The sequence below is a fragment of the Drosophila simulans genome, unplaced genomic scaffold (genome assembly GCF_016746395.2).
Source record: "Drosophila simulans strain w501 unplaced genomic scaffold, Prin_Dsim_3.1 Segkk25_quiver_pilon, whole genome shotgun sequence".
NCBI lineage: Eukaryota > Metazoa > Arthropoda > Insecta > Diptera > Drosophilidae > Drosophila > Drosophila simulans.
Window position 1 is genome coordinate 493 of NW_025416821.1, and position 72,089 is coordinate 72,581.

Genomic DNA, 72,089 nt, shown 5'->3' on the forward strand with positions numbered 1-72,089 from the left:
ATTTAAAATTATCTCTTTTCATATATCTCTCTGGTAATATATAACATAAAACCAAGCGCATATGATAATATTTCCACATTTAATATATAATTTTATATTTCTTTCATAAGAATCCATATTTGTATTATACCGTAACGATATAATAATCCAACTATACGGCAGGTAATAAATAAATATTTGCCTGCCTCCAAAAATTAACGATAATATATGGAAACGATTTGTTATTCTATATATAATAGAAACTTGACTTTTGTTTCAACGATATTATCTAAAAAGCGTATATTCCTATTATCCGCGGAGCCAAGTCCGTGTTCTATAGAACTGAGAAAACAAATTTGTACGGATAATAATATACTTTATTGTATGTAACCAATATAAACATAATCCGAAATAAATATTTCGAATAATGCGGGAGGTCGGCAACCACTGCCTACCTATAGTAGTTTTTTGAACCCGCTGTCGTCAAAGCGGTATTTTCAATTCCGTTTGCCACCCAACATACGGGCTATTCTCTTATATATTAAGAGAACATTTCATTTTTTTTTCCATTATTCATATATAATATGATTATTTTTTTCTTTATACATATAATACATATTAATTTTCATATGTTTATTATTTAATTTACTCATATTATTGCCAAAATCATATGAATACATAAGTTTTGAACAATATGAGAGGTCGGCAACCACTGCCTACCTATAGTAGTTTTTTGAACCCTCTGTCGTAATTCCCGGTCGTTTACACTTACTATACCCTCTCCCCCTTTACGAGGCTTTTCTCTATTCTATATAAATTCCATCTATGACAATGTTGGGGCAATATTAGTATTAATCTTTTTCCTTAATACATATAATAATTAATTTTGCATTTTCATATCTATATTATTAATTTACTCATATAATTCAAATCATATGAATTCATAAGTTTTGAACAATATGAGAGGTCGGCAACACTGCCTACTATAGTAGTTTTTGACCCCTGTCGTAATTCGGTCGTTTACACTACTATACCCTTCACTATAATGCTTTTCTCTATAATACTGAGAGAATGTGGAATATTTCAGCATTTTTTCCTTATACATATAATAATTAATCATTTCATATGTATATTATTTTAATTTACTCATATAATTCCCAAAATCATATGAATACATAAGTTTTTGAACAATATGAGAGGTCGGCAACCACTGCCTACCTATAGTAGTTTTTGAACCCTCTGTCGTAATTCCGGTCGTTTACACTACTATACCCTCTCACTATAATGGCTTTTCTCTATAATACTGAGAGAATGTGTGGAATATTTCACATTTTTTCCCTCTATACATATAATAATTAATCATTTTCATATGTATATTATTTAATTTACTCATATAATTGCCAAAATCATATGAATACATAAGTTTTGAACAATATAAGAGGTCGGCAACCACTGCCTACCTATAGTAGTTTTTTGAACCCTCTGTCGTAATTCCGGTCGTTTACACTACTATACCCTCTCACTATAATGGCTTTTCTCTATAATACTGAGAGAATGTGGGAATATTTCAGCATTTTTTCCCTTATACATATAATAATTAATCATTTTCATATGTATATTATTTAATTTACTCATTTAATTGCCAAAATCATATGAATACATAAGTTTTGAACAATATGAGAGGTCGGCAACGGTCTTTCCTCTATAATACTAAGATAATATGGGAATATTTCAGCATTTTTTCCCTTATACATATAATAATTAATCATTTTCATAAGTATATTATTTAATTTACTCGTATATAATTGCCAAATCCTATGAACACATAAGAGAATACAATATGAGAGGTCGGCGCAACCATAATATAGTAGTTGATGACGAGGTGTTTGGCAACTTGATACAATTCTTTAAAGTCTTTATATCAAAAAATTATATGATAGGGACAATATCATATGCGTCACTAAATTGATGACGAGGTGTTTGGCAACTTGACACAATTCATTAAAAGTTTTTATATTAATTATATGATAGGGACAATATCATATGCGTCACTAAATTGATGACGAGGTGTTTGGCAACTTGACACAATTCATTAAAATTCTTTATATTAATTATATGATAGGGACAATATCATATGCGTCACTAAATTGATGACGAGGTGTTTGGCAACTTGACACAATTCATTAAAGTCTTTATATTAATTATATGATATGGACAATATCATATGCGTCACTAAATTGATGACGAGGTGTTTGGCAACTTGACACAATTCATTAAAGTCTTTATATCTAATTATATGATAGGGACAATATCATATGCGTCACTAAATTGATGACGAGGTGTTTGGCAACTTGACACAATTCATTAAAGTCTTTATATTAATTATATGATATGGACAATATCATATGCGTCACTAAATTGATGACGAGGTGTTTGGCAACTTGATACAATTCTTTAAAGTCTTTATATCAAAAATTATATGATAGGGACAATATCATATGCGTCACTAAATTGATGACGAGGTGTTTGGCAACTTGACACAATTCATTAAAGTCTTTATATTAATTATATGATATGGACAATATCATATGCGTCACTAAATTGATGACGAGGTGTTTGGCAACTTGATACAATTCTTTAAAGTCTTATATCAAAATTATATGATAGGGACAATATCATATGCGTCACTAAATGATGACGAGGTGTTTGGCAACTTGATACAATTCATTAAAGTCTTTATATTAATTATATGATAGGGACAATATCATATGCGTCACTAAATTGATGAGTCGCGATCGAACACTCGACGAGTGCAGACGTGCCTGCGGATCGACAGCAAATTGTTAGCAAATTGTTAGCAAATTGTTCACAGTTGTAAGCCCGTTACTTGTGCCCAGCCACTTCGCGTCGCGTGATCTTGTCGCGCGTTTTGATTGGCCCAGCCAACGTACCTAACGGTAGTTCGCACTAACACCATCGCACACCCGAGTGTGCGTGTTATCAGCGCAAAAAACCCAGTGCTCGAAGCAGCGGTATAATTGCAAAGCAGCAGCCACGTGCTGCCTGGCTCACCGGCTTACGGTGCCCAGCTTCCCCCCCCCCCCCCTCCTCACTCCTTATCAACTTTGGAGAAGATGGACTGGCAGGCCCCCCCGCGCACCCACAAGCTTGGAACAACACCACGCAAAAAGGCTCTGAGAACACGCAAGAGCAGCTCCAGCAGCGAGGGAAGCACCTCGCATACAGAGCCGGGCGAGATAAAGCGAAAACCGGCAAAGAAAGCACAGGGAGAGGAGCTGGAAGATAAGCCAAGCACTAGCGCTGCTCTGCGCAAGAAGCTCGCCAACAACGCCTTCGCTTTACTCTCGACCGAAGAAGACGAGTACGACCAAGAGAGCTCTGATGACGAACCCGGACCTAAAGATGATTCCAAGCCCAAGACCCCCGAGAAACCAAAGCCCACCCCGAAGACCATCAAGCCACCTCCGATTTTTATCCCCGATGTGACCAACATCTCGGCACTCGTCAAGATGATCACGACTCTTGTAGGCCCGAAGAACAATTTTACCTACAAGACCGTGAATGGCAACAACGTACGTGTCATGATGCCGGACAAAGAGTCCTATACAGCTCTGCGTCTCCAACTTGTGGCCCAAAACAAGAGGCATCGGACTTTCCAGCCGAAAGATGAACGTGCATACAAGGTTGTCATCAAAGGACTCCACCACTCCACCGATCGTGAGGAAATCATTGAAGACCTTCGCAGACAAGGGCACGCTGTTAGAGATCTGCACAATCCCATTGGCAGAAGAACTAAAGAACCGCTGGGAATATTCTTCGCCAACCTGGAGCCTTCCAGCAACAACAAAGACGTCTACCAAGTCAAGCGGATCTGCAGGTCGGTAGTAACCATTGAACCGCCGCAGAAGTTCAACGACGTGCCTCAATGCTTCAGGTGCCAAGGATTCGGTCATACACAGCGTTACTGCTTCCTGGAATACCGATGTGTAAAGTGTGGAGGCCCTCACGAATCGAGGGCATGTGAGAAGAGGGAGGACGACAAAGCGTGCTGCTTCCACTGCCAGGCGGACCATCCTGCGTCTTTCAAGGGATGCCCTGCATACAAAAGGGCCAAAGCACTCGCTGCTCCGAAAACAAGGCCCGTCGCTAATGCTAACAAGGCGCCGCCCGTGGCATCACCAAACGTCACCTCTGGCAGGAGCTACCGAGACGCCCTCAACGGAGTGCACGCAGCACCGCAGAATCCCACAACCCCAGTCCAAACCCAAACAGAAACCCCACACTCCGGTCAGATAGAAGCGATGTTCGCTCGCATGGAAGGAATGATGGAAAGGATGATGGAGCGCATGTTCACCCAGATGACACAGCTGGTGGCCACCATTCTCAACAGCAAGTCATGCAACTAAAGCTCCACCTAGTCGTCTGGAATGCGAACGGCCTGCAGAACAGCAAGGCCATAGTCGAGCACCATCTGAAGACCCACCAGATCGATATCCTACTCGTAGCCGAAACCCACTTCTCCCCCAGATCCCACTTTAATATCAGCGGATATGACCTCATCCATGCAGACCATCCTTCTGGCAGAGCACGCGGTGGAGCAGCCATCCTCATCAGGAGCGGTATTCAATACCTAGAGCTGCCCGCGTTTCAGCAAGACTGGGCACAATGTCCTGTCATCAGGATTGTCAGCCCGCAAGGAGATTTAGACATTGGAGCGGTCTACTTTCCCCCCAGATACCGCATAACAGCATCTCACCTCAGTGAGTTCTTCGAGCATTTTGGGCCCCGCTTCATAGCAGCTGGAGATTATAACGCCAAACATTCTTGGTGGGGATCGCGCGCCAACAACCCCAAAGGGAAAACTCTGTTTGGGTACCTGCAACGCCACCGACTGGACTGCCACTCCACTGGCGAGCCCACTCACTGGCCAACGAATCCCCTCAAGACTCCAGACCTGCTGGACTTTGCTGTGTCGAAAGGCATAGGGCATGCGAAGATCAGCTGCACAACAAATGCTGATCTCCTGTCAGACCACTGTGCAATAAACGTGCTAATCAACACGCCAGTCCTCAGGAAAACCCCGCTCAGAAGGCTCACTGGAAAATATACCGACGCCGCCAAGTTCGCGTCCTGGATGCTCTCCACCGTCAATCCGAACCCCATCCTCAACACACCCAGGAACATTGATGAAGCTATCGGGAATCTCACCAGGCAGATGCAAAACGCTGCGGAATTCGCAAGCCCACCGCCACCAAAGACTGCGAGAACACCTAGCAGGGACCTCCACCTCTGGTCCCCGGAAATTGCGGCACTCGTGACTGAGAAGAGGCGTCTCAGGAGAGTTTGGTTCTTGACGCGCAATCCAAGAGACAAAACAGCGCTCAATCACGCCACAAAGGAGTTGAAGGACAAGATCTCCAGCCTACGCCAGGACTCCTTCCTCAGATTCCTCGAGGAACTCTCTCCCGGGGACCCAGACCACAATCTGTGGAACGTCACCCGCCACATTAAACGACCAGCCAAAAAGGTTTCCGCAGTGCGCAAAGCAGATGGATCCTGGTGCCGTTCGGATGCTGAAAGAGCAGAAGCTTTCGCCGAACACCTTTACAACGCCTTCTCTCCGTTCGACTGCTGCACTGCCGAAGAACATGCTGAAACAGCCCGGTTTCTCAATAGCCCAAGCTCTCCCGGTCCCCCGTTGGAACCAGTCGACCCTGAGGAAGTTGCGCAGGAGATTGCTCTACTGAAGAACAACAAATCTCCAGGCCTGGATCGTATAGATGCGGCGGCCCTAAAAATGCTCCCATTCCGCTGCACACAAATGCTGGCCAGCATTTACAACAGCTGCTTCCGGCTAGGGTACTTCCCGGAAGAGTGGAAAAGAGCAGAGGTTATTGTCCTCCTCAAGCCTGGTAAGCCTGAAGCCAATCTCGCCTCCTATCGTCCGATTAGTTTGCTGGCAATCCTCTCCAAAATACTCGAAAGAGTATTTTTGCGCAGAGTATTGCCAGTACTGGATGAGGCTGGTTTGATCCCCGATCACCAGTTTGGCTTCAGGCGCTCCCACGGAACACCAGAGCAATGCCACCGGCTAGTCGAACGGATCCTCGAGGCATTCGAGCAAAAGAAATACTGCTGCGCTGTAATGCTCGACGTGAAGCAGGCATTCGACAGAGTTTGGCATCCTGGACTCCTCCATAAACTCAAATCCTACCTCCCAAGCCCCCATTTTACCCTCCTCAAATCCTACACTGAGGGAAGAGCATTCCAAGTCAGATGCGGAAGTGCAATAAGCCTACCCAGACTGATCAGAGCTGGAGTTCCGCAAGGCAGTGTGCTCGGACCAATACTGTACACCCTTTACACCGCAGACCTTCCCATAATCCCCTCCAGGAACCTAACTATAGCGACTTATGCAGATGACACGGCTTTCCTCGCCTCCTCATCCGACCCACGAGAAGCCTCCGAAACAATCCAAAGGCAAATGGACGCGCTACATCCCTGGCTCAGCAGGTGGAACATCGTAGTGAACGCGGAAAAATCTACCCAAACAACATTTGCACTAAGGAGAGGAGACTGCCCACCGGTCACGCTAAACGGAGTCATCATTCCCAACGCACCCGCACCCAAGTACTTAGGACTTACCCTGGACCGCAGGCTCACTTGGCGTCCCCACATCGTCAGCAAACGCATACAGGCCGATGCGCGTCTGAGGCAGATGCATTGGCTTATTGGGAGAGGGTCCAAGCTAAGGCAGAACCACAAAATCCTGGTGTACAAGGCAATTCTCAAGCCCATCTGGACCTACGGGATACAGCTATGGGGCACGGCAAGCCACACGAATCGCCTGCGTATACAGCGGTTCCAGAATAGGTGCTTGAGAATTGCCTGTAATGCGCATCCCTACCACGAGAATGTCGCCATACATAGGGAACTTGGAATCCCACAAGTCGCTGATGAAATCTCCAGGCTCAGCGAGAGATACCTGAAAAGGCTCGAAAACCACCCTAACCACCTCGCCACCAACCTGTTAGACAATAGCCAAACAAGCAGACGTCTCATGAGGAGACACCCTCTCGATCTTCCACAACAATAGACAACACATATAAAACCCGCCACAAATACATGTACAATAGTATCCCTTAAGCTAATGTTCCCCCGCAAAACCATTTAATTATTGTCCACTAGGACAGATTTAAATAAATAAACGCACGCTAAAAAAAAAAAAAAAAAAAAAAAAAAAAACTAATTAGATGACGAGGCATTTGGCTACCTTAAGAGAGTCATAGTTACTCCCGCCGTTGACCCGCGCTTACTTGAATTTCTTCACTTTGACATTCAGAGCACTGGGCAGAAATCACATTGTGTCAACACCCGCTAGGGCCATCACAATGCTTTGTTTTAATTAGACAGTCGGATTCCCCAAGTCCGTGCCAGTTCTGAATTGATTGTTAATTGATAATCGTTATAATTGATAAGAACTAATTGGTTTAACCCAAATAGTATTCTTAAAAATTTTAGCAAGAAAGTTCCACAATTGGCTACGTAACTAAACTATCCGGGGAACAAGTAACTAACATAAATGCTAGAAACTCTATTTACCCAGAACGAGAACATAAACCATGTTATTGTTTCCCAATCAAGCCCGACTATCTCAATCTTCAGAGCCAATCCTTATCCCGAAGTTACGGATCTAATTTGCCGACTTCCCTTACCTACATTATTCTATCGACTAGAGACTCTTCACCTTGGAGACCAGCTGCGGATATTGGTACGGCCTGTTGAGAAGTTTGCGTGTCCCCACCATAAATTTTCAAGGTCCGAGGAGAAAATATCGACACAACAGTATATGTCATGCTCTTCTAGCCCATCTACCATATCTCTCTGCGAAAGACTTCCATGGTAGTACGGCTATAAAACAGAAAAGAAAACTCTTCCGATATCTCTCGACGGCTTCTTTATGGTCGTTCCTGTTGCCAGGATGAGCACGAGGCCCATATTTAATAACAAACGGATACTCAACAGGTTACGGAATTGGAACCGTATTCCCTTTCGTTCAAAATTATTCAAGTGTATTATATTCGCTTTGTTTATATAGTTAGGCATTTTTGTTTTACTTGAAAATTTTCGGCTTTCGCCTTGAACTTAGGACCGACTAACTCGTGATCAACCACTGTTCACACGAAACCCTTCTCCACTTCAGTCCTCCAAGGTCTCATTCGATTATTTGCTACTACCACCAAGATCTGTACCAATGGCAGCTCCATGCAGGCTTACGCCAAACACTTCTACGCATACCATTGTACCTTCCTACTCACTAAAGTTTCAAAATTTATATCACAAGTAATATAAATCATCTACTTTAGCGGTAATGTATAGGTATACAACTTAAGCGCCATCCATTTTAAGGGCTAGTTGCTTCGGCAGGTGAGTTGTTACACACTCCTTAGCGGATTTCGACTTCCATGATCACCGTCCTGCTGTTTTAAGCAACCAACGCCTTTCATGGTATCTGCATGAGTTGTTAATTTGGGCACCGTAACATTACGTTTGGTTCATCCCACAGCGCCAGTTCTGCTTACCAAAAGTGGCCCACTGGGCACATTATATCATAACCTTGAACTTCATATCAAGAAAGTTAAGGTTCTTACCCATTTAAAGTTTGAGAATAGGTTAAGATCGTTTCGACCCTAAGGCCTCTAATCATTCGCTTTACCAGATAAGATTATTTTATATAATATTAAAATGCACCAGCTATCCTGAGGGAAACTTCGGAAGGAACCAGCTACTAGATGGTTCGATTGGTCTTTCGCCCCTATACTCAATTCTGACAATCGATTTGCACGTCAGAACTGTTTCGGTCTTCCATCAGGGTTTCCCCTGACTTCAACCTGATCAAGTATAGTTCACCATCTTTCGGGTCACAGCATATATGCTCAAGGTACGTTCCAGTTAGAGGCATAAATAATATAAATATACATTATACATAACTATATAGAACGCCCCGGGATTGTGTTAATTAGCTATAAATAGCTAAAAAACTAATCCCATTATTAGTCAAGTTAATTACGCTATTAGGTTTACATCCCAATAACTTGCACATATGTTAGACTCCTTGGTCCGTGTTTCAAGACGGGTCCCGAAGGTATCCTGAATCTTTCGCATTGTTAATCATACAAGAGCATATAATAAACACAAAAATCAATGATAATTATGCCATTATATAATTCCGAAAAATTAACGCTCTGTAATAATATAAATCTATCAGCACTTTATCAAATTAATAACATTTATTCTGTGTTAAAATGCAAGCAATTTAATTGGAATAAACTATAGGTTATATTTTATGATAAATTTGGGATATGCTAATAGATTACAATGTCCTTATATGGAAAAAATGCACATTATTCTTAATAATATTATTTAAATATTACAATTTTAATGATGAATTTTCCATAACGGATATTCAGGTTCATCGGGCTTAACCTCTAAGCAGTTTCACGTACTGTTTAACTCTCTATTCAGAGTTCTTTTCAACTTTCCCTCACGGTACTTGTTTACTATCGGTCTCATGGTTATATTTAGTTTTAGATGGAGTTTACCACCCACTTAGTGCTGCACTATCAAGCAACACGACTCTTTGGAAACATCATCTAGTAATCATTAACGTTATACGGGCCTGGCACCCTCTATGGGTAAATGGCCTCATTTAAGAAGGACTTAAATCATTAATTTCTCATACTAGAATATTGACGCTCCATACACTGCATCTCACATTTGCCATATAGACAAAGTGACTTAGTGCTGAACTGTTTTCTTTTCGCTCGCCGCTACTAAGAAAATCCTTGTTAGTTTCTTTTCCTCCCCTAATTAATATGCTTAAATTCAGGGGGTAGTCCCATATGAGTTGAGGTTGTATATATAACTATATTTTGCCATAAATTCTTTATATATAAATGATAAAACAATCAATTAAATTCGTTATAAATAGTTCCAATAGTTCTTGTAAGCAAAGTTATTTTTTATCCATTTAACGAACCAACGAAGAATAATAACATAACCAAGTTTTTTTTTTTTCGAATCATTAATAAGAGACAATTCTAGATGAAAAATATTTCAATTTTTTATGCTAGACATTTCTCAGTATTATTTGATTGAAAAAGAAAATATTTCTCTTCGTTTTTCACATTCAAATGTGAGATAATGTTTTTCATTTCTTTTTTAATATTATGAATAAAATCATTATTTAATCCAATAATATACCATATGCTTATAAAAAATTTATAAACAACTTAATTAGCATAGTCTTACAACCCTCAACCATATGTAGTCCAAGCAGCACTATAAAATTAATTAAAGTACATAACAGCATGGACTGCGATATGCGTTCAAAATGTCGATGTTCATGTGTCCTGCAGTTCACACGATGACGCACAGTTTGCTGCGTTCTTCATCGACCCATGAGCCGAGTGATCCACCGCTTAGAGTTTTATAATTCATTTTTATATAATGTCAATATTGTTTTTATTGAAAGAAATTAAAAATACACCATTTTACTGGCATATATCAATTCCTTCAATAAATTTATTTTTATACCTAAAATAAATGTTGCGAAATGTCTTAGTTTCATATAAGCATTATGTATCATAATAATCTGGTTATGGTTTGCTATTTTGGGTGACACATACTGCAAAATTTATATAAAACATTAACCTGATGGATGACAGGTACAAACATTGTATATTTTAGGTTGTTGCATTAGCCAACGTATGCTCATAACATAGATGAACAATACATATTCGCAACGCGTGTATATTATGGTCCATATACACACAAACTTATTTCGATTACCACATTCAAAATTATTTTAATTTTAATTCGACTTCCACTTTCGAATTTAGTTTAGTTTCTTCGATTTCCATTTTCGAGAATTTGTTTTTATAGGAAACGCCGTTGTTGTAGTAAGTACTGCCACAAATACGCACAACAACATTAATAATGTTAAAGTCTTTTTATGAGGTTGCCAAGCCCCACATATAAATAAAATAAAAGCCATCTACATTTTATTTTCACTTTAACTTTTGATTCCGTAGAATCATTTTGTAATATTTTTATTTTGGTAAATTGTATTTATTTGTATTATAACAAATGTTTATTAACGGTAAGGATATTATACAATAATGATCCTTCCGCAGGTTCACCTACGGAAACCTTGTTACGACTTTTACTTCCTCTAAATAATCAAGTTCGGTCAACTTTTGCGAAACAACCGTAACACGCAAGGCGTCACAGTGATCACGTCCGGAGACCTCACTAAATAATTCAATCGGTAGTAGCGACGGGCGGTGTGTACAAAGGGCAGGGACGTAATCAATGCGAGTTAATGACTCACACTTACTGGGAATTCCAAGTTCATGTGAACAGTTTCAGTTCACAATCCCAAGCATGAAAGTGGTTCAGCGGTTTACCCGGACCTCTCGGTCTAGGAAATACACGTTGATACTTTCATTGTAGCGCGCGTGCAGCCCAGGACATCTAAGGGCATCACAGACCTGTTATTGCTCAATCTCATTATTGCTAGACGCAATTTGTCCATTTAAGAAGCTAGTGTCCTTATAATGGGACAAACCAACAGGTACGGCTCCACTTACATAAACACATTCAAACACAATAAACATTTTACTGCCACCATGAATGAAGGCTACATAAGCTTCAGCACCATAATCCTGAAGATATCTATTTAATATATTTGAGTCTCGTTCGTTATCGGAATTAACCAGACAAATCACTCCACGAACTAAGAACGGCCATGCACCACCACCCATAGATTCGAGAAAGAGCTATCAATCTGTCTTACACACTTATGTTCGGACCTGGTAAGTTTTCCCGTGTTGAGTCAAATTAAGCCGCAGGCTCCACTCCTGGTGGTGCCCTTCCGTCAATTCCTTTAAGTTTCAGCTTTGCAACCATACTTCCCCCGGAGCCCAAAAGCTTTGGTTTCCCGGGAAGCGACTGAGAGAGCCATAAAAGTAGCTACACCCAATTGCTAGCTGGCATCGTTTATGGTTAGAACTAGGGCGGTATCTGATCGCCTTCGAACCTCTAACTTTCGTTCTTGATTAATGAAAACATCTTTGGCAAATGCTTTCGCTTAAGTTAGTCTTACGACGGTCCAAGAATTTCACCTCTCGCGTCGTAATACTAATGCCCCCAAACTGCTTCTATTAATCATTACCTCTTGATCTGAAAACCAATGAAAGCAGAACAGAGGTCTTATTTCATTATCCCATGCACAGAATATTCAGGCATTTGAAGCCTGCTTTAAGCACTCTAATTTGTTCAAAGTAATAGTACCGGCCCACAATAACACTCGTTTAAGAGCACTAGTGCAGGTTTTTAAATAGGAGGAACATATGAAAAAATACAAGTATTTAATCACATATAAGAACTCCACCGGTAATACGCTTACATACATAAAGGTATAGTACTAACCACAATTGTAAGTTGTACTACCCGTATGAAGCACAAGTTCAACTACGAACGTTTTAACCGCAACAACTTTAATATACGCTATTGGAGCTGGAATTACCGCGGCTGCTGGCACCAGACTTGCCCTCCAATTGGTCCTTGTTAAAGGATTTAAAGTGTACTCATTCCAATTACAGGGCCTCGGATATGAGTCCTGTATTGTTATTTTTCGTCACTACCTCCCCGAGCTGGGAGTGGGTAATTTACGCGCCTGCTGCCTTCCTTAGATGTGGTAGCCGTTTCTCAGGCTCCCTCTCCGGAATCGAACCCTGATTCCCCGTTACCCGTTGCAACCATGGTAGTCCTAGATACTACCATCAAAAGTTGATAGGGCAGACATTTGAAAGATCTGTCGTCGGTACAAGACCATACGATCTGCATGTTATCTAGAGTTCAACCAATATAACGATCTTGCGATCGCTTGGTTTTAGCCTAATAAAAGCACATGTCCCATAAGGTTCATGTTTTAATTGCATGTATTAGCTCTAGAATTACCACAGTTATCCAAGTAACTGTTAACGATCTAAGGAACCATAACTGATATAATGAGCCTTTTGCGGTTTCACTTTTAATTCGTGTGTACTTAGACATGCATGGCTTAATCTTTGAGACAAGCATATAACTACTGGCAGGATCAACCAGAATAATGTTTTTCCTTCATATTCCATTCATATTTTTTGAATCGAAATAAGCAATATAATAGATATATGGATTTTTCACTTTATATAATTCCATGATTTTTATTATATTGAATAAAATTCAATATTTCGCCTTTGGGTAAAATTTTAAATATATATTTATAAGTAAAATATCCATTCGATTACGGCCATTTTTATATAGCATTCGTAATCCATAATTTCATTTTTAATTTATACTTGTTTTACCAATATAACAAGAATTTCATATAATTATTGTAATATATATGTTTCTATAATTATATCTTTTTATATATACATATTTCATTATAAAATATCATTTTATTTCCAACATACATAATTATTGTATCCACACATGTACAATTTTTGTTTAACCAATATAAATATTAAGTTAAATCATTTGCATTTTGAAGATAAATTTAAAATTTATCTCTTTTCATATATCTCTCTGGTAATATATAACATAAAACCAAGCGCATATGATAATATTTCCACATTTAATATATAATTTTATATTTCTTTCATAAGAATCCATATTTGTATTATACCGTAACGATATAATAATCCAACTATACGGCAGGTAATAAATAAATATTTGCCTGCCTCCAAAAATTAACGATAATATATGGAAACGATTTGTTATTCTATATATAATAGAAACTTGACTTTTGTTTCAACGATATTATCTAAAAAGCGTATATTCCTATTATCCGCGGAGCCAAGTCCCGTGTTCTATAGAACTGAGAAACAAATTTGTACGGATAATAATATACTTTATTGTATGTAACCAATATAAACATAATCCGAAATAAATATTTCGAATAATGCGGGAGGTCGGCAACCACTGCCTACCTATAGTAGTTTTTGAACCCGCTGTCGTCAAAGCGGGTATTTTCAATTCCGTTTGCCACCCAACATACGGGCTATTCTCTTATATATTAAGAGATTATATGAACATTTCATTTTTTTTTCCATTATTCATATATAATATGATTATTTTTTTCTTTATACATATAATACATATTAATTTTCATATGTTTATTATTTAATTTACTCATATTATTGCCAAAATCATATGAATACATAAGTTTTGAACAATATGAGAGGTCGGCAACCACTGCCTACCTATAGTAGTTTTTGAACCCTCTGTCGTAATTCCGGTCGTTTACACTACTATACCCTCTCCCTATAATGGCTTTTCTCTATAATACTAAGAGAATGTGGGAATATTTCAGCATTTTTTTCCTTATACATATAATAATTAATCATTTTCATATGTATATTATTTAATTTACTCATATAATTCCCAAAATCATATGAATTCATAAGTTTTGAACAATATGAGAGGTCGGCAACCACTGCCTACCTATAGTAGTTTTTGAACCCTCTGTCGTAATTCCGGTCGTTTACACTACTATACCCTCTCACTATAATGGCTTTTCTCTATAATACTGAGAGAATGTGGGAATATTTCAGCATTTTTTCCCTTATACATATAATAATTAATCATTTTCATATGTATATTATTTAATTTACTCATATAATTCCCAAAATCATATGAATACATAAGTTTTGAACAATATGAGAGGTCGGCAACCACTGCCTACCTATAGTAGTTTTTGAACCCTCTGTCGTAATTCCGGTCGTTTACACTACTATACCCTCTCACTATAATGGCTTTTCTCTATAATACTGAGAGAATGTGGGAATATTTCAGCATTTTTTCCCTTATACATATAATAATTAATCATTTTCATATGTATATTATTTAATTTACTCATATAATTGCCAAAATCATATGAATACATAAGTTTTGAACAATATAAGAGGTCGGCAACCACTGCCTACCTATAGTAGTTTTTGAACCCTCTGTCGTAATTCCGGTCGTTTACACTACTATACCCTCTCACTATAATGGCTTTTCTCTATAATACTGAGAGAATGTGGGAATATTTCAGCATTTTTTCCCTTATACATATAATAATTAATCATTTTCATATGTATATTATTTAATTTACTCATTTAATTGCCAAAATCATATGAATACATAAGTTTTGAACAATATGAGAGGTCGGCAACGGTCTTTCCTCTATAATACTAAGATAATATGGGAATATTTCAGCATTTTTTCCCTTATACATATAATAATTAATCATTTTCATAAGTATATTATTTAATTTACTCGTATATAATTGCCAAAATCCTATGAACACATAAGAGAATACAATATGAGAGGTCGGCGCAACCATAATATAGTAGTTGATGACGAGGTGTTTGGCAACTTGATACAATTCTTTAAAGTCTTTATATCAAAAAATATATGATAGGGACAATATCATATGCGTCACTAAATTGATGACGAGGTGTTTGGCAACTTGACACAATTCATTAAAAGTTTTTATATTAATTATATGATAGGGACAATATCATATGCGTCACTAAATTGATGACGAGGTGTTTGGCAACTTGACACAATTCATTAAAATTCTTTATATTAATTATATGATAGGGACAATATCATATGCGTCACTAAATTGATGACGAGGTGTTTGGCAACTTGACACAATTCATTAAAGTCTTTATATTAATTATATGATATGGACAATATCATATGCGTCACTAAATTGATGACGAGGTGTTTGGCAACTTGATACAATTCTTTAAAGTCTTTATATCAAAAATTATATGATAGGGACAATATCATATGCGTCACTAAATTGATGACGAGGTGTTTGGCAACTTGACACAATTCATTAAAGTCTTTATATTAATTATATGATATGGACAATATCATATGCGTCACTAAATTGATGACGAGGTGTTTGGCAACTTGACACAATTCATTAAAGTCTTTATATTAATTATATGATAGGGACAATATCATATGCGTCACTAAATTGATGACGAGGTGTTTGGCAACTTGACACAATTCATTAAAGTCTTTATATTAATTATATGATATGGACAATATCATATGCGTCACTAAATTGATGACGAGGTGTTTGGCAACTTGATACAATTCTTTAAAGTCTTTATATCAAAAATTATATGATAGGGACAATATCATATGCGTCACTAAATTGATGACGAGGTGTTTGGCAACTTGACACAATTCATTAAAGTCTTTATATTAATTATATGATATGGACAATATCATATGCGTCACTAAATTGATGACGAGGTGTTTGGCAACTTGATACAATTCTTTAAAGTCTTTATATCAAAAATTATATGATAGGGACAATATCATATGCGTCACTAAATTGATGACGAGGTGTTTGGCAACTTGACACAATTCATTAAAGTCTTTATATTAATTATATGATATGGACAATATCATATGCGTCACTAAATTGATGACGAGGTGTTTGGCAACTTGATACAATTCTTTAAAGTCTTTATATCAAAAATTATATGATAGGGACAATATCATATGCGTCACTAAATTGATGACGAGGTGTTTGGCAACTTGACACAATTCATTAAAATTCTTTATATTAATTATATGATAGGGACAATATCATATGCGTCACTAAATTGATGACGAGGTGTTTGGCAACTTGACACAATTCATTAAAGTCTTTATATTAATTATATGATAGGGACAATATCATATGCGTCACTAAATTGATGACGAGGTGTTTGGCAACTTGATACAATTCTTTAAAGTCTTTATATCAAAAATTATATGATAGGGACAATATCATATGCGTCACTAAATTGATGACGAGGTGTTTGGCTACAGGAAAAAATCATTTATTTATCGAATCATCAAGCAAAGGATAAGCTTCAGTGGATCGCAGTATGGCAGCTGCTCAACCACTTACAACACCTTGCCTGTTACAAAAGTCGTTTACAATTGATTCTAGGCTTTGTCATTGTATTAAATAATGCTTTTATATGTAACTAGCGCGGCATCAGGTGATCGAAGATCCTCCTAATTTACTATGTTACAAATTACATTGGCATCACATCCATTGTCGTTTATAAAATAAATTATAAACTTTAAATGGTTTAGAAGCCATACAATGCAAATTGCCCCTTATTTATCATTGCAGTCCAGCACGGATACGACCTTAGAGGCGTTCAGGCATAATCCAACGGACGTAGCGTCATACCACTGTTCGCTCGAACAAGTATTGTGCCATTGGTCCGTACCTGCGGTTCCTCTCGTACTACGCAGGAATGCTGTCGCAACAACGTTTTGTCATTAGTAGGGTAAAACTAACCTGTCTCACGACGGTCTAAACCCAGCTCACGTTCCCTTGCATGGGTGAACAATCCAACGCTTGGTGAATTTTGCTTCACAATGATAGGAAGAGCCGACATCGAAGGATCAAAAAGCGACGTCGCTATGAACGCTTGGCCGCCACAAGCCAGTTATCCCTATGGTAACTTTTCTGACACCTCTTGTTAAAAACTCTTTAAACCAAAAGGATCGATAGGCCGAGCTTTTGCTGTCCCTGTGTGTACTGAACACCGAGATCAAGTCAGCATTTGCCCTTTTGCTCTATGTGTGGTTTCTGTCCGCACTGAGCTGGCCTTGGGACACCTCCGTTATTATTTGAGAGATGTACCGCCCCAGTCAAACTCCCTACCTGGCAATGTCCTTGAATTGGATCATACCTGAGTAATTGGAGTTATACCAAATTTTCAAATCAAAAATACATAAATGCATCGTTTTATTAAAGAATTTGTTTGCGATTATATAACAAACTCGTGATACTTTGATCAAGAAGCTTGCATCAAAACCCAATACCATAAGATATAATAAATATATCCGTATAATGGCTAGGAAATGATACACGTTCCATTTAATCAAGTAAGTAAGGAAACAATAAGAGTAGTGGTATTTCATTGACGATACCAAACCGAGGTCTAATATCTCCCACTTATTCTACACCTCTTATGTCTCCTTACACTGCCAGATTAGAGTCAAGCTCAAAAGGGTCTTCTTTCCCCGCTAATTATTCCAAGCCCGTTCCCTTGGCTGTGGTTTCGCTAGATAGTAGATAGGGACAGTAGGAATCTCGTTAATCCATTCATGCGCGTCACTAATTAGATGACGAGGCATTTGGCATTCCCCAAGTCCGTGCCAGTTCTGAATTGATTGTTAATTGATAATCGTTATAATTGATAAGAACTAATTGGTTTAACCCAAATAGTATTCTTAAAAATTTTAGCAAGAAAGTTCCACAATTGGCTACGTAACTAAACTATCCGGGGAACAAGTAACTAACATAAATGCTAGAAACTCTATTTACCCAGAACGAGCACATAAACCATGTTATTGTTTCCCAATCAAGCCCGACTATCTCAATCTTCAGAGCCAATCCTTATCCCGAAGTTACGGATCTAATTTGCCGACTTCCCTTACCTACATTATTCTATCGACTAGAGACTCTTCACCTTGGAGACCAGCTGCGGATATTGGTACGGCCTGTTGAGAAGTTTGCGTGTCCCCACCATAAATTTTCAAGGTCCGAGGAGAAAATATCGACACAACAGTATATGTCATGCTCTTCTAGCCCATCTACCATATCTCTCTGCGAAAGACTTCCATGGTAGTACGGCTATAAAACAGAAAAGAAAACTCTTCCGATATCTCTCGACGGCTTCTTTATGGTCGTTCCTGTTGCCAGGATGAGCACGAGGCCCATATTTAATAACAAACGGATACTCAACAGGTTACGGAATTGGAACCGTATTCCCTTTCGTTCAAAATTATTCAAGTGTATTATATTCGCTTTGTTTATATAGTTAGGCATTTTTGTTTTACTTGAAAATTTTCGGCTTTCGCCTTGAACTTAGGACCGACTAACTCGTGATCAACCACTGTTCACACGAAACCCTTCTCCACTTCAGTCCTCCAAGGTCTCATTCGATTATTTGCTACTACCACCAAGATCTGTACCAATGGCAGCTCCATGCAGGCTTACGCCAAACACTTCTACGCATACCATTGTACCTTCCTACTCACTAAAGTTTCAAAATTTATATCACAAGTAATATAAATCATCTACTTTAGCGGTAATGTATAGGTATACAACTTAAGCGCCATCCATTTTAAGGGCTAGTTGCTTCGGCAGGTGAGTTGTTACACACTCCTTAGCGGATTTCGACTTCCATGATCACCGTCCTGCTGTTTTAAGCAACCAACGCCTTTCATGGTATCTGCATGAGTTGTTAATTTGGGCACCGTAACATTACGTTTGGTTCATCCCACAGCGCCAGTTCTGCTTACCAAAAGTGGCCCACTGGGCACATTATATCATAACCTTGAACTTCATATCAAGAAAGTTAAGGTTCTTACCCATTTAAAGTTTGAGAATAGGTTAAGATCGTTTCGACCCTAAGGCCTCTAATCATTCGCTTTACCAGATAAGATTATTTTATATAATATTAAAATGCACCAGCTATCCTGAGGGAAACTTCGGAAGGAACCAGCTACTAGATGGTTCGATTGGTCTTTCGCCCCTATACTCAATTCTGACAATCGATTTGCACGTCAGAACTGTTTCGGTCTTCCATCAGGGTTTCCCCTGACTTCAACCTGATCAAGTATAGTTCACCATCTTTCGGGTCACAGCATATATGCTCAAGGTACGTTCCAGTTAGAGGCATAAATAATATAAATATACATTATACATAACTATATAGAACGCCCCGGGATTGTGTTAATTAGCTATAAATAGCTAAAAAACTAATCCCATTATTAGTCAAGTTAATTACGCTATTAGGTTTACATCCCAATAACTTGCACATATGTTAGACTCCTTGGTCCGTGTTTCAAGACGGGTCCCGAAGGTATCCTGAATCTTTCGCATTGTTAATCATACAAGAGCATATAATAAACACAAAAATCAATGATAATTATGCCATTATATAATTCCGAAAAATTAACGCTCTGTAATAATATAAATCTATCAGCACTTTATCAAATTAATAACATTTATTCTGTGTTAAAATGCAAGCAATTTAATTGGAATAAACTATAAGTTATATTTTATGATAAATTTGGGATATGCTAATAGATTACAATGTCCTTATATGGAAAAAATGCACATTATTCTTAATAATATTATTTAAATATTACAATTTTAATGATGAATTTTCCATAACGGATATTCAGGTTCATCGGGCTTAACCTCTAAGCAGTTTCACGTACTGTTTAACTCTCTATTCAGAGTTCTTTTCAACTTTCCCTCACGGTACTTGTTTACTATCGGTCTCATGGTTATATTTAGTTTTAGATGGAGTTTACCACCCACTTAGTGCTGCACTATCAAGCAACACGACTCTTTGGAAACATCATCTAGTAATCATTAACGTTATACGGGCCTGGCACCCTCTATGGGTAAATGGCCTCATTTAAGAAGGACTTAAATCATTAATTTCTCATACTAGAATATTGACGCTCCATACACTGCATCTCACATTTGCCATATAGACAAAGTGACTTAGTGCTGAACTGTTTTCTTTTCGCTCGCCGCTACTAAGAAAATCCTTGTTAGTTTCTTTTCCTCCCCTAATTAATATGCTTAAATTCAGGGGGTAGTCCCATATGAGTTGAGGTTGTATATATAACTATATTTTGCCATAAATTCTTTATATATAAATGATAAAACAATCAATTAAATTCGTTATAAATAGTTCCAATAGTTCTTGTAAGCAAAGTTATTTTTTATCCATTTAACGAACCAACGAAGAATAATAACATAACCAAGTTTTTTTTTTTTCGAATCATTAATAAGAGACAATTCTAGATGAAAAATATTTCAATTTTTTATGCTAGACATTTCTCAGTATTATTTGATTGAAAAAGAAAATATTTCTCTTCGTTTTTCACATTCAAATGTGAGATAATGTTTTTCATTTCTTTTTTAATATTATGAATAAAATCATTATTTAATCCAATAATATACCATATGCTTATAAAAAATTTATAAACAACTTAATTAGCATAGTCTTACAACCCTCAACCATATGTAGTCCAAGCAGCACTATAAAATTAATTAAAGTACATAACAGCATGGACTGCGATATGCGTTCAAAATGTCGATGTTCATGTGTCCTGCAGTTCACACGATGACGCACAGTTTGCTGCGTTCTTCATCGACCCATGAGCCGAGTGATCCACCGCTTAGAGTTTTATAATTCATTTTTATATAATGTCAATATTGTTTTTATTGAAAGAAATTAAAAATACACCATTTTACTGGCATATATCAATTCCTTCAATAAATTTATTTTTATACCTAAAATAAATGTTGCGAAATGTCTTAGTTTCATATAAGCATTATGTATCATAATAATCTGGTTATGGTTTGCTATTTTGGGTGACACATACTGCAAAATTTATATAAAACATTAACCTGATGGATGACAGGTACAAACATTGTATATTTTAGGTTGTTGCATTAGCCAACGTATGCTCATAACATAGATGAACAATACATATTCGCAACGCGTGTATATTATGGTCCATATACACACAAACTTATTTCGATTACCACATTCAAAATTATTTTAATTTTAATTCGACTTCCACTTTCGAATTTAGTTTAGTTTCTTCGATTTCCATTTTCGAGAATTTGTTTTTATAGGAAACGCCGTTGTTGTAGTAAGTACTGCCACAAATACGCACAACAACATTAATAATGTTAAAGTCTTTTTATGAGGTTGCCAAGCCCCACATATAAATAAAATAAAAGCCATCTACATTTTATTTTCACTTTAACTTTTGATTCCGTAGAATCATTTTGTAATATTTTTATTTTGGTAAATTGTATTTATTTGTATTATAACAAATGTTTATTAACGGTAAGGATATTATACAATAATGATCCTTCCGCAGGTTCACCTACGGAAACCTTGTTACGACTTTTACTTCCTCTAAATAATCAAGTTCGGTCAACTTTTGCGAAACAACCGTAACACGCAAGGCGTCACAGTGATCACGTCCGGAGACCTCACTAAATAATTCAATCGGTAGTAGCGACGGGCGGTGTGTACAAAGGGCAGGGACGTAATCAATGCGAGTTAATGACTCACACTTACTGGGAATTCCAAGTTCATGTGAACAGTTTCAGTTCACAATCCCAAGCATGAAAGTGGTTCAGCGGTTTACCCGGACCTCTCGGTCTAGGAAATACACGTTGATACTTTCATTGTAGCGCGCGTGCAGCCCAGGACATCTAAGGGCATCACAGACCTGTTATTGCTCAATCTCATTATTGCTAGACGCAATTTGTCCATTTAAGAAGCTAGTGTCCTTATAATGGGACAAACCAACAGGTACGGCTCCACTTACATAAACACATTCAAACACAATAAACATTTTACTGCCACCATGAATGAAGGCTACATAAGCTTCAGCACCATAATCCTGAAGATATCTATTTAATATATTTGAGTCTCGTTCGTTATCGGAATTAACCAGACAAATCACTCCACGAACTAAGAACGGCCATGCACCACCACCCATAGATTCGAGAAAGAGCTATCAATCTGTCTTACACACTTATGTTCGGACCTGGTAAGTTTTCCCGTGTTGAGTCAAATTAAGCCGCAGGCTCCACTCCTGGTGGTGCCCTTCCGTCAATTCCTTTAAGTTTCAGCTTTGCAACCATACTTCCCCCGGAGCCCAAAAGCTTTGGTTTCCCGGGAAGCGACTGAGAGAGCCATAAAAGTAGCTACACCCAATTGCTAGCTGGCATCGTTTATGGTTAGAACTAGGGCGGTATCTGATCGCCTTCGAACCTCTAACTTTCGTTCTTGATTAATGAAAACATCTTTGGCAAATGCTTTCGCTTAAGTTAGTCTTACGACGGTCCAAGAATTTCACCTCTCGCGTCGTAATACTAATGCCCCCAAACTGCTTCTATTAATCATTACCTCTTGATCTGAAAACCAATGAAAGCAGAACAGAGGTCTTATTTCATTATCCCATGCACAGAATATTCAGGCATTTGAAGCCTGCTTTAAGCACTCTAATTTGTTCAAAGTAATAGTACCGGCCCACAATAACACTCGTTTAAGAGCACTAGTGCAGGTTTTTAAATAGGAGGAACATATGAAAAAATACAAGTATTTAATCACATATAAGAACTCCACCGGTAATACGCTTACATACATAAAGGTATAGTACTAACCACAATTGTAAGTTGTACTACCCGTATGAAGCACAAGTTCAACTACGAACGTTTTAACCGCAACAACTTTAATATACGCTATTGGAGCTGGAATTACCGCGGCTGCTGGCACCAGACTTGCCCTCCAATTGGTCCTTGTTAAAGGATTTAAAGTGTACTCATTCCAATTACAGGGCCTCGGATATGAGTCCTGTATTGTTATTTTTCGTCACTACCTCCCCGAGCTGGGAGTGGGTAATTTACGCGCCTGCTGCCTTCCTTAGATGTGGTAGCCGTTTCTCAGGCTCCCTCTCCGGAATCGAACCCTGATTCCCCGTTACCCGTTGCAACCATGGTAGTCCTAGATACTACCATCAAAAGTTGATAGGGCAGACATTTGAAAGATCTGTCGTCGGTACAAGACCATACGATCTGCATGTTATCTAGAGTTCAACCAATATAACGATCTTGCGATCGCTTGGTTTTAGCCTAATAAAAGCACATGTCCCATAAGGTTCATGTTTTAATTGCATGTATTAGCTCTAGAATTACCACAGTTATCCAAGTAACTGTTAACGATCTAAGGAACCATAACTGATATAATGAGCCTTTTGCGGTTTCACTTTTAATTCGTGTGTACTTAGACATGCATGGCTTAATCTTTGAGACAAGCATATAACTACTGGCAGGATCAACCAGAATAATGTTTTTCCTTCATATTCCATTCATATTTTTTGAATCGAAATAAGCAATATAATAGATATATGGATTTTTCACTTTATATAATTCCATGATTTTTATTATATTGAATAAAATTCAATATTTCGCCTTTGGGTAAAATTTTAAATATATATTTATAAGTAAAATATCCATTCGATTACGGCCATTTTTATATAGCATTCGTAATCCATAATTTCATTTTTAATTTATACTTGTTTTACCAATATAACAAGAATTTCATATAATTATTGTAATATATATGTTTCTATAATTATATCTTTTTATATATACATATTTCATTATAAAATATCATTTTATTTCCAACATACATAATTATTGTATCCACACATGTACAATTTTTGTTTAACCAATATAAATATTAAGTTAAATCATTTGCATTTTGAAGATAAATTTAAAATTTATCTCTTTTCATATATCTCTCTGGTAATATATAACATAAAACCAAGCGCATATGATAATATTTCCACATTTAATATATAATTTTATATTTCTTTCATAAGAATCCATATTTGTATTATACCGTAACGATATAATAATCCAACTATACGGCAGGTAATAAATAAATATTTGCCTGCCTCCAAAAATTAACGATAATATATGGAAACGATTTGTTATTCTATATATAATAGAAACTTGACTTTTGTTTCAACGATATTATCTAAAAAGCGTATATTCCTATTATCCGCGGAGCCAAGTCCCGTGTTCTATAGAACTGAGAAACAAATTTGTACGGATAATAATATACTTTATTGTATGTAACCAATATAAACATAATCCGAAATAAATATTTCGAATAATGCGGGAGGTCGGCAACCACTGCCTACCTATAGTAGTTTTTGAACCCGCTGTCGTCAAAGCGGGTATTTTCAATTCCGTTTGCCACCCAACATACGGGCTATTCTCTTATATATTAAGAGATTATATGAACATTTCATTTTTTTTTCCATTATTCATATATAATATGATTATTTTTTTCTTTATACATATAATACATATTAATTTTCATATGTTTATTATTTAATTTACTCATATTATTGCCAAAATCATATGAATACATAAGTTTTGAACAATATGAGAGGTCGGCAACCACTGCCTACCTATAGTAGTTTTTGAACCCTCTGTCGTAATTCCGGTCGTTTACACTACTATACCCTCTCCCTATAATGGCTTTTCTCTATAATACTAAGAGAATGTGGGAATATTTCAGCATTTTTTTCCTTATACATATAATAATTAATCATTTTCATATGTATATTATTTAATTTACTCATATAATTCCCAAAATCATATGAATTCATAAGTTTTGAACAATATGAGAGGTCGGCAACCACTGCCTACCTATAGTAGTTTTTGAACCCTCTGTCGTAATTCCGGTCGTTTACACTACTATACCCTCTCACTATAATGGCTTTTCTCTATAATACTGAGAGAATGTGGGAATATTTCAGCATTTTTTCCCTTATACATATAATAATTAATCATTTTCATATGTATATTATTTAATTTACTCATATAATTCCCAAAATCATATGAATACATAAGTTTTGAACAATATGAGAGGTCGGCAACCACTGCCTACCTATAGTAGTTTTTGAACCCTCTGTCGTAATTCCGGTCGTTTACACTACTATACCCTCTCACTATAATGGCTTTTCTCTATAATACTGAGAGAATGTGGGAATATTTCAGCATTTTTTCCCTTATACATATAATAATTAATCATTTTCATATGTATATTATTTAATTTACTCATATAATTGCCAAAATCATATGAATACATAAGTTTTGAACAATATGAGAGGTCGGCAACCACTGCCTACCTATAGTAGTTTTTGAACCCTCTGTCGTAATTCCGGTCGTTTACACTACTATACCCTCTCACTATAATGGCTTTTCTCTATAATACTGAGAGAATGTGGGAATATTTCAGCATTTTTTCCCTTATACATATAATAATTAATCATTTTCATATGTATATTATTTAATTTACTCATTTAATTGCCAAAATCATATGAATACATAAGTTTTGAACAATATGAGAGGTCGGCAACGGTCTTTCCTCTATAATACTAAGATAATATGGGAATATTTCAGCATTTTTTCCCTTATACATATAATAATTAATCATTTTCATAAGTATATTATTTAATTTACTCGTATATAATTGCCAAAATCCTATGAACACATAAGAGAATACAATATGAGAGGTCGGCGCAACCATAATATAGTAGTTGATGACGAGGTGTTTGGCAACTTGATACAATTCTTTAAAGTCTTTATATCAAAAATATATGATAGGGACAATATCATATGCGTCACTAAATTGATGACGAGGTGTTTGGCAACTTGACACAATTCATTAAAAGTTTTTATATTAATTATATGATAGGGACAATATCATATGCGTCACTAAATTGATGACGAGGTGTTTGGCAACTTGACACAATTCATTAAAATTCTTTATATTAATTATATGATAGGGACAATATCATATGCGTCACTAAATTGATGACGAGGTGTTTGGCAACTTGACACAATTCATTAAAGTCTTTATATTAATTATATGATAGGGACAATATCATATGCGTCACTAAATTGATGACGAGGTGTTTGGCAACTTGACACAATTCATTAAAGTCTTTATATTAATTATATGATATGGACAATATCATATGCGTCACTAAATTGATGACGAGGTGTTTGGCAACTTGATACAATTCTTTAAAGTCTTTATATCAAAAATTATATGATAGGGACAATATCATATGCGTCACTAAATTGATGACGAGGTGTTTGGCAACTTGACACAATTCATTAAAGTCTTTATATTAATTATATGATATGGACAATATCATATGCGTCACTAAATTGATGACGAGGTGTTTGGCAACTTGACACAATTCATTAAAGTCTTTATATTAATTATATGATAGGGACAATATCATATGCGTCACTAAATTGATGACGAGGTGTTTGGCAACTTGACACAATTCATTAAAGTCTTTATATTAATTATATGATATGGACAATATCATATGCGTCACTAAATTGATGACGAGGTGTTTGGCAACTTGATACAATTCTTTAAAGTCTTTATATCAAAAATTATATGATAGGGACAATATCATATGCGTCACTAAATTGATGACGAGGTGTTTGGCAACTTGACACAATTCATTAAAGTCTTTATATTAATTATATGATATGGACAATATCATATGCGTCACTAAATTGATGACGAGGTGTTTGGCAACTTGATACAATTCTTTAAAGTCTTTATATCAAAAATTATATGATAGGGACAATATCATATGCGTCACTAAATTGATGACGAGGTGTTTGGCAACTTGACACAATTCATTAAAATTCTTTATATTAATTATATGATAGGGACAATATCATATGCGTCACTAAATTGATGACGAGGTGTTTGGCAACTTGACACAATTCATTAAAGTCTTTATATTAATTATATGATAGGGACAATATCATATGCGTCACTAAATTGATGACGAGGTGTTTGGCAACTTGATACAATTCTTTAAAGTCTTTATATCAAAAATTATATGATAGGGACAATATCATATGCGTCACTAAATTGATGACGAGGTGTTTGGCTACAGGAAAAAATCATTTATTTATCGAATCATCAAGCAAAGGATAAGCTTCAGTGGATCGCAGTATGGCAGCTGCTCAACCACTTACAACACCTTGCCTGTTACAAAAGTCGTTTACAATTGATTCTAGGCTTTGTCATTGTATTAAATAATGCTTTTATATGTAACTAGCGCGGCATCAGGTGATCGAAGATCCTCCTAATTTACTATGTTACAAATTACATTGGCATCACATCCATTGTCGTTTATAAAATAAATTATAAACTTTAAATGGTTTAGAAGCCATACAATGCAAATTGCCCCTTATTTATCATTGCAGTCCAGCACGGATACGACCTTAGAGGCGTTCAGGCATAATCCAACGGACGTAGCGTCATACCACTGTTCGCTCGAACAAGTATTGTGCCATTGGTCCGTACCTGCGGTTCCTCTCGTACTACGCAGGAATGCTGTCGCAACAACGTTTTGTCATTAGTAGGGTAAAACTAACCTGTCTCACGACGGTCTAAACCCAGCTCACGTTCCCTTGCATGGGTGAACAATCCAACGCTTGGTGAATTTTGCTTCACAATGATAGGAAGAGCCGACATCGAAGGATCAAAAAGCGACGTCGCTATGAACGCTTGGCCGCCACAAGCCAGTTATCCCTATGGTAACTTTTCTGACACCTCTTGTTAAAAACTCTTTAAACCAAAAGGATCGATAGGCCGAGCTTTTGCTGTCCCTGTGTGTACTGAACACCGAGATCAAGTCAGCATTTGCCCTTTTGCTCTATGTGTGGTTTCTGTCCGCACTGAGCTGGCCTTGGGACACCTCCGTTATTATTTGAGAGATGTACCGCCCCAGTCAAACTCCCTACCTGGCAATGTCCTTGAATTGGATCATACCTGAGTAATTGGAGTTATACCAAATTTTCAAATCAAAAATACATAAATGCATCGTTTTATTAAAGAATTTGTTTGCGATTATATAACAAACTCGTGATACTTTGATCAAGAAGCTTGCATCAAAACCCAATACCATAAGATATAATAAATATATCCGTATAATGGCTAGGAAATGATACACGTTCCATTTAATCAAGTAAGTAAGGAAACAATAAGAGTAGTGGTATTTCATTGACGATACCAAACCGAGGTCTAATATCTCCCACTTATTCTACACCTCTTATGTCTCCTTACACTGCCAGATTAGAGTCAAGCTCAAAAGGGTCTTCTTTCCCCGCTAATTATTCCAAGCCCGTTCCCTTGGCTGTGGTTTCGCTAGATAGTAGATAGGGACAGTAGGAATCTCGTTAATCCATTCATGCGCGTCACTAATTAGATGACGAGGCATTTGGCTACCTTAAGAGAGTCATAGTTACTCCCGCCGTTGACCCGCGCTTACTTGAATTTCTTCACTTTGACATTCAGAGCACTGGGCAGAAATCACATTGTGTCAACACCCGCTAGGGCCATCACAATGCTTTGTTTTAATTAGACAGTCGGATTCCCCAAGTCCGTGCCAGTTCTGAATTGATTGTTAATTGATAATCGTTATAATTGATAAGAACTAATTGGTTTAACCCAAATAGTATTCTTAAAAATTTTAGCAAGAAAGTTCCACAATTGGCTACGTAACTAAACTATCCGGGGAACAAGTAACTAACATAAATGCTAGAAACTCTATTTACCCAGAACGAGCACATAAACCATGTTATTGTTTCCCAATCAAGCCCGACTATCTCAATCTTCAGAGCCAATCCTTATCCCGAAGTTACGGATCTAATTTGCCGACTTCCCTTACCTACATTATTCTATCGACTAGAGACTCTTCACCTTGGAGACCAGCTGCGGATATTGGTACGGCCTGTTGAGAAGTTTGCGTGTCCCCACCATAAATTTTCAAGGTCCGAGGAGAAAATATCGACACAACAGTATATGTCATGCTCTTCTAGCCCATCTACCATATCTCTCTGCGAAAGACTTCCATGGTAGTACGGCTATAAAACAGAAAAGAAAACTCTTCCGATATCTCTCGACGGCTTCTTTATGGTCGTTCCTGTTGCCAGGATGAGCACGAGGCCCATATTTAATAACAAACGGATACTCAACAGGTTACGGAATTGGAACCGTATTCCCTTTCGTTCAAAATTATTCAAGTGTATTATATTCGCTTTGTTTATATAGTTAGGCATTTTTGTTTTACTTGAAAATTTTCGGCTTTCGCCTTGAACTTAGGACCGACTAACTCGTGATCAACCACTGTTCACACGAAACCCTTCTCCACTTCAGTCCTCCAAGGTCTCATTCGATTATTTGCTACTACCACCAAGATCTGTACCAATGGCAGCTCCATGCAGGCTTACGCCAAACACTTCTACGCATACCATTGTACCTTCCTACTCACTAAAGTTTCAAAATTTATATCACAAGTAATATAAATCATCTACTTTAGCGGTAATGTATAGGTATACAACTTAAGCGCCATCCATTTTAAGGGCTAGTTGCTTCGGCAGGTGAGTTGTTACACACTCCTTAGCGGATTTCGACTTCCATGATCACCGTCCTGCTGTTTTAAGCAACCAACGCCTTTCATGGTATCTGCATGAGTTGTTAATTTGGGCACCGTAACATTACGTTTGGTTCATCCCACAGCGCCAGTTCTGCTTACCAAAAGTGGCCCACTGGGCACATTATATCATAACCTTGAACTTCATATCAAGAAAGTTAAGGTTCTTACCCATTTAAAGTTTGAGAATAGGTTAAGATCGTTTCGACCCTAAGGCCTCTAATCATTCGCTTTACCAGATAAGATTATTTTATATAATATTAAAATGCACCAGCTATCCTGAGGGAAACTTCGGAAGGAACCAGCTACTAGATGGTTCGATTGGTCTTTCGCCCCTATACTCAATTCTGACAATCGATTTGCACGTCAGAACTGTTTCGGTCTTCCATCAGGGTTTCCCCTGACTTCAACCTGATCAAGTATAGTTCACCATCTTTCGGGTCACAGCATATATGCTCAAGGTACGTTCCAGTTAGAGGCATAAATAATATAAATATACATTATACATAACTATATAGAACGCCCCGGGATTGTGTTAATTAGCTATAAATAGCTAAAAAACTAATCCCATTATTAGTCAAGTTAATTACGCTATTAGGTTTACATCCCAATAACTTGCACATATGTTAGACTCCTTGGTCCGTGTTTCAAGACGGGTCCCGAAGGTATCCTGAATCTTTCGCATTGTTAATCATACAAGAGCATATAATAAACACAAAAATCAATGATAATTATGCCATTATATAATTCCGAAAAATTAACGCTCTGTAATAATATAAATCTATCAGCACTTTATCAAATTAATAACATTTATTCTGTGTTAAAATGCAAGCAATTTAATTGGAATAAACTATAAGTTATATTTTATGATAAATTTGGGATATGCTAATAGATTACAATGTCCTTATATGGAAAAAATGCACATTATTCTTAATAATATTATTTAAATATTACAATTTTAATGATGAATTTTCCATAACGGATATTCAGGTTCATCGGGCTTAACCTCTAAGCAGTTTCACGTACTGTTTAACTCTCTATTCAGAGTTCTTTTCAACTTTCCCTCACGGTACTTGTTTACTATCGGTCTCATGGTTATATTTAGTTTTAGATGGAGTTTACCACCCACTTAGTGCTGCACTATCAAGCAACACGACTCTTTGGAAACATCATCTAGTAATCATTAACGTTATACGGGCCTGGCACCCTCTATGGGTAAATGGCCTCATTTAAGAAGGACTTAAATCATTAATTTCTCATACTAGAATATTGACGCTCCATACACTGCATCTCACATTTGCCATATAGACAAAGTGACTTAGTGCTGAACTGTTTTCTTTTCGCTCGCCGCTACTAAGAAAATCCTTGTTAGTTTCTTTTCCTCCCCTAATTAATATGCTTAAATTCAGGGGGTAGTCCCATATGAGTTGAGGTTGTATATATAACTATATTTTGCCATAAATTCTTTATATATAAATGATAAAACAATCAATTAAATTCGTTATAAATAGTTCCAATAGTTCTTGTAAGCAAAGTTATTTTTTATCCATTTAACGAACCAACGAAGAATAATAACATAACCAAGTTTTTTTTTTTTCGAATCATTAATAAGAGACAATTCTAGATGAAAAATATTTCAATTTTTTATGCTAGACATTTCTCAGTATTATTTGATTGAAAAAGAAAATATTTCTCTTCGTTTTTCACATTCAAATGTGAGATAATGTTTTTCATTTCTTTTTTAATATTATGAATAAAATCATTATTTAATCCAATAATATACCATATGCTTATAAAAAATTTATAAACAACTTAATTAGCATAGTCTTACAACCCTCAACCATATGTAGTCCAAGCAGCACTATAAAATTAATTAAAGTACATAACAGCATGGACTGCGATATGCGTTCAAAATGTCGATGTTCATGTGTCCTGCAGTTCACACGATGACGCACAGTTTGCTGCGTTCTTCATCGACCCATGAGCCGAGTGATCCACCGCTTAGAGTTTTATAATTCATTTTTATATAATGTCAATATTGTTTTTATTGAAAGAAATTAAAAATACACCATTTTACTGGCATATATCAATTCCTTCAATAAATTTATTTTTATACCTAAAATAAATGTTGCGAAATGTCTTAGTTTCATATAAGCATTATGTATCATAATAATCTGGTTATGGTTTGCTATTTTGGGTGACACATACTGCAAAATTTATATAAAACATTAACCTGATGGATGACAGGTACAAACATTGTATATTTTAGGTTGTTGCATTAGCCAACGTATGCTCATAACATAGATGAACAATACATATTCGCAACGCGTGTATATTATGGTCCATATACACACAAACTTATTTCGATTACCACATTCAAAATTATTTTAATTTTAATTCGACTTCCACTTTCGAATTTAGTTTAGTTTCTTCGATTTCCATTTTCGAGAATTTGTTTTTATAGGAAACGCCGTTGTTGTAGTAAGTACTGCCACAAATACGCACAACAACATTAATAATGTTAAAGTCTTTTTATGAGGTTGCCAAGCCCCACATATAAATAAAATAAAAGCCATCTACATTTTATTTTCACTTTAACTTTTGATTCCGTAGAATCATTTTGTAATATTTTTATTTTGGTAAATTGTATTTATTTGTATTATAACAAATGTTTATTAACGGTAAGGATATTATACAATAATGATCCTTCCGCAGGTTCACCTACGGAAACCTTGTTACGACTTTTACTTCCTCTAAATAATCAAGTTCGGTCAACTTTTGCGAAACAACCGTAACACGCAAGGCGTCACAGTGATCACGTCCGGAGACCTCACTAAATAATTCAATCGGTAGTAGCGACGGGCGGTGTGTACAAAGGGCAGGGACGTAATCAATGCGAGTTAATGACTCACACTTACTGGGAATTCCAAGTTCATGTGAACAGTTTCAGTTCACAATCCCAAGCATGAAAGTGGTTCAGCGGTTTACCCGGACCTCTCGGTCTAGGAAATACACGTTGATACTTTCATTGTAGCGCGCGTGCAGCCCAGGACATCTAAGGGCATCACAGACCTGTTATTGCTCAATCTCATTATTGCTAGACGCAATTTGTCCATTTAAGAAGCTAGTGTCCTTATAATGGGACAAACCAACAGGTACGGCTCCACTTACATAAACACATTCAAACACAATAAACATTTTACTGCCACCATGAATGAAGGCTACATAAGCTTCAGCACCATAATCCTGAAGATATCTATTTAATATATTTGAGTCTCGTTCGTTATCGGAATTAACCAGACAAATCACTCCACGAACTAAGAACGGCCATGCACCACCACCCATAGATTCGAGAAAGAGCTATCAATCTGTCTTACACACTTATGTTCGGACCTGGTAAGTTTTCCCGTGTTGAGTCAAATTAAGCCGCAGGCTCCACTCCTGGTGGTGCCCTTCCGTCAATTCCTTTAAGTTTCAGCTTTGCAACCATACTTCCCCCGGAGCCCAAAAGCTTTGGTTTCCCGGGAAGCGACTGAGAGAGCCATAAAAGTAGCTACACCCAATTGCTAGCTGGCATCGTTTATGGTTAGAACTAGGGCGGTATCTGATCGCCTTCGAACCTCTAACTTTCGTTCTTGATTAATGAAAACATCTTTGGCAAATGCTTTCGCTTAAGTTAGTCTTACGACGGTCCAAGAATTTCACCTCTCGCGTCGTAATACTAATGCCCCCAAACTGCTTCTATTAATCATTACCTCTTGATCTGAAAACCAATGAAAGCAGAACAGAGGTCTTATTTCATTATCCCATGCACAGAATATTCAGGCATTTGAAGCCTGCTTTAAGCACTCTAATTTGTTCAAAGTAATAGTACCGGCCCACAATAACACTCGTTTAAGAGCACTAGTGCAGGTTTTTAAATAGGAGGAACATATGAAAAAATACAAGTATTTAATCACATATAAGAACTCCACCGGTAATACGCTTACATACATAAAGGTATAGTACTAACCACAATTGTAAGTTGTACTACCCGTATGAAGCACAAGTTCAACTACGAACGTTTTAACCGCAACAACTTTAATATACGCTATTGGAGCTGGAATTACCGCGGCTGCTGGCACCAGACTTGCCCTCCAATTGGTCCTTGTTAAAGGATTTAAAGTGTACTCATTCCAATTACAGGGCCTCGGATATGAGTCCTGTATTGTTATTTTTCGTCACTACCTCCCCGAGCTGGGAGTGGGTAATTTACGCGCCTGCTGCCTTCCTTAGATGTGGTAGCCGTTTCTCAGGCTCCCTCTCCGGAATCGAACCCTGATTCCCCGTTACCCGTTGCAACCATGGTAGTCCTAGATACTACCATCAAAAGTTGATAGGGCAGACATTTGAAAGATCTGTCGTCGGTACAAGACCATACGATCTGCATGTTATCTAGAGTTCAACCAATATAACGATCTTGCGATCGCTTGGTTTTAGCCTAATAAAAGCACATGTCCCATAAGGTTCATGTTTTAATTGCATGTATTAGCTCTAGAATTACCACAGTTATCCAAGTAACTGTTAACGATCTAAGGAACCATAACTGATATAATGAGCCTTTTGCGGTTTCACTTTTAATTCGTGTGTACTTAGACATGCATGGCTTAATCTTTGAGACAAGCATATAACTACTGGCAGGATCAACCAGAATAATGTTTTTCCTTCATATTCCATTCATATTTTTTGAATCGAAATAAGCAATATAATAGATATATGGATTTTTCACTTTATATAATTCCATGATTTTTATTATATTGAATAAAATTCAATATTTCGCCTTTGGGTAAAATTTTAAATATATATTTATAAGTAAAATATCCATTCGATTACGGCCATTTTTATATAGCATTCGTAATCCATAATTTCATTTTTAATTTATACTTGTTTTACCAATATAACAAGAATTTCATATAATTATTGTAATATATATGTTTCTATAATTATATCTTTTTATATATACATATTTCATTATAAAATATCATTTTATTTCCAACATACATAATTATTGTATCCACACATGTACAATTTTTGTTTAACCAATATAAATATTAAGTTAAATCATTTGCATTTTGAAGATAAATTTAAAATTTATCTCTTTTCATATATCTCTCTGGTAATATATAACATAAAACCAAGCGCATATGATAATATTTCCACATTTAATATATAATTTTATATTTCTTTCATAAGAATCCATATTTGTATTATACCGTAACGATATAATAATCCAACTATACGGCAGGTAATAAATAAATATTTGCCTGCCTCCAAAAATTAACGATAATATATGGAAACGATTTGTTATTCTATATATAATAGAAACTTGACTTTTGTTTCAACGATATTATCTAAAAAGCGTATATTCCTATTATCCGCGGAGCCAAGTCCCGTGTTCTATAGAACTGAGAAACAAATTTGTACGGATAATAATATACTTTATTGTATGTAACCAATATAAACATAATCCGAAATAAATATTTCGAATAATGCGGGAGGTCGGCAACCACTGCCTACCTATAGTAGTTTTTGAACCCGCTGTCGTCAAAGCGGGTATTTTCAATTCCGTTTGCCACCCAACATACGGGCTATTCTCTTATATATTAAGAGATTATATGAACATTTCATTTTTTTTTCCATTATTCATATATAATATGATTATTTTTTTCTTTATACATATAATACATATTAATTTTCATATGTTTATTATTTAATTTACTCATATTATTGCCAAAATCATATGAATACATAAGTTTTGAACAATATGAGAGGTCGGCAACCACTGCCTACCTATAGTAGTTTTTGAACCCTCTGTCGTAATTCCGGTCGTTTACACTACTATACCCTCTCCCTATAATGGCTTTTCTCTATAATACTAAGAGAATGTGGGAATATTTCAGCATTTTTTTCCTTATACATATAATAATTAATCATTTTCATATGTATATTATTTAATTTACTCATATAATTCCCAAAATCATATGAATTCATAAGTTTTGAACAATATGAGAGGTCGGCAACCACTGCCTACCTATAGTAGTTTTTGAACCCTCTGTCGTAATTCCGGTCGTTTACACTACTATACCCTCTCACTATAATGGCTTTTCTCTATAATACTGAGAGAATGTGGGAATATTTCAGCATTTTTTCCCTTATACATATAATAATTAATCATTTTCATATGTATATTATTTAATTTACTCATATAATTCCCAAAATCATATGAATACATAAGTTTTGAACAATATGAGAGGTCGGCAACCACTGCCTACCTATAGTAGTTTTTGAACCCTCTGTCGTAATTCCGGTCGTTTACACTACTATACCCTCTCACTATAATGGCTTTTCTCTATAATACTGAGAGAATGTGGGAATATTTCAGCATTTTTTCCCTTATACATATAATAATTAATCATTTTCATATGTATATTATTTAATTTACTCATATAATTGCCAAAATCATATGAATACATAAGTTTTGAACAATATGAGAGGTCGGCAACCACTGCCTACCTATAGTAGTTTTTGAACCCTCTGTCGTAATTCCGGTCGTTTACACTACTATACCCTCTCACTATAATGGCTTTTCTCTATAATACTGAGAGAATGTGGGAATATTTCAGCATTTTTTCCCTTATACATATAATAATTAATCATTTTCATATGTATATTATTTAATTTACTCATTTAATTGCCAAAATCATATGAATACATAAGTTTTGAACAATATGAGAGGTCGGCAACGGTCTTTCCTCTATAATACTAAGATAATATGGGAATATTTCAGCATTTTTTCCCTTATACATATAATAATTAATCATTTTCATAAGTATATTATTTAATTTACTCGTATATAATTGCCAAAATCCTATGAACACATAAGAGAATACAATATGAGAGGTCGGCGCAACCATAATATAGTAGTTGATGACGAGGTGTTTGGCAACTTGATACAATTCTTTAAAGTCTTTATATCAAAAATATATGATAGGGACAATATCATATGCGTCACTAAATTGATGACGAGGTGTTTGGCAACTTGACACAACACAATTCATTAAAAGTTTTATATTAAATATAAAAATATAAAAAAAAAAAAAAAAAAATTTTATATTAATTATATGATAGGACAATATCATATGCGTCACTAAATTGATGACGAGGTGTTTGGCAACTTGACACAATTCATTAAAGTCTTTATATTAATTATATGATAGGACAATATCATATGCGTCACTAAATTGATGACGAGGTGTTTGGCAACTTGACACAATTCATTAAAGTCTTTATATAATTATATGATAACAATATATATGTACTAATTGATGACGAGGTGGTTGACAATATCATATTGATATCATATATATGCGTCACTAAATTGATGACGAGGTGTTTGGCAACTTGACACAATTCATTAAAGTCTTTATATTAATTATATGATAGGACAATATCATATGCGTCACTAAATTGATGACGAGGTGTTTGGCAACTTGACACAATTCATTAAAGTCTTTATATTAATTATATGATATGGACAATATCATATGCGTCACTAAATTGATGACGAGGTGTTTGGCAACTTGATACAATTCTTTAAAGTCTTTATATAATTATATATAAATATCATATGCGTCACTAAATTGATGACGATGGCAACTTGACATCATAGGACAATATCATATGCGTCACTAAATTGATCAGTCGCGATCGAACACTCGACGAGTGCAGACGTGCCTGCGGATCGACAGCAAATTGTTAGCAAATTGTTAGCAAATTGTTCACAGTTGTAAGTCCCGTTACTTGTGCCCAGCCACTTCGCGTCGCGTGATCTTGTCGCGCGTTTTGATTGGCCCAGCCAACGTACCTAACGGTAGTTCGCACTAACACCATCGCACACCCGAGTGTGCGTGTTATCAGCGCAAAAAACCCAGTGCTCGAAGCAGCGGTATAATTGCAAAGCAGCAGCCACGTGCTGCCTGGCTCACCGGCTTACGGTGCCCAGCTTCCCCCCCCCCCCCCTCCTCACTCCTTATCAACTTTGGAGAAGATGGACTGGCAGGCCCCCCCGCGCACCCACAAGCTTGGAACAACACCACGCAAAAAGGCTCTGAGAACACGCAAGAGCAGCTCCAGCAGCGAGGGAAGCACCTCGCATACAGAGCCGGGCGAGATAAAGCGAAAACCGGCAAAGAAAGCACAGGGAGAGGAGCTGGAAGATAAGCCAAGCACTAGCGCAGCTCTGCGCAAGAAGCTCGCCAACAACGCCTTCGCTTTACTCTCGACCGAAGAAGACGAGTACGACCAAGAGAGCTCTGATGACGAACCCGGACCTAAAGATGATTCCAAGCCCAAGACCCCCGAGAAACCAAAGCCCACCCCGAAGACCATCAAGCCACCTCCGATTTTTATCCCCGATGTGACCAACATCTCGGCACTCGTCAAGATGATCACGACTCTTGTAGGCCCGAAGAACAATTTTACCTACAAGACCGTGAATGGCAACAACGTACGTGTCATGATGCCGGACAAAGAGTCCTATACAGCTCTGCGTCTCCAACTTGTGGCCCAAAACAAGAGGCATCGGACTTTCCAGCCGAAAGATGAACGTGCATACAAGGTTGTCATCAAAGGACTCCACCACTCCACCGATCGTGAGGAAATCATTGAAGACCTTCGCAGACAAGGGCACGCTGTTAGAGATCTGCACAATCCCATTGGCAGAAGAACTAAAGAACCGCTGGGAATATTCTTCGCCAACCTGGAGCCTTCCAGCAACAACAAAGACGTCTACCAAGTCAAGCGGATCTGCAGGTCGGTAGTAACCATTGAACCGCCGCAGAAGTTCAACGACGTGCCTCAATGCTTCAGGTGCCAAGGATTCGGTCATACACAGCGTTACTGCTTCCTGGAATACCGATGTGTAAAGTGTGGAGGCCCTCACGAATCGAGGGCATGTGAGAAGAGGGAGGACGACAAAGCGTGCTGCTTCCACTGCCAGGCGGACCATCCTGCGTCTTTCAAGGGATGCCCTGCATACAAAAGGGCCAAAGCACTCGCTGCTCCGAAAACAAGGCCCGTCGCTAATGCTAACAAGGCGCCGCCCGTGGCATCACCAAACGTCACCTCTGGCAGGAGCTACCGAGACGCCCTCAACGGAGTGCACGCAGCACCGCAGAATCCCACAACCCCAGTCCAAACCCAAACAGAAACCCCACACTCCGGTCAGATAGAAGCGATGTTCGCTCGCATGGAAGGAATGATGGAAAGGATGATGGAGCGCATGTTCACCCAGATGACACAGCTGGTGGCCACCATTCTCAACAGCAAGTCATGCAACTAAAGCTCCACCTAGTCGTCTGGAATGCGAACGGCCTGCAGAACAGCAAGGCCATAGTCGAGCACCATCTGAAGACCCACCAGATCGATATCCTACTCGTAGCCGAAACCCACTTCTCCCCCAGATCCCACTTTAATATCAGCGGATATGACCTCATCCATGCAGACCATCCTTCTGGCAGAGCACGCGGTGGAGCAGCCATCCTCATCAGGAGCGGTATTCAATACCTAGAGCTGCCCGCGTTTCAGCAAGACTGGGCACAATGTCCTGTCATCAGGATTGTCAGCCCGCAAGGAGATTTAGACATTGGAGCGGTCTACTTTCCCCCCAGATACCGCATAACAGCATCTCACCTCAGTGAGTTCTTCGAGCATTTTGGGCCCCGCTTCATAGCAGCTGGAGATTATAACGCCAAACATTCTTGGTGGGGATCGCGCGCCAACAACCCCAAAGGGAAAACTCTGTTTGGGTACCTGCAACGCCACCGACTGGACTGCCACTCCACTGGCGAGCCCACTCACTGGCCAACGAATCCCCTCAAGACTCCAGACCTGCTGGACTTTGCTGTGTCGAAAGGCATAGGGCATGCGAAGATCAGCTGCACAACAAATGCTGACCTCCTGTCAGACCACTGTGCAATAAACGTGCTAATCAACACGCCAGTCCTCAGGAAAACCCCGCTCAGAAGGCTCACTGGAAAATATACCGACGCCGCCAAGTTCGCGTCCTGGATGCTCTCCACCGTCAATCCGAACCCCATCCTCAACACACCCAGGAACATTGATGAAGCTATCGGGAATCTCACCAGGCAGATGCAAAACGCTGCGGAATTCGCAAGCCCACCGCCACCAAAGACTGCGAGAACACCTAGCAGGGACCTCCACCTCTGGTCCCCGGAAATTGCGGCACTCGTGACTGAGAAGAGGCGTCTCAGGAGAGTTTGGTTCTTGACGCGCAATCCAAGAGACAAAACAGCGCTCAATCACGCCACAAAGGAGTTGAAGGACAAGATCTCCAGCCTACGCCAGGACTCCTTCCTCAGATTCCTCGAGGAACTCTCTCCCGGGGACCCAGACCACAATCTGTGGAACGTCACCCGCCACATTAAACGACCAGCCAAAAAGGTTTCCGCAGTGCGCAAAGCAGATGGATCCTGGTGCCGTTCGGATGCTGAAAGAGCAGAAGCTTTCGCCGAACACCTTTACAACGCCTTCTCTCCGTTCGACTGCTGCACTGCCGAAGAACATGCTGAAACAGCCCGGTTTCTCAATAGCCCAAGCTCTCCCGGTCCCCCGTTGGAACCAGTCGACCCTGAGGAAGTTGCGCAGGAGATTGCTCTACTGAAGAACAACAAATCTCCAGGCCTGGATCGTATAGATGCGGCGGCCCTAAAAATGCTCCCATTCCGCTGCACACAAATGCTGGCCAGCATTTACAACAGCTGCTTCCGGCTAGGGTACTTCCCGGAAGAGTGGAAAAGAGCAGAGGTTATTGTCCTCCTCAAGCCTGGTAAGCCTGAAGCCAATCTCGCCTCCTATCGTCCGATTAGTTTGCTGGCAATCCTCTCCAAAATACTCGAAAGAGTATTTTTGCGCAGAGTATTGCCAGTACTGGATGAGGCTGGTTTGATCCCCGATCACCAGTTTGGCTTCAGGCGCTCCCACGGAACACCAGAGCAATGCCACCGGCTAGTCGAACGGATCCTCGAGGCATTCGAGCAAAAGAAATACTGCTGCGCTGTAATGCTCGACGTGAAGCAGGCATTCGACAGAGTTTGGCATCCTGGACTCCTCCATAAACTCAAATCCTACCTCCCAAGCCCCCATTTTACCCTCCTCAAATCCTACACTGAGGGAAGAGCATTCCAAGTCAGATGCGGAAGTGCAATAAGCCTACCCAGACTGATCAGAGCTGGAGTTCCGCAAGGCAGTGTGCTCGGACCAATACTGTACACCCTTTACACCGCAGACCTTCCCATAATCCCCTCCAGGAACCTAACTATAGCGACTTATGCAGATGACACGGCTTTCCTCGCCTCCTCATCCGACCCACGAGAAGCCTCCGAAACAATCCAAAGGCAAATGGACGCGCTACATCCCTGGCTCAGCAGGTGGAACATCGTAGTGAACGCGGAAAAATCTACCCAAACAACATTTGCACTAAGGAGAGGAGACTGCCCACCGGTCACGCTAAACGGAGTCATCATTCCCAACGCACCCGCACCCAAGTACCTAGGACTTACCCTGGACCGCAGGCTCACTTGGCGTCCCCACATCGTCAGCAAACGCATACAGGCCGATGCGCGTCTGAGGCAGATGCATTGGCTTATTGGGAGAGGGTCCAAGCTAAGGCAGAACCACAAAATCCTGGTGTACAAGGCAATTCTCAAGCCCATCTGGACCTACGGGATACAGCTATGGGGCACGGCAAGCCACACGAATCGCCTGCGTATACAGCGGTTCCAGAATAGGTGCTTGAGAATTGCCTGTAATGCGCATCCCTACCACGAGAATGTCGCCATACATAGGGAACTTGGAATCCCACAAGTCGCTGATGAAATCTCCAGGCTCAGCGAGAGATACCTGAAAAGGCTCGAAAACCACCCTAACCACCTCGCCACCAACCTGTTAGACAATAGCCAAACAAGCAGACGTCTCATGAGGAGACACCCTCTCGATCTTCCACAACAATAGACAACACATATAAAACCCGCCACAAATACATGTACAATAGTATCCCTTAAGCTAATGTTCCCCCGCAAAACCATTTAATTATTGTCCACTAGGACAGATTTTAAATAAATAAACGCACGCTAAAAAAAAAAAAAAAAAAAAAAAAAAAAATTGATGACGAGGTGTTTGGCAACTTGACACAATTCATTAAAGTCTTTATATTAATTATATGATAGGGACAATATCATATGCGTCACTAAATTGATGACGAGGTGTTTGGCAACTTGATACAATTCTTTAAAGTCTTTATATCAAAATTATATGATAGGGACAATATCATATGCGTCACTAAATTGATGACGAGGTGTTTGGCTACAGGAAAAAATCATTTATTTATCGAATCATCAGCAAAGGATAAGCTTCAGTGGATCGCAGTATGGCAGCTGCTCAACCACTTACAACACCTTGCCTGTTACAAAAGTCGTTTACAATTGATTCTAGGCTTTGTCATTGTATTAAATAATGCTTTTATATGTAACTAGCGCGGCATCAGGTGATCGAAGATCCTCCTAATTTACTATGTTACAAATTACATTGGCATCACATCCATTGTCGTTTATATAAATAAATTATAAACTTTAAATGGTTTAGAAGCCATACAATGCAAATTGCCCCTTATTTATCATTGCAGTCCAGCACGGATACGACCTTAGAGGCGTTCAGGCATAATCCAACGGACGTAGCGTCATACCACTGTTCGCTCGAACAAGTATTGTGCCATTGGTCCGTACCTGCGGTTCCTCTCGTACTACGCAGGAATGCTGTCGCAACAACGTTTTGTCATTAGTAGGGTAAAACTAACCTGTCTCACGACGGTCTAAACCCAGCTCACGTTCCCTTGCATGGGTGAACAATCCAACGCTTGGTGAATTTTGCTTCACAATGATAGGAAGAGCCGACATCGAAGGATCAAAAAGCGACGTCGCTATGAACGCTTGGCCGCCACAAGCCAGTTATCCCTATGGTAACTTTTCTGACACCTCTTGTTAAAAACTCTTTAAACCAAAAGGATCGATAGGCCGAGCTTTTGCTGTCCCTGTGTGTACTGAACACCGAGATCAAGTCAGCATTTGCCCTTTTGCTCTATGTGTGGTTTCTGTCCGCACTGAGCTGGCCTTGGGACACCTCCGTTATTATTTGAGAGATGTACCGCCCCAGTCAAACTCCCTACCTGGCAATGTCCTTGAATTGGATCATACCTGAGTAATTGGAGTTATACCAAATTTTCAAATCAAAAATACATAAATGCATCGTTTTATTAAAGAATTTGTTTGCGATTATATAACAAACTCGTGATACTTTGATCAAGAAGCTTGCATCAAAACCCAATACCATAAGATATAATAAATATATCCGTATAATGGCTAGGAAATGATACACGTTCCATTTAATCAAGTAAGTAAGGAAACAATAAGAGTAGTGGTATTTCATTGACGATACCAAACCGAGGTCTAATATCTCCCACTTATTCTACACCTCTTATGTCTCCTTACACTGCCAGATTAGAGTCAAGCTCAAAAGGGTCTTCTTTCCCCGCTAATTATTCCAAGCCCGTTCCCTTGGCTGTGGTTTCGCTAGATAGTAGATAGGGACAGTGACTTTCGGACCTCTCCGAACTTGTTTTACGTGGCGTGTTCCACACTGAAGGGATTACAACCACGACACCCTGAACACCCACAAGTGGTGCATGTATCAACATGGTGCATGAGTCTGGATACGCCAGACAAGCGTCCCGGACTGGAAGCTATAGCTATGTACATAGCGACCACCCCGGTAGCAATTCGAGTACTTGCTTGCCGGGCAAGCACTCCCCCTTGCTGAGGAGCGAGATCTACCTAAAATCTCTACTGATCTCTGGGTCACAGCACCCGAGTTTTGCGCAACCAGCACCGCAACTCAAACGTCGAACACGAAGGCTCTACCCGCGATATGGGTACCAACCACAGCCACCACGATACTCCCACCAGGGGGCCTACCTCAATGTGCAGTCTTGGATAGCTGCACAACCCGTGGTACCGAAAGAGAGGCTCGGTGGGCCTCCTCCTTTTGCTCCGACAAGCACGGTTAGAGGAACCTATCACTATATTAGTCGCCTCTTACGACAAGCAATAGCGGGCTGTGGAAGTATTCTCGCCCGCTAACCACACGGCGAACATATGTTAGACTCCTTGGTCCGTGTTTCAAGACGGGTCCCGAAGGTATCCTGAATCTTTCGCATTGTTAATCATACAAGAGCATATAATAAACACAAAAATCAATGATAATTATGCCATTATATAATTCCGAAAAATTAACGCTCTGTAATAATATAAATCTATCAGCACTTTATCAAATTAATAACATTTATTCTGTGTTAAAATGCAAGCAATTTAATTGGAATAAACTATAAGTTATATTTTATGATAAATTTGGGATATGCTAATAGATTACAATGTCCTTATATGGAAAAAATGCACATTATTCTTAATAATATTATTTAAATATTACAATTTTAATGATGAATTTTCCATAACGGATATTCAGGTTCATCGGGCTTAACCTCTAAGCAGTTTCACGTACTGTTTAACTCTCTATTCAGAGTTCTTTTCAACTTTCCCTCACGGTACTTGTTTACTATCGGTCTCATGGTTATATTTAGTTTTAGATGGAGTTTACCACCCACTTAGTGCTGCACTATCAAGCAACACGACTCTTTGGAAACATCATCTAGTAATCATTAACGTTATACGGGCCTGGCACCCTCTATGGGTAAATGGCCTCATTTAAGAAGGACTTAAATCATTAATTTCTCATACTAGAATATTGACGCTCCATACACTGCATCTCACATTTGCCATATAGACAAAGTGACTTAGTGCTGAACTGTTTTCTTTTCGCTCGCCGCTACTAAGAAAATCCTTGTTAGTTTCTTTTCCTCCCCTAATTAATATGCTTAAATTCAGGGGGTAGTCCCATATGAGTTGAGGTTGTATATATAACTATATTTTGCCATAAATTCTTTATATATAAATGATAAAACAATCAATTAAATTCGTTATAAATAGTTCCAATAGTTCTTGTAAGCAAAGTTATTTTTTATCCATTTAACGAACCAACGAAGAATAATAACATAACCAAGTTTTTTTTTTTTCGAATCATTAATAAGAGACAATTCTAGATGAAAAATATTTCAATTTTTTATGCTAGACATTTCTCAGTATTATTTGATTGAAAAAGAAAATATTTCTCTTCGTTTTTCACATTCAAATGTGAGATAATGTTTTTCATTTCTTTTTTAATATTATGAATAAAATCATTATTTAATCCAATAATATACCATATGCTTATAAAAAATTTATAAACAACTTAATTAGCATAGTCTTACAACCCTCAACCATATGTAGTCCAAGCAGCACTATAAAATTAATTAAAGTACATAACAGCATGGACTGCGATATGCGTTCAAAATGTCGATGTTCATGTGTCCTGCAGTTCACACGATTTTTTTTTTTTTTTTTTTTTTTTAGCGTGCGTTTATTTATTTAAAATCTGTCCTAGTGGACAATAATTAAATGGTTTTGCGGGGGAACATTAGCTTAAGGGATACTATTGTACATGTATTTGTGGCGGGTTTTATATGTGTTGTCTATTGTTGTGGAAGATCGAGAGGGTGTCTCCTCATGAGACGTCTGCTTGTTTGGCTATTGTCTAACAGGTTGGTGGCGAGGTGGTTAGGGTGGTTTTCGAGCCTTTTCAGGTATCTCTCGCTGAGCCTGGAGATTTCATCAGCGACTTGTGGGATTCCAAGTTCCCTATGTATGGCGACATTCTCGTGGTAGGGATGCGCATTACAGGCAATTCTCAAGCACCTATTCTGGAACCGCTGTATACGCAGGCGATTCGTGTGGCTTGCCGTGCCCCATAGCTGTATCCCGTAGGTCCAGATGGGCTTGAGAATTGCCTTGTACACCAGGATTTTGTGGTTCTGCCTTAGCTTGGACCCTCTCCCAATAAGCCAATGCATCTGCCTCAGACGCGCATCGGCCTGTATGCGTTTGCTGACGATGTGGGGACGCCAAGTGAGCCTGCGGTCCAGGGTAAGTCCTAGGTACTTGGGTGCGGGTGCGTTGGGAATGATGACTCCGTTTAGCGTGACCGGTGGGCAGTCTCCTCTCCTTAGTGCAAATGTTGTTTGGGTAGATTTTTCCGCGTTCACTACGATGTTCCACCTGCTGAGCCAGGGATGTAGCGCGTCCATTTGCCTTTGGATTGTTTCGGAGGCTTCTCGTGGGTCGGATGAGGAGGCGAGGAAAGCCGTGTCATCTGCATAAGTCGCTATAGTTAGGTTCCTGGAGGGGATTATGGGAAGGTCTGCGGTGTAAAGGGTGTACAGTATTGGTCCGAGCACACTGCCTTGCGGAACTCCAGCTCTGATCAGTCTGGGTAGGCTTATTGCACTTCCGCATCTGACTTGGAATGCTCTTCCCTCAGTGTAGGATTTGAGGAGGGTAAAATGGGGGCTTGGGAGGTAGGATTTGAGTTTATGGAGGAGTCCAGGATGCCAAACTCTGTCGAATGCCTGCTTCACGTCGAGCATTACAGCGCAGCAGTATTTCTTTTGCTCGAATGCCTCGAGGATCCGTTCGACTAGCCGGTGGCATTGCTCTGGTGTTCCGTGGGAGCGCCTGAAGCCAAACTGGTGATCGGGGATCAAACCAGCCTCATCCAGTACTGGCAATACTCTGCGCAAAAATACTCTTTCGAGTATTTTGGAGAGGATTGCCAGCAAACTAATCGGACGATAGGAGGCGAGATTGGCTTCAGGCTTACCAGGCTTGAGGAGGACAATAACCTCTGCTCTTTTCCACTCTTCCGGGAAGTACCCTAGCCGGAAGCAGCTGTTGTAAATGCTGGCCAGCATTTGTGTGCAGCGGAATGGGAGCATTTTTAGGGCCGCCGCATCTATACGATCCAGGCCTGGAGATTTGTTGTTCTTCAGTAGAGCAATCTCCTGCGCAACTTCCTCAGGGTCGACTGGTTCCAACGGGGGACCGGGAGAGCTTGGGCTATTGAGAAACCGGGCTGTTTCAGCATGTTCTTCGGCAGTGCAGCAGTCGAACGGAGAGAAGGCGTTGTAAAGGTGTTCGGCGAAAGCTTCTGCTCTTTCAGCATCCGAACGGCACCAGGATCCATCTGCTTTGCGCACTGCGGAAACCTTTTTGGCTGGTCGTTTAATGTGGCGGGTGACGTTCCACAGATTGTGGTCTGGGTCCCCGGGAGAGAGTTCCTCGAGGAATCTGAGGAAGGAGTCCTGGCGTAGGCTGGAGATCTTGTCCTTCAACTCCTTTGTGGCGTGATTGAGCGCTGTTTTGTCTCTTGGATTGCGCGTCAAGAACCAAACTCTCCTGAGACGCCTCTTCTCAGTCACGAGTGCCGCAATTTCCGGGGACCAGAGGTGGAGGTCCCTGCTAGGTGTTCTCGCAGTCTTTGGTGGCGGTGGGCTTGCGAATTCCGCAGCGTTTTGCATCTGCCTGGTGAGATTCCCGATAGCTTCATCAATGTTCCTGGGTGTGTTGAGGATGGGGTTCGGATTGACGGTGGAGAGCATCCAGGACGCGAACTTGGCGGCGTCGGTATATTTTCCAGTGAGCCTTCTGAGCGGGGTTTTCCTGAGGACTGGCGTGTTGATTAGCACGTTTATTGCACAGTGGTCTGACAGGAGGTCAGCATTTGTTGTGCAGCTGATCTTCGCATGCCCTATGCCTTTCGACACAGCAAAGTCCAGCAGGTCTGGAGTCTTGAGGGGATTCGTTGGCCAGTGAGTGGGCTCGCCAGTGGAGTGGCAGTCCAGTCGGTGGCGTTGCAGGTACCCAAACAGAGTTTTCCCTTTGGGGTTGTTGGCGCGCGATCCCCACCAAGAATGTTTGGCGTTATAATCTCCAGCTGCTATGAAGCGGGGCCCAAAATGCTCGAAGAACTCACTGAGGTGAGATGCTGTTATGCGGTATCTGGGGGGAAAGTAGACCGCTCCAATGTCTAAATCTCCTTGCGGGCTGACAATCCTGATGACAGGACATTGTGCCCAGTCTTGCTGAAACGCGGGCAGCTCTAGGTATTGAATACCGCTCCTGATGAGGATGGCTGCTCCACCGCGTGCTCTGCCAGAAGGATGGTCTGCATGGATGAGGTCATATCCGCTGATATTAAAGTGGGATCTGGGGGAGAAGTGGGTTTCGGCTACGAGTAGGATATCGATCTGGTGGGTCTTCAGATGGTGCTCGACTATGGCCTTGCTGTTCTGCAGGCCGTTCGCATTCCAGACGACTAGGTGGAGCTTTAGTTGCATGACTTGCTGTTGAGAATGGTGGCCACCAGCTGTGTCATCTGGGTGAACATGCGCTCCATCATCCTTTCCATCATTCCTTCCATGCGAGCGAACATCGCTTCTATCTGACCGGAGTGTGGGGTTTCTGTTTGGGTTTGGACTGGGGTTGTGGGATTCTGCGGTGCTGCGTGCACTCCGTTGAGGGCGTCTCGGTAGCTCCTGCCAGAGGTGACGTTTGGTGATGCCACGGGCGGCGCCTTGTTAGCATTAGCGACGGGCCTTGTTTTCGGAGCAGCGAGTGCTTTGGCCCTTTTGTATGCAGGGCATCCCTTGAAAGACGCAGGATGGTCCGCCTGGCAGTGGAAGCAGCACGCTTTGTCGTCCTCCCTCTTCTCACATGCCCTCGATTCGTGAGGGCCTCCACACTTTACACATCGGTATTCCAGGAAGCAGTAACGCTGTGTATGACCGAATCCTTGGCACCTGAAGCATTGAGGCACGTCGTTGAACTTCTGCGGCGGTTCAATGGTTACTACCGACCTGCAGATCCGCTTGACTTGGTAGACGTCTTTGTTGTTGCTGGAAGGCTCCAGGTTGGCGAAGAATATTCCCAGCGGTTCTTTAGTTCTTCTGCCAATGGGATTGTGCAGATCTCTAACAGCGTGCCCTTGTCTGCGAAGGTCTTCAATGATTTCCTCACGATCGGTGGAGTGGTGGAGTCCTTTGATGACAACCTTGTATGCACGTTCATCTTTCGGCTGGAAAGTCCGATGCCTCTTGTTTTGGGCCACAAGTTGGAGACGCAGAGCTGTATAGGACTCTTTGTCCGGCATCATGACACGTACGTTGTTGCCATTCACGGTCTTGTAGGTAAAATTGTTCTTCGGGCCTACAAGAGTCGTGATCATCTTGACGAGTGCCGAGATGTTGGTCACATCGGGGATAAAAATCGGAGGTGGCTTGATGGTCTTCGGGGTGGGCTTTGGTTTCTCGGGGGTCTTGGGCTTGGAATCATCTTTAGGTCCGGGTTCGTCATCAGAGCTCTCTTGGTCGTACTCGTCTTCTTCGGTCGAGAGTAAAGCGAAGGCGTTGTTGGCGAGCTTCTTGCGCAGAGCTGCGCTAGTGCTTGGCTTATCTTCCAGCTCCTCTCCCTGTGCTTTCTTTGCCGGTTTTCGCTTTATCTCGCCCGGCTCTGTATGCGAGGTGCTTCCCTCGCTGCTGGAGCTGCTCTTGCGTGTTCTCAGAGCCTTTTTGCGTGGTGTTGTTCCAAGCTTGTGGGTGCGCGGGGGGGCCTGCCAGTCCATCTTCTCCAAAGTTGATAAGGAGTGAGGAGGGGGGGGGGGGGGAAGCTGGGCACCGTAAGCCGGTGAGCCAGGCAGCACGTGGCTGCTGCTTTGCAATTATACCGCTGCTTCGAGCACTGGGTTTTTTGCGCTGATAACACGCACACTCGGGTGTGCGATGGTGTTAGTGCGAACTACCGTTAGGTACGTTGGCTGGGCCAATCAAAACGCGCGACAAGATCACGCGACGCGAAGTGGCTGGGCACAAGTAACGGGACTTACAACTGTGAACAATTTGCTAACAATTTGCTAACAATTTGCTGTCGATCCGCAGGCACGTCTGCACTCGTCGAGTGTTCGATCGCGACTCATCAATTTAGTGACGCATATGATATTGTCCCTATCATATAATTAATATAAAGAATTTTAATGAATTGTGTCAAGTTGCCAAACACCTCGTCATCAATTTAGTGACGCATATGATATTGTCCCTATCATATAATTTTTGATATAAAGACTTTAAAGAATTGTATCAAGTTGCCAAACACCTCGTCATCAATTTAGTGACGCATATGATATTGTCCATATCATATAATTAATATAAAGACTTTAATGAATTGTGTCAAGTTGCCAAACACCTCGTCATCAATTTAGTGACGCATATGATATATTGTCCCTATCATATAATTTTTGATATAAAGACTTTAAAGAATTGTATCAAGTTGCCAAACACCTCGTCATCAATTTAGTGACGCATATGATATTGTCCATATCATATAATTAATATAAAGACTTTAATGAATTGTGTCAAGTTGCCAAACACCTCGTCATCAATTTAGTGACGCATATGATATTGTCCCTATCATATAATTAATATAAAGAATTTTAATGAATTGTGTCAAGTTGCCAAACACCTCGTCATCAATTTAGTGACGCATATGATATTGTCCCTATCATATAATTTTTGATATAAAGACTTTAAAGAATTGTATCAAGTTGCCAAACACCTCGTCATCAATTTAGTGACGCATATGATATTGTCCATATCATATAATTAATATAAAGACTTTAATGAATTGTGTCAAGTTGCCAAACACCTCGTCATCAATTTAGTTTTTTTTTTTTTTTTTTTTTTTTTTTTTAGCGTGCGTTTATTTATTTAAAATCTGTCCTAGTGGACAATAATTAAATGGTTTTGCGGGGGAACATTAGCTTAAGGGATACTATTGTACATGTATTTGTGGCGGGTTTTATATGTGTTGTCTATTGTTGTGGAAGATCGAGAGGGTGTCTCCTCATGAGACGTCTGCTTGTTTGGCTATTGTCTAACAGGTTGGTGGCGAGGTGGTTAGGGTGGTTTTCGAGCCTTTTCAGGTATCTCTCGCTGAGCCTGGAGATTTCATCAGCGACTTGTGGGATTCCAAGTTCCCTATGTATGGCGACATTCTCGTGGTAGGGATGCGCATTACAGGCAATTCTCAAGCACCTATTCTGGAACCGCTGTATACGCAGGCGATTCGTGTGGCTTGCCGTGCCCCATAGCTGTATCCCGTAGGTCCAGATGGGCTTGAGAATTGCCTTGTACACCAGGATTTTGTGGTTCTGCCTTAGCTTGGACCCTCTCCCAATAAGCCAATGCATCTGCCTCAGACGCGCATCGGCCTGTATGCGTTTGCTGACGATGTGGGGACGCCAAGTGAGCCTGCGGTCCAGGGTAAGTCCTAGGTACTTGGGTGCGGGTGCGTTGGGAATGATGACTCCGTTTAGCGTGACCGGTGGGCAGTCTCCTCTCCTTAGTGCAAATGTTGTTTGGGTAGATTTTTCCGCGTTCACTACGATGTTCCACCTGCTGAGCCAGGGATGTAGCGCGTCCATTTGCCTTTGGATTGTTTCGGAGGCTTCTCGTGGGTCGGATGAGGAGGCGAGGAAAGCCGTGTCATCTGCATAAGTCGCTATAGTTAGGTTCCTGGAGGGGATTATGGGAAGGTCTGCGGTGTAAAGGGTGTACAGTATTGGTCCGAGCACACTGCCTTGCGGAACTCCAGCTCTGATCAGTCTGGGTAGGCTTATTGCACTTCCGCATCTGACTTGGAATGCTCTTCCCTCAGTGTAGGATTTGAGGAGGGTAAAATGGGGGCTTGGGAGGTAGGATTTGAGTTTATGGAGGAGTCCAGGATGCCAAACTCTGTCGAATGCCTGCTTCACGTCGAGCATTACAGCGCAGCAGTATTTCTTTTGCTCGAATGCCTCGAGGATCCGTTCGACTAGCCGGTGGCATTGCTCTGGTGTTCCGTGGGAGCGCCTGAAGCCAAACTGGTGATCGGGGATCAAACCAGCCTCATCCAGTACTGGCAATACTCTGCGCAAAAATACTCTTTCGAGTATTTTGGAGAGGATTGCCAGCAAACTAATCGGACGATAGGAGGCGAGATTGGCTTCAGGCTTACCAGGCTTGAGGAGGACAATAACCTCTGCTCTTTTCCACTCTTCCGGGAAGTACCCTAGCCGGAAGCAGCTGTTGTAAATGCTGGCCAGCATTTGTGTGCAGCGGAATGGGAGCATTTTTAGGGCCGCCGCATCTATACGATCCAGGCCTGGAGATTTGTTGTTCTTCAGTAGAGCAATCTCCTGCGCAACTTCCTCAGGGTCGACTGGTTCCAACGGGGGACCGGGAGAGCTTGGGCTATTGAGAAACCGGGCTGTTTCAGCATGTTCTTCGGCAGTGCAGCAGTCGAACGGAGAGAAGGCGTTGTAAAGGTGTTCGGCGAAAGCTTCTGCTCTTTCAGCATCCGAACGGCACCAGGATCCATCTGCTTTGCGCACTGCGGAAACCTTTTTGGCTGGTCGTTTAATGTGGCGGGTGACGTTCCACAGATTGTGGTCTGGGTCCCCGGGAGAGAGTTCCTCGAGGAATCTGAGGAAGGAGTCCTGGCGTAGGCTGGAGATCTTGTCCTTCAACTCCTTTGTGGCGTGATTGAGCGCTGTTTTGTCTCTTGGATTGCGCGTCAAGAACCAAACTCTCCTGAGACGCCTCTTCTCAGTCACGAGTGCCGCAATTTCCGGGGACCAGAGGTGGAGGTCCCTGCTAGGTGTTCTCGCAGTCTTTGGTGGCGGTGGGCTTGCGAATTCCGCAGCGTTTTGCATCTGCCTGGTGAGATTCCCGATAGCTTCATCAATGTTCCTGGGTGTGTTGAGGATGGGGTTCGGATTGACGGTGGAGAGCATCCAGGACGCGAACTTGGCGGCGTCGGTATATTTTCCAGTGAGCCTTCTGAGCGGGGTTTTCCTGAGGACTGGCGTGTTGATTAGCACGTTTATTGCACAGTGGTCTGACAGGAGATCAGCATTTGTTGTGCAGCTGATCTTCGCATGCCCTATGCCTTTCGACACAGCAAAGTCCAGCAGGTCTGGAGTCTTGAGGGGATTCGTTGGCCAGTGAGTGGGCTCGCCAGTGGAGTGGCAGTCCAGTCGGTGGCGTTGCAGGTACCCAAACAGAGTTTTCCCTTTGGGGTTGTTGGCGCGCGATCCCCACCAAGAATGTTTGGCGTTATAATCTCCAGCTGCTATGAAGCGGGGCCCAAAATGCTCGAAGAACTCACTGAGGTGAGATGCTGTTATGCGGTATCTGGGGGGAAAGTAGACCGCTCCAATGTCTAAATCTCCTTGCGGGCTGACAATCCTGATGACAGGACATTGTGCCCAGTCTTGCTGAAACGCGGGCAGCTCTAGGTATTGAATACCGCTCCTGATGAGGATGGCTGCTCCACCGCGTGCTCTGCCAGAAGGATGGTCTGCATGGATGAGGTCATATCCGCTGATATTAAAGTGGGATCTGGGGGAGAAGTGGGTTTCGGCTACGAGTAGGATATCGATCTGGTGGGTCTTCAGATGGTGCTCGACTATGGCCTTGCTGTTCTGCAGGCCGTTCGCATTCCAGACGACTAGGTGGAGCTTTAGTTGCATGACTTGCTGTTGAGAATGGTGGCCACCAGCTGTGTCATCTGGGTGAACATGCGCTCCATCATCCTTTCCATCATTCCTTCCATGCGAGCGAACATCGCTTCTATCTGACCGGAGTGTGGGGTTTCTGTTTGGGTTTGGACTGGGGTTGTGGGATTCTGCGGTGCTGCGTGCACTCCGTTGAGGGCGTCTCGGTAGCTCCTGCCAGAGGTGACGTTTGGTGATGCCACGGGCGGCGCCTTGTTAGCATTAGCGACGGGCCTTGTTTTCGGAGCAGCGAGTGCTTTGGCCCTTTTGTATGCAGGGCATCCCTTGAAAGACGCAGGATGGTCCGCCTGGCAGTGGAAGCAGCACGCTTTGTCGTCCTCCCTCTTCTCACATGCCCTCGATTCGTGAGGGCCTCCACACTTTACACATCGGTATTCCAGGAAGCAGTAACGCTGTGTATGACCGAATCCTTGGCACCTGAAGCATTGAGGCACGTCGTTGAACTTCTGCGGCGGTTCAATGGTTACTACCGACCTGCAGATCCGCTTGACTTGGTAGACGTCTTTGTTGTTGCTGGAAGGCTCCAGGTTGGCGAAGAATATTCCCAGCGGTTCTTTAGTTCTTCTGCCAATGGGATTGTGCAGATCTCTAACAGCGTGCCCTTGTCTGCGAAGGTCTTCAATGATTTCCTCACGATCGGTGGAGTGGTGGAGTCCTTTGATGACAACCTTGTATGCACGTTCATCTTTCGGCTGGAAAGTCCGATGCCTCTTGTTTTGGGCCACAAGTTGGAGACGCAGAGCTGTATAGGACTCTTTGTCCGGCATCATGACACGTACGTTGTTGCCATTCACGGTCTTGTAGGTAAAATTGTTCTTCGGGCCTACAAGAGTCGTGATCATCTTGACGAGTGCCGAGATGTTGGTCACATCGGGGATAAAAATCGGAGGTGGCTTGATGGTCTTCGGGGTGGGCTTTGGTTTCTCGGGGGTCTTGGGCTTGGAATCATCTTTAGGTCCGGGTTCGTCATCAGAGCTCTCTTGGTCGTACTCGTCTTCTTCGGTCGAGAGTAAAGCGAAGGCGTTGTTGGCGAGCTTCTTGCGCAGAGCAGCGCTAGTGCTTGGCTTATCTTCCAGCTCCTCTCCCTGTGCTTTCTTTGCCGGTTTTCGCTTTATCTCGCCCGGCTCTGTATGCGAGGTGCTTCCCTCGCTGCTGGAGCTGCTCTTGCGTGTTCTCAGAGCCTTTTTGCGTGGTGTTGTTCCAAGCTTGTGGGTGCGCGGGGGGGCCTGCCAGTCCATCTTCTCCAAAGTTGATAAGGAGTGAGGAGGGGGGGGGGGGGGGGAAGCTGGGCACCGTAAGCCGGTGAGCCAGGCAGCACGTGGCTGCTGCTTTGCAATTATACCGCTGCTTCGAGCACTGGGTTTTTTTGCGCTGATAACACGCACACTCGGGTGTGCGATGGTGTTAGTGCGAACTACCGTTAGGTACGTTGGCTGGGCCAATCAAAACGCGCGACAAGATCACGCGACGCGAAGTGGCTGGGCACAAGTAACGGGACTTACAACTGTGAACAATTTGCTAACAATTTGCTAACAATTTGCTGTCGATCCGCAGGCACGTCTGCACTCGTCGAGTGTTCGATCGCGACTGATCAATTTAGTGACGCATATGATATATTGTCCCTATCATATAATTTTTGATATAAAGACTTTAAAGAATTGTATCAAGTTGCCAAACACCTCGTCATCAATTTAGTGACGCATATGATATTGTCCATATCATATAATTAATATAAAGACTTTAATGAATTGTGTCAAGTTGCCAAACACCTCGTCATCAATTTAGTGACGCATATGATATTGTCCCTATCATATAATTAATATAAAGACTTTAATGAATTGTGTCAAGTTGCCAAACACCTCGTCATCAATTTAGTGACGCATATGATATTGTCCATATCATATAATTAATATAAAGACTTTAATGAATTGTGTCAAGTTGCCAAACACCTCGTCATCAATTTAGTGACGCATATGATATTGTCCCTATCATATAATTTTTGATATAAAGACTTTAAAGAATTGTATCAAGTTGCCAAACACCTCGTCATCAATTTAGTGACGCATATGATATTGTCCATATCATATAATTAATATAAAGACTTTAATGAATTGTGTCAAGTTGCCAAACACCTCGTCATCAATTTAGTGACGCATATGATATTGTCCCTATCATATAATTAATATAAAGACTTTAATGAATTGTGTCAAGTTGCCAAACACCTCGTCATCAATTTAGTGACGCATATGATATTGTCCCTATCATATAATTAATATAAAGAATTTTAATGAATTGTGTCAAGTTGCCAAACACCTCGTCATCAATTTAGTGACGCATATGATATTGTCCCTATCATATAATTAATATAAAAACTTTTAATGAATTGTGTCAAGTTGCCAAACACCTCGTCATCAATTTAGTGACGCATATGATATTGTCCCTATCATATAATTTTTGATATAAAGACTTTAAAGAATTGTATCAAGTTGCCAAACACCTCGTCATCAACTACTATATTATGGTTGCGCCGACCTCTCATATTGTATTCTCTTATGTGTTCATAGGATTTTGGCAATTATATACGAGTAAATTAAATAATATACTTATGAAAATGATTAATTATTATATGTATAAGGGAAAAAATGCTGAAATATTCCCATATTATCTTAGTATTATAGAGGAAAGACCGTTGCCGACCTCTTATATTGTTCAAAACTTATGTATTCATATGATTTTGGCAATTAAATGAGTAAATTAAATAATATACATATGAAAATGATTAATTATTATATGTATAAGGGAAAAAATGCTGAAATATTCCCACATTCTCTCAGTATTATAGAGAAAAGCCATTATAGTGAGAGGGTATAGTAGTGTAAACGACCGGAATTACGACAGAGGGTTCAAAAACTACTATAGGTAGGCAGTGGTTGCCGACCTCTCATATTGTTCAAAACTTATGTATTCATATGATTTTGGCAATTATATGAGTAAATTAAATAATATACATATGAAAATGATTAATTATTATATGTATAAGGGAAAAAATGCTGAAATATTCCCACATTCTCTCAGTATTATAGAGAAAAGCCATTATAGTGAGAGGGTATAGTAGTGTAAACGACCGGAATTACGACAGAGGGTTCAAAAACTACTATAGGTAGGCAGTGGTTGCCGACCTCTCATATTGTTCAAAACTTATGTATTCATATGATTTTGGGAATTATATGAGTAAATTAAATAATATACATATGAAAATGATTAATTATTATATGTATAAGGGAAAAAATGCTGAAATATTCCCACATTCTCTCAGTATTATAGAGAAAAGCCATTATAGTGAGAGGGTATAGTAGTGTAAACGACCGGAATTACGACAGAGGGTTCAAAAACTACTATAGGTAGGCAGTGGTTGCCGACCTCTCATATTGTTCAAAACTTATGAATTCATATGATTTTGGGAATTATATGAGTAAATTAAATAATATACATATGAAAATGATTAATTATTATATGTATAAGGAAAAAAATGCTGAAATATTCCCACATTCTCTTAGTATTATAGAGAAAAGCCATTATAGGGAGAGGGTATAGTAGTGTAAACGACCGGAATTACGACAGAGGGTTCAAAAACTACTATAGGTAGGCAGTGGTTGCCGACCTCTCATATTGTTCAAAACTTATGTATTCATATGATTTTGGCAATAATATGAGTAAATTAAATAATAAACATATGAAAATTAATATGTATTATATGTATAAAGAAAAAAATAATCATATTATATATGAATCAGTCGCGATCGAACACTCGACGAGTGCAGACGTGCCTGCGGATCGACAGCAAATTGTTAGCAAATTGTTAGCAAATTGTTCACAGTTGTAAGCCCCGTTACTTGTGCCCAGCCACTTCGCGTCGCGTGATCTTGTCGCGCGTTTTGATTGGCCCAGCCAACGTACCTAACGGTAGTTCGCACTAACACCATCGCACACCCGAGTGTGCGTGTTATCAGCGCAAAAAAACCCAGTGCTCGAAGCAGCGGTATAATTGCAAAGCAGCAGCCACGTGCTGCCTGGCTCACCGGCTTACGGTGCCCAGCTTCCCCCCCCCCCCCCCTCCTCACTCCTTATCAACTTTGGAGAAGATGGACTGGCAGGCCCCCCCGCGCACCCACAAGCTTGGAACAACACCACGCAAAAAGGCTCTGAGAACACGCAAGAGCAGCTCCAGCAGCGAGGGAAGCACCTCGCATACAGAGCCGGGCGAGATAAAGCGAAAACCGGCAAAGAAAGCACAGGGAGAGGAGCTGGAAGATAAGCCAAGCACTAGCGCTGCTCTGCGCAAGAAGCTCGCCAACAACGCCTTCGCTTTACTCTCGACCGAAGAAGACGAGTACGACCAAGAGAGCTCTGATGACGAACCCGGACCTAAAGATGATTCCAAGCCCAAGACCCCCGAGAAACCAAAGCCCACCCCGAAGACCATCAAGCCACCTCCGATTTTTATCCCCGATGTGACCAACATCTCGGCACTCGTCAAGATGATCACGACTCTTGTAGGCCCGAAGAACAATTTTACCTACAAGACCGTGAATGGCAACAACGTACGTGTCATGATGCCGGACAAAGAGTCCTATACAGCTCTGCGTCTCCAACTTGTGGCCCAAAACAAGAGGCATCGGACTTTCCAGCCGAAAGATGAACGTGCATACAAGGTTGTCATCAAAGGACTCCACCACTCCACCGATCGTGAGGAAATCATTGAAGACCTTCGCAGACAAGGGCACGCTGTTAGAGATCTGCACAATCCCATTGGCAGAAGAACTAAAGAACCGCTGGGAATATTCTTCGCCAACCTGGAGCCTTCCAGCAACAACAAAGACGTCTACCAAGTCAAGCGGATCTGCAGGTCGGTAGTAACCATTGAACCGCCGCAGAAGTTCAACGACGTGCCTCAATGCTTCAGGTGCCAAGGATTCGGTCATACACAGCGTTACTGCTTCCTGGAATACCGATGTGTAAAGTGTGGAGGCCCTCACGAATCGAGGGCATGTGAGAAGAGGGAGGACGACAAAGCGTGCTGCTTCCACTGCCAGGCGGACCATCCTGCGTCTTTCAAGGGATGCCCTGCATACAAAAGGGCCAAAGCACTCGCTGCTCCGAAAACAAGGCCCGTCGCTAATGCTAACAAGGCGCCGCCCGTGGCATCACCAAACGTCACCTCTGGCAGGAGCTACCGAGACGCCCTCAACGGAGTGCACGCAGCACCGCAGAATCCCACAACCCCAGTCCAAACCCAAACAGAAACCCCACACTCCGGTCAGATAGAAGCGATGTTCGCTCGCATGGAAGGAATGATGGAAAGGATGATGGAGCGCATGTTCACCCAGATGACACAGCTGGTGGCCACCATTCTCAACAGCAAGTCATGCAACTAAAGCTCCACCTAGTCGTCTGGAATGCGAACGGCCTGCAGAACAGCAAGGCCATAGTCGAGCACCATCTGAAGACCCACCAGATCGATATCCTACTCGTAGCCGAAACCCACTTCTCCCCCAGATCCCACTTTAATATCAGCGGATATGACCTCATCCATGCAGACCATCCTTCTGGCAGAGCACGCGGTGGAGCAGCCATCCTCATCAGGAGCGGTATTCAATACCTAGAGCTGCCCGCGTTTCAGCAAGACTGGGCACAATGTCCTGTCATCAGGATTGTCAGCCCGCAAGGAGATTTAGACATTGGAGCGGTCTACTTTCCCCCCAGATACCGCATAACAGCATCTCACCTCAGTGAGTTCTTCGAGCATTTTGGGCCCCGCTTCATAGCAGCTGGAGATTATAACGCCAAACATTCTTGGTGGGGATCGCGCGCCAACAACCCCAAAGGGAAAACTCTGTTTGGGTACCTGCAACGCCACCGACTGGACTGCCACTCCACTGGCGAGCCCACTCACTGGCCAACGAATCCCCTCAAGACTCCAGACCTGCTGGACTTTGCTGTGTCGAAAGGCATAGGGCATGCGAAGATCAGCTGCACAACAAATGCTGATCTCCTGTCAGACCACTGTGCAATAAACGTGCTAATCAACACGCCAGTCCTCAGGAAAACCCCGCTCAGAAGGCTCACTGGAAAATATACCGACGCCGCCAAGTTCGCGTCCTGGATGCTCTCCACCGTCAATCCGAACCCCATCCTCAACACACCCAGGAACATTGATGAAGCTATCGGGAATCTCACCAGGCAGATGCAAAACGCTGCGGAATTCGCAAGCCCACCGCCACCAAAGACTGCGAGAACACCTAGCAGGGACCTCCACCTCTGGTCCCCGGAAATTGCGGCACTCGTGACTGAGAAGAGGCGTCTCAGGAGAGTTTGGTTCTTGACGCGCAATCCAAGAGACAAAACAGCGCTCAATCACGCCACAAAGGAGTTGAAGGACAAGATCTCCAGCCTACGCCAGGACTCCTTCCTCAGATTCCTCGAGGAACTCTCTCCCGGGGACCCAGACCACAATCTGTGGAACGTCACCCGCCACATTAAACGACCAGCCAAAAAGGTTTCCGCAGTGCGCAAAGCAGATGGATCCTGGTGCCGTTCGGATGCTGAAAGAGCAGAAGCTTTCGCCGAACACCTTTACAACGCCTTCTCTCCGTTCGACTGCTGCACTGCCGAAGAACATGCTGAAACAGCCCGGTTTCTCAATAGCCCAAGCTCTCCCGGTCCCCCGTTGGAACCAGTCGACCCTGAGGAAGTTGCGCAGGAGATTGCTCTACTGAAGAACAACAAATCTCCAGGCCTGGATCGTATAGATGCGGCGGCCCTAAAAATGCTCCCATTCCGCTGCACACAAATGCTGGCCAGCATTTACAACAGCTGCTTCCGGCTAGGGTACTTCCCGGAAGAGTGGAAAAGAGCAGAGGTTATTGTCCTCCTCAAGCCTGGTAAGCCTGAAGCCAATCTCGCCTCCTATCGTCCGATTAGTTTGCTGGCAATCCTCTCCAAAATACTCGAAAGAGTATTTTTGCGCAGAGTATTGCCAGTACTGGATGAGGCTGGTTTGATCCCCGATCACCAGTTTGGCTTCAGGCGCTCCCACGGAACACCAGAGCAATGCCACCGGCTAGTCGAACGGATCCTCGAGGCATTCGAGCAAAAGAAATACTGCTGCGCTGTAATGCTCGACGTGAAGCAGGCATTCGACAGAGTTTGGCATCCTGGACTCCTCCATAAACTCAAATCCTACCTCCCAAGCCCCCATTTTACCCTCCTCAAATCCTACACTGAGGGAAGAGCATTCCAAGTCAGATGCGGAAGTGCAATAAGCCTACCCAGACTGATCAGAGCTGGAGTTCCGCAAGGCAGTGTGCTCGGACCAATACTGTACACCCTTTACACCGCAGACCTTCCCATAATCCCCTCCAGGAACCTAACTATAGCGACTTATGCAGATGACACGGCTTTCCTCGCCTCCTCATCCGACCCACGAGAAGCCTCCGAAACAATCCAAAGGCAAATGGACGCGCTACATCCCTGGCTCAGCAGGTGGAACATCGTAGTGAACGCGGAAAAATCTACCCAAACAACATTTGCACTAAGGAGAGGAGACTGCCCACCGGTCACGCTAAACGGAGTCATCATTCCCAACGCACCCGCACCCAAGTACTTAGGACTTACCCTGGACCGCAGGCTCACTTGGCGTCCCCACATCGTCAGCAAACGCATACAGGCCGATGCGCGTCTGAGGCAGATGCATTGGCTTATTGGGAGAGGGTCCAAGCTAAGGCAGAACCACAAAATCCTGGTGTACAAGGCAATTCTCAAGCCCATCTGGACCTACGGGATACAGCTATGGGGCACGGCAAGCCACACGAATCGCCTGCGTATACAGCGGTTCCAGAATAGGTGCTTGAGAATTGCCTGTAATGCGCATCCCTACCACGAGAATGTCGCCATACATAGGGAACTTGGAATCCCACAAGTCGCTGATGAAATCTCCAGGCTCAGCGAGAGATACCTGAAAAGGCTCGAAAACCACCCTAACCACCTCGCCACCAACCTGTTAGACAATAGCCAAACAAGCAGACGTCTCATGAGGAGACACCCTCTCGATCTTCCACAACAATAGACAACACATATAAAACCCGCCACAAATACATGTACAATAGTATCCCTTAAGCTAATGTTCCCCCGCAAAACCATTTAATTATTGTCCACTAGGACAGATTTTAAATAAATAAACGCACGCTAAAAAAAAAAAAAAAAAAAAAAACTAAATTGATGACGAGGTGTTTGGCAACTTGACACAATTCATTAAAGTCTTTATATTAATTATATGATAGGGACAATATCATATGCGTCACTAAATTGATGACGAGGTGTTTGGCAACTTGACACAATTCATTAAAGTCTTTATATTAATTATATGATAGGGACAATATCATATGCGTCACTAAATTGATGACGAGGTGTTTGGCAACTTGACACAATTCATTAAAGTCTTTATATTAATTATATGATATGGACAATATCATATGCGTCACTAAATTGATGACGAGGTGTTTGGCAACTTGATACAATTCTTTAAAGTCTTTATATCAAAAATTATATGATAGGGACAATATCATATGCGTCACTAAATTGATGACGAGGTGTTTGGCAACTTGACACAATTCATTAAAGTCTTTATATTAATTATATGATAGGGACAATATCATATGTGTCACTAAATTGATGACGAGGTGTTTGGCAACTTGACACAATTCATTAAAGTCTTTATATTAATTATATGATAGGGACAATATCATATGCGTCACTAAATTGATGACGAGGTGTTTGGCAACTTGACACAATTCATTAAAGTCTTTATATTAATTATATGATAGGGACAATATATCATATGCGTCACTAAATTGATGACGAGGTGTTTGGCAACTTGACACAATTCATTAAAAGTTTTTATATTAATTATATGATAGGGACAATATCATATGCGTCACTAAATTGATGACGAGGTGTTTGGCAACTTGACACAATTCATTAAAATTCTTTATATTAATTATATGATAGGGACAATATCATATGCGTCACTAAATTGATGACGAGGTGTTTGGCAACTTGACACAATTCATTAAAGTCTTTATATTAATTATATGATAGGGACAATATCATATGCGTCACTAAATTGATGACGAGGTGTTTGGCAACTTGACACAATTCATTAAAGTCTTTATATTAATTATATGATATGGACAATATCATATGCGTCACTAAATTGATGACGAGGTGTTTGGCAACTTGATACAATTCTTTAAAGTCTTTATATCAAAAATTATATGATAGGGACAATATCATATGCGTCACTAAATTGATGACGAGGTGTTTGGCAACTTGACACAATTCATTAAAGTCTTTATATTAATTATATGATATGGACAATATCATATGCGTCACTAAATTGATGACGAGGTGTTTGGCAACTTGACACAATTCATTAAAGTCTTTATATTAATTATATGATAGGGACAATATCATATGCGTCACTAAATTGATGACGAGGTGTTTGGCAACTTGACACAATTCATTAAAGTCTTTATATTAATTATATGATATGGACAATATCATATGCGTCACTAAATTGATGACGAGGTGTTTGGCAACTTGATACAATTCTTTAAAGTCTTTATATCAAAAATTATATGATAGGGACAATATATCATATGCGTCACTAAATTGATGACGAGGTGTTTGGCAACTTGACACAATTCATTAAAGTCTTTATATTAATTATATGATATGGACAATATCATATGCGTCACTAAATTGATGACGAGGTGTTTGGCAACTTGATACAATTCTTTAAAGTCTTTATATCAAAAATTATATGATAGGGACAATATCATATGCGTCACTAAATTGATGACGAGGTGTTTGGCAACTTGACACAATTCATTAAAATTCTTTATATTAATTATATGATAGGGACAATATCATATGCGTCACTAAATTGATCAGTCGCGATCGAACACTCGACGAGTGCAGACGTGCCTGCGGATCGACAGCAAATTGTTAGCAAATTGTTAGCAAATTGTTCACAGTTGTAAGTCCCGTTACTTGTGCCCAGCCACTTCGCGTCGCGTGATCTTGTCGCGCGTTTTGATTGGCCCAGCCAACGTACCTAACGGTAGTTCGCACTAACACCATCGCACACCCGAGTGTGCGTGTTATCAGCGCAAAAAACCCAGTGCTCGAAGCAGCGGTATAATTGCAAAGCAGCAGCCACGTGCTGCCTGGCTCACCGGCTTACGGTGCCCAGCTTCCCCCCCCCCCCCCTCCTCACTCCTTATCAACTTTGGAGAAGATGGACTGGCAGGCCCCCCCGCGCACCCACAAGCTTGGAACAACACCACGCAAAAAGGCTCTGAGAACACGCAAGAGCAGCTCCAGCAGCGAGGGAAGCACCTCGCATACAGAGCCGGGCGAGATAAAGCGAAAACCGGCAAAGAAAGCACAGGGAGAGGAGCTGGAAGATAAGCCAAGCACTAGCGCAGCTCTGCGCAAGAAGCTCGCCAACAACGCCTTCGCTTTACTCTCGACCGAAGAAGACGAGTACGACCAAGAGAGCTCTGATGACGAACCCGGACCTAAAGATGATTCCAAGCCCAAGACCCCCGAGAAACCAAAGCCCACCCCGAAGACCATCAAGCCACCTCCGATTTTTATCCCCGATGTGACCAACATCTCGGCACTCGTCAAGATGATCACGACTCTTGTAGGCCCGAAGAACAATTTTACCTACAAGACCGTGAATGGCAACAACGTACGTGTCATGATGCCGGACAAAGAGTCCTATACAGCTCTGCGTCTCCAACTTGTGGCCCAAAACAAGAGGCATCGGACTTTCCAGCCGAAAGATGAACGTGCATACAAGGTTGTCATCAAAGGACTCCACCACTCCACCGATCGTGAGGAAATCATTGAAGACCTTCGCAGACAAGGGCACGCTGTTAGAGATCTGCACAATCCCATTGGCAGAAGAACTAAAGAACCGCTGGGAATATTCTTCGCCAACCTGGAGCCTTCCAGCAACAACAAAGACGTCTACCAAGTCAAGCGGATCTGCAGGTCGGTAGTAACCATTGAACCGCCGCAGAAGTTCAACGACGTGCCTCAATGCTTCAGGTGCCAAGGATTCGGTCATACACAGCGTTACTGCTTCCTGGAATACCGATGTGTAAAGTGTGGAGGCCCTCACGAATCGAGGGCATGTGAGAAGAGGGAGGACGACAAAGCGTGCTGCTTCCACTGCCAGGCGGACCATCCTGCGTCTTTCAAGGGATGCCCTGCATACAAAAGGGCCAAAGCACTCGCTGCTCCGAAAACAAGGCCCGTCGCTAATGCTAACAAGGCGCCGCCCGTGGCATCACCAAACGTCACCTCTGGCAGGAGCTACCGAGACGCCCTCAACGGAGTGCACGCAGCACCGCAGAATCCCACAACCCCAGTCCAAACCCAAACAGAAACCCCACACTCCGGTCAGATAGAAGCGATGTTCGCTCGCATGGAAGGAATGATGGAAAGGATGATGGAGCGCATGTTCACCCAGATGACACAGCTGGTGGCCACCATTCTCAACAGCAAGTCATGCAACTAAAGCTCCACCTAGTCGTCTGGAATGCGAACGGCCTGCAGAACAGCAAGGCCATAGTCGAGCACCATCTGAAGACCCACCAGATCGATATCCTACTCGTAGCCGAAACCCACTTCTCCCCCAGATCCCACTTTAATATCAGCGGATATGACCTCATCCATGCAGACCATCCTTCTGGCAGAGCACGCGGTGGAGCAGCCATCCTCATCAGGAGCGGTATTCAATACCTAGAGCTGCCCGCGTTTCAGCAAGACTGGGCACAATGTCCTGTCATCAGGATTGTCAGCCCGCAAGGAGATTTAGACATTGGAGCGGTCTACTTTCCCCCCAGATACCGCATAACAGCATCTCACCTCAGTGAGTTCTTCGAGCATTTTGGGCCCCGCTTCATAGCAGCTGGAGATTATAACGCCAAACATTCTTGGTGGGGATCGCGCGCCAACAACCCCAAAGGGAAAACTCTGTTTGGGTACCTGCAACGCCACCGACTGGACTGCCACTCCACTGGCGAGCCCACTCACTGGCCAACGAATCCCCTCAAGACTCCAGACCTGCTGGACTTTGCTGTGTCGAAAGGCATAGGGCATGCGAAGATCAGCTGCACAACAAATGCTGACCTCCTGTCAGACCACTGTGCAATAAACGTGCTAATCAACACGCCAGTCCTCAGGAAAACCCCGCTCAGAAGGCTCACTGGAAAATATACCGACGCCGCCAAGTTCGCGTCCTGGATGCTCTCCACCGTCAATCCGAACCCCATCCTCAACACACCCAGGAACATTGATGAAGCTATCGGGAATCTCACCAGGCAGATGCAAAACGCTGCGGAATTCGCAAGCCCACCGCCACCAAAGACTGCGAGAACACCTAGCAGGGACCTCCACCTCTGGTCCCCGGAAATTGCGGCACTCGTGACTGAGAAGAGGCGTCTCAGGAGAGTTTGGTTCTTGACGCGCAATCCAAGAGACAAAACAGCGCTCAATCACGCCACAAAGGAGTTGAAGGACAAGATCTCCAGCCTACGCCAGGACTCCTTCCTCAGATTCCTCGAGGAACTCTCTCCCGGGGACCCAGACCACAATCTGTGGAACGTCACCCGCCACATAGGTGTTTGGCTACAGGAAAAAATCATTTATTTATCGAATCATCAAGCAAAGGATAAGCTTCAGTGGATCGCAGTATGGCAGCTGCTCAACCACTTACAACACCTTGCCTGTTACAAAAGTCGTTTACAATTGATTCTAGGCTTTGTCATTGTATTAAATAATGCTTTTATATGTAACTAGCGCGGCATCAGGTGATCGAAGATCCTCCTAATTTACTATGTTACAAATTACATTGGCATCACATCCATTGTCGTTTATAAAATAAATTATAAACTTTAAATGGTTTAGAAGCCATACAATGCAAATTGCCCCTTATTTATCATTGCAGTCCAGCACGGATACGACCTTAGAGGCGTTCAGGCATAATCCAACGGACGTAGCGTCATACCACTGTTCGCTCGAACAAGTATTGTGCCATTGGTCCGTACCTGCGGTTCCTCTCGTACTACGCAGGAATGCTGTCGCAACAACGTTTTGTCATTAGTAGGGTAAAACTAACCTGTCTCACGACGGTCTAAACCCAGCTCACGTTCCCTTGCATGGGTGAACAATCCAACGCTTGGTGAATTTTGCTTCACAATGATAGGAAGAGCCGACATCGAAGGATCAAAAAGCGACGTCGCTATGAACGCTTGGCCGCCACAAGCCAGTTATCCCTATGGTAACTTTTCTGACACCTCTTGTTAAAAACTCTTTAAACCAAAAGGATCGATAGGCCGAGCTTTTGCTGTCCCTGTGTGTACTGAACACCGAGATCAAGTCAGCATTTGCCCTTTTGCTCTATGTGTGGTTTCTGTCCGCACTGAGCTGGCCTTGGGACACCTCCGTTATTATTTGAGAGATGTACCGCCCCAGTCAAACTCCCTACCTGGCAATGTCCTTGAATTGGATCATACCTGAGTAATTGGAGTTATACCAAATTTTCAAATCAAAAATACATAAATGCATCGTTTTATTAAAGAATTTGTTTGCGATTATATAACAAACTCGTGATACTTTGATCAAGAAGCTTGCATCAAAACCCAATACCATAAGATATAATAAATATATCCGTATAATGGCTAGGAAATGATACACGTTCCATTTAATCAAGTAAGTAAGGAAACAATAAGAGTAGTGGTATTTCATTGACGATACCAAACCGAGGTCTAATATCTCCCACTTATTCTACACCTCTTATGTCTCCTTACACTGCCAGATTAGAGTCAAGCTCAAAAGGGTCTTCTTTCCCCGCTAATTATTCCAAGCCCGTTCCCTTGGCTGTGGTTTCGCTAGATAGTAGATAGGGACAGTAGGAATCTCGTTAATCCATTCATGCGCGTCACTAATTAGATGACGAGGCATTTGGCTACCTTAAGAGAGTCATAGTTACTCCCGCCGTTGACCCGCGCTTACTTGAATTTCTTCACTTTGACATTCAGAGCACTGGGCAGAAATCACATTGTGTCAACACCCGCTAGGGCCATCACAATGCTTTGTTTTAATTAGACAGTCGGATTCCCCAAGTCCGTGCCAGTTCTGAATTGATTGTTAATTGATAATCGTTATAATTGATAAGAACTAATTGGTTTAACCCAAATAGTATTCTTAAAAATTTTAGCAAGAAAGTTCCACAATTGGCTACGTAACTAAACTATCCGGGGAACAAGTAACTAACATAAATGCTAGAAACTCTATTTACCCAGAACGAGCACATAAACCATGTTATTGTTTCCCAATCAAGCCCGACTATCTCAATCTTCAGAGCCAATCCTTATCCCGAAGTTACGGATCTAATTTGCCGACTTCCCTTACCTACATTATTCTATCGACTAGAGACTCTTCACCTTGGAGACCAGCTGCGGATATTGGTACGGCCTGTTGAGAAGTTTGCGTGTCCCCACCATAAATTTTCAAGGTCCGAGGAGAAAATATCGACACAACAGTATATGTCATGCTCTTCTAGCCCATCTACCATATCTCTCTGCGAAAGACTTCCATGGTAGTACGGCTATAAAACAGAAAAGAAAACTCTTCCGATATCTCTCGACGGCTTCTTTATGGTCGTTCCTGTTGCCAGGATGAGCACGAGGCCCATATTTAATAACAAACGGATACTCAACAGGTTACGGAATTGGAACCGTATTCCCTTTCGTTCAAAATTATTCAAGTGTATTATATTCGCTTTGTTTATATAGTTAGGCATTTTTGTTTTACTTGAAAATTTTCGGCTTTCGCCTTGAACTTAGGACCGACTAACTCGTGATCAACCACTGTTCACACGAAACCCTTCTCCACTTCAGTCCTCCAAGGTCTCATTCGATTATTTGCTACTACCACCAAGATCTGTACCAATGGCAGCTCCATGCAGGCTTACGCCAAACACTTCTACGCATACCATTGTACCTTCCTACTCACTAAAGTTTCAAAATTTATATCACAAGTAATATAAATCATCTACTTTAGCGGTAATGTATAGGTATACAACTTAAGCGCCATCCATTTTAAGGGCTAGTTGCTTCGGCAGGTGAGTTGTTACACACTCCTTAGCGGATTTCGACTTCCATGATCACCGTCCTGCTGTTTTAAGCAACCAACGCCTTTCATGGTATCTGCATGAGTTGTTAATTTGGGCACCGTAACATTACGTTTGGTTCATCCCACAGCGCCAGTTCTGCTTACCAAAAGTGGCCCACTGGGCACATTATATCATAACCTTGAACTTCATATCAAGAAAGTTAAGGTTCTTACCCATTTAAAGTTTGAGAATAGGTTAAGATCGTTTCGACCCTAAGGCCTCTAATCATTCGCTTTACCAGATAAGATTATTTTATATAATATTAAAATGCACCAGCTATCCTGAGGGAAACTTCGGAAGGAACCAGCTACTAGATGGTTCGATTGGTCTTTCGCCCCTATACTCAATTCTGACAATCGATTTGCACGTCAGAACTGTTTCGGTCTTCCATCAGGGTTTCCCCTGACTTCAACCTGATCAAGTATAGTTCACCATCTTTCGGGTCACAGCATATATGCTCAAGGTACGTTCCAGTTAGAGGCATAAATAATATAAATATACATTATACATAACTATATAGAACGCCCCGGGATTGTGTTAATTAGCTATAAATAGCTAAAAAACTAATCCCATTATTAGTCAAGTTAATTACGCTATTAGGTTTACATCCCAATAACTTGCACATATGTTAGACTCCTTGGTCCGTGTTTCAAGACGGGTCCCGAAGGTATCCTGAATCTTTCGCATTGTTAATCATACAAGAGCATATAATAAACACAAAAATCAATGATAATTATGCCATTATATAATTCCGAAAAATTAACGCTCTGTAATAATATAAATCTATCAGCACTTTATCAAATTAATAACATTTATTCTGTGTTAAAATGCAAGCAATTTAATTGGAATAAACTATAAGTTATATTTTATGATAAATTTGGGATATGCTAATAGATTACAATGTCCTTATATGGAAAAAATGCACATTATTCTTAATAATATTATTTAAATATTACAATTTTAATGATGAATTTTCCATAACGGATATTCAGGTTCATCGGGCTTAACCTCTAAGCAGTTTCACGTACTGTTTAACTCTCTATTCAGAGTTCTTTTCAACTTTCCCTCACGGTACTTGTTTACTATCGGTCTCATGGTTATATTTAGTTTTAGATGGAGTTTACCACCCACTTAGTGCTGCACTATCAAGCAACACGACTCTTTGGAAACATCATCTAGTAATCATTAACGTTATACGGGCCTGGCACCCTCTATGGGTAAATGGCCTCATTTAAGAAGGACTTAAATCATTAATTTCTCATACTAGAATATTGACGCTCCATACACTGCATCTCACATTTGCCATATAGACAAAGTGACTTAGTGCTGAACTGTTTTCTTTTCGCTCGCCGCTACTAAGAAAATCCTTGTTAGTTTCTTTTCCTCCCCTAATTAATATGCTTAAATTCAGGGGGTAGTCCCATATGAGTTGAGGTTGTATATATAACTATATTTTGCCATAAATTCTTTATATATAAATGATAAAACAATCAATTAAATTCGTTATAAATAGTTCCAATAGTTCTTGTAAGCAAAGTTATTTTTTATCCATTTAACGAACCAACGAAGAATAATAACATAACCAAGTTTTTTTTTTTCGAATCATTAATAAGAGACAATTCTAGATGAAAAATATTTCAATTTTTTATGCTAGACATTTCTCAGTATTATTTGATTGAAAAAGAAAATATTTCTCTTCGTTTTTCACATTCAAATGTGAGATAATGTTTTTCATTTCTTTTTTAATATTATGAATAAAATCATTATTTAATCCAATAATATACCATATGCTTATAAAAAATTTATAAACAACTTAATTAGCATAGTCTTACAACCCTCAACCATATGTAGTCCAAGCAGCACTATAAAATTAATTAAAGTACATAACAGCATGGACTGCGATATGCGTTCAAAATGTCGATGTTCATGTGTCCTGCAGTTCACACGATGACGCACAGTTTGCTGCGTTCTTCATCGACCCATGAGCCGAGTGATCCACCGCTTAGAGTTTTATAATTCATTTTTATATAATGTCAATATTGTTTTTATTGAAAGAAATTAAAAATACACCATTTTACTGGCATATATCAATTCCTTCAATAAATTTATTTTTATACCTAAAATAAATGTTGCGAAATGTCTTAGTTTCATATAAGCATTATGTATCATAATAATCTGGTTATGGTTTGCTATTTTGGGTGACACATACTGCAAAATTTATATAAAACATTAACCTGATGGATGACAGGTACAAACATTGTATATTTTAGGTTGTTGCATTAGCCAACGTATGCTCATAACATAGATGAACAATACATATTCGCAACGCGTGTATATTATGGTCCATATACACACAAACTTATTTCGATTACCACATTCAAAATTATTTTAATTTTAATTCGACTTCCACTTTCGAATTTAGTTTAGTTTCTTCGATTTCCATTTTCGAGAATTTGTTTTTATAGGAAACGCCGTTGTTGTAGTAAGTACTGCCACAAATACGCACAACAACATTAATAATGTTAAAGTCTTTTTATGAGGTTGCCAAGCCCCACATATAAATAAAATAAAAGCCATCTACATTTTATTTTCACTTTAACTTTTGATTCCGTAGAATCATTTTGTAATATTTTTATTTTGGTAAATTGTATTTATTTGTATTATAACAAATGTTTATTAACGGTAAGGATATTATACAATAATGATCCTTCCGCAGGTTCACCTACGGAAACCTTGTTACGACTTTTACTTCCTCTAAATAATCAAGTTCGGTCAACTTTTGCGAAACAACCGTAACACGCAAGGCGTCACAGTGATCACGTCCGGAGACCTCACTAAATAATTCAATCGG

At 40.8% G+C, this 72,089-nt stretch overlaps 11 non-coding genes across 11 annotated transcripts in view; all 11 read right to left on the bottom strand.

Moving 5' to 3' along the window:
* Positions 1-10,310: 10,310 nt before the first annotated feature.
* On the bottom strand, positions 10,311-10,489 carry LOC120285469. The gene has a single exon (XR_005544732.1). It is a non-coding gene; the product is annotated as a 5.8S ribosomal RNA (ribosomal RNA).
* A 689-nt stretch (positions 10,490-11,178) lies between these two features.
* Positions 11,179-13,173, bottom strand: LOC120285472. Its single transcript, XR_005544735.1, has one exon. It is a non-coding gene; the product is annotated as a small subunit ribosomal RNA (ribosomal RNA).
* A 3,774-nt stretch (positions 13,174-16,947) lies between these two features.
* LOC120285484 lies at positions 16,948-20,762 on the bottom strand. Its single transcript, XR_005544746.1, has one exon. It is a non-coding gene; the product is annotated as a large subunit ribosomal RNA (ribosomal RNA).
* Positions 20,763-21,156: 394 nt separating this feature from the next.
* Positions 21,157-21,335, bottom strand: LOC120285478. The gene has a single exon (XR_005544741.1). It is a non-coding gene; the product is annotated as a 5.8S ribosomal RNA (ribosomal RNA).
* Positions 21,336-22,024: 689 nt separating this feature from the next.
* Positions 22,025-24,019, bottom strand: LOC120285473. The gene has a single exon (XR_005544736.1). It is a non-coding gene; the product is annotated as a small subunit ribosomal RNA (ribosomal RNA).
* A 3,680-nt stretch (positions 24,020-27,699) lies between these two features.
* On the bottom strand, positions 27,700-31,661 carry LOC120285479. Its single transcript, XR_005544742.1, has one exon. It is a non-coding gene; the product is annotated as a large subunit ribosomal RNA (ribosomal RNA).
* A 394-nt stretch (positions 31,662-32,055) lies between these two features.
* Positions 32,056-32,234, bottom strand: LOC120285485. Its single transcript, XR_005544747.1, has one exon. It is a non-coding gene; the product is annotated as a 5.8S ribosomal RNA (ribosomal RNA).
* A 689-nt stretch (positions 32,235-32,923) lies between these two features.
* LOC120285474 lies at positions 32,924-34,918 on the bottom strand. Its single transcript, XR_005544737.1, has one exon. It is a non-coding gene; the product is annotated as a small subunit ribosomal RNA (ribosomal RNA).
* Positions 34,919-66,714: 31,796 nt separating this feature from the next.
* LOC120285480 lies at positions 66,715-70,676 on the bottom strand. Its single transcript, XR_005544743.1, has one exon. It is a non-coding gene; the product is annotated as a large subunit ribosomal RNA (ribosomal RNA).
* A 393-nt stretch (positions 70,677-71,069) lies between these two features.
* LOC120285486 lies at positions 71,070-71,248 on the bottom strand. The gene has a single exon (XR_005544748.1). It is a non-coding gene; the product is annotated as a 5.8S ribosomal RNA (ribosomal RNA).
* Positions 71,249-71,937: 689 nt separating this feature from the next.
* Positions 71,938-72,089, bottom strand: part of LOC120285475 — a 1,995-nt gene continuing 1,843 nt past the window's right edge. Inside the window, exon 1 of the ribosomal RNA XR_005544738.1 lies at positions 71,938-72,089. This exon is cut by the window's right edge and continues 1,843 nt beyond it. This is a non-coding gene — a ribosomal RNA (small subunit ribosomal RNA).